Source organism: Musa acuminata, chromosome BXJ1-8 (assembly GCF_036884655.1).
Source record: "Musa acuminata AAA Group cultivar baxijiao chromosome BXJ1-8, Cavendish_Baxijiao_AAA, whole genome shotgun sequence".
Taxonomy (NCBI): domain Eukaryota; kingdom Viridiplantae; phylum Streptophyta; class Magnoliopsida; order Zingiberales; family Musaceae; genus Musa; species Musa acuminata.
The window spans coordinates 28,073,648-28,145,736 of NC_088334.1; the positions used below are offsets into that span (position 1 = coordinate 28,073,648).

Genomic DNA, 72,089 nt, shown 5'->3' on the forward strand with positions numbered 1-72,089 from the left:
TAACTCGAATAAGTCAATCAATTCGGAATCACCCTGAATTGATCTAGACTAATCAAGTCTAGTTTAGTTCAATCAATATTTGGGCTCAAGTTCAACAATAATATTAGGCTAGATTGAGCCAGTCCATCTACTGGTCATGTGCATTATACATGATTGAGCATGCATTACATAAAACTAGCTCAGCCTTGGCCCATGGACTAGTCATAGCATATACCCATTAACAACATAAATAAAAATATAATAATGTATTAAAAGATAGATGAGGAGAAAAGCTTTAATACAAAAAAATAACATTCTCAATTTGACTAGAAATCATAAGACATTAAAAGAGGGACTACGAGATAAGTTTTAATACAAGGAAATAGCTTTCTAAATTCAAATAAAAATCATGTTTTCAATACATAAAATTTCAACATGTTCTAGTCACATTTTAAATCATTCAGAATAATATATTTTAAATTTCAGATCAAAGAATATAAAAAATATGGATTTTAGATAACATATTCTAGTCTAACAAGATTTTAATCCAGATAAAATTAAAGATAAACTGTAATACAAAAAATATATCATATAAAACATATACCTTTTTAAAATATTTAATTCTACAATAAAAACCTTAATCATGGGTCAAAGAATATTATGAAAACTTTAACTGATTATTTTAAGACAAAAAATTTGACATTTAAAGAATTGATACACATTTTTCAAACTATAAAACTTTCAACATTTAAAGAATCAAAATAAAAGCTAAAACTTTTAAGAAATGTAAGGAAACTTACCTCTTGTCAATAGGGTGTAACTCCTCGTTCTCTTGTCAACATGGTGTAACTCCTCATTCCTCCCGCTGTCAGGCTCGACTAGGTGAGGAACGAAGGAGAGAGATCCCTCCCCTTTAAATAGGAGGAGGTGAGCCTCTATTAAGGGAAATAAATTTTAATTTTCGTATTTATTTAATATAAATTATTTCCATTTAATATACTAACAAATATGATATCATCATATTTGGAATACTTACTAGTTATTTCCTTAATTCATATCAACAAACACGGAAGTAGATTAAGATTTTCTTAAATTATAATAACAAGTAAGGAAAGAAAATCAATTCCTAACTTAAATATTTGATGTGATTACAAGAATTACTTTAGAAGCGAGTTTCAGGTAAAATTAGAGAACTTGTGTATTTTAATAAGGAGATTCAGATGCTCATGATCATGCCTCGTATGAGAAGCCCTATAGTTCCAAGAAATATTGATCATGAGGAAACTATACTATAATCCCATGTGACATCATGGCAATTAGTTGGACTAGGATTGCTACCCTTCAAAGAATAGTTAAGTTTGTTCTTTTTGCTTTTATGTCTTAAACAAGTAAGAGATTTATACTACCACATAAATGATACCTCTTCATCTTAGTTATATATCTCTTAAGTATCCTAGTCTATTCGAATTCTCTCATTTAGGATGAAGCCTTCGTCTATATTGTCAACGGCCTTTTAGAAGGTCTCAATGACTCTCTCTCATGTAAGGCTTCATAGGAAAAAAAAACTGTAGACTAGAGCTTGCCCATTGAAGGTTAATCAAGAAAGGGGAGATAATGGAGTGGGGAGATCACAATGAATTGAGATACTTATCTATTTTGTGACTTGTCATGTAAGCACTAAAATAAAAATTAAAGAGATTGGAGTTATCAACCCTCAACTAAACCCCAAATGAGGGAGGGGTTTGTTGAAGTTGACAAGAACATAGATCATTATGAATTTATTACAATTACCTAAAATCATCGTAGCATTAATTTTAGAGGTTGGTTAATCAATAAATGATTTGTAATAGAATTTTTGAGGATTCATGAGTTCTTTTGGAAGGCTTGGATGATGAATTGGAAGGAGCAATCAAAATAATTTCTATAAGAGGTTGAAATTTTTAGCTCCAATAGATCAAAACTAAGGGCTTAGCCTCTAAGAAATATTAAGTCCCTATGAGGGCTTGTAATATCAACCCTTTTGATGTGAATAAAAAATAATAAAAATCTAGATTAATGATGTGAACATATCAAAATCCTAGAGTTCAAGGATTTCAATTTTAACCTAATCAAAGAATGGAGAATGACCAAAGAATTCTCTGTAAATACTAATTTTTCAAACTTCAGAGTTGTGATAAAATCTATTGAATCAATTTTCAAATAATAAAATTCTCCTACAAGATCAATGTTGTGAATGTTGGAAGTAACAAAATTCTAGAGTTTGGAGTTTTCAATTTTAATCAAATCAAAGGAGGGAGAACGAGCAAAGAATTTTCTATAAAGATTAATTTTTTTAAATTTTAGGGTTACGATAAGATCCGTTGGATCAATTTTTCAAAAAAAAAAAAAGGATGAATTACTTTGGATTTTTTAATTTTTTTATCTCTATGTTGACATTTAGTTTCCAAGTAATTTCACTGTGAATGCTAACAAAAACCTCACAAGGACATAGGACTAGAAGTGTTGCTGGAGGTGGCAGAACTAGCATGAGAGGGGGCAAGGGAAGGGGGTGTTGAAGCTTGAAGTGGGAACGATGAAGATAATACAAGGCAATGGAAAAAAATTCTTTCACTCCTATTCTCTTGATTGCAGTAAGATGCTCCACAAGCCTTTATATACAAGAGTTTCTAATGCTAAGAAATTGCTGCAATTAAACAATATGGACAAAGGAGGAAAGAATTCCCATAAATCATATATATTTCTGCTGATTTCTCCACGTTTGTAGTCAATTAATTTGGTTGCCTTCCTCCTTTAACACCTTGCCATGATTAAGCTGCCTTTGTGAGATTGCATTGACTTCCTTAGGCCCCCTCAATCTGGGTAAGTGGAAGCAAGTGAATCCGTAGCTTGAATCGAAAAATACAAATAACTTGTTTGGATAAGGGCTTAGTAAAAATACACTGTGATGTACAGTGAAGAGGGAGGGAATTAATTTAGTGACAATGAACATGAATAATAATTTTTTCTCGGACAAAATGATAATCAACTTCAATATGCTTAGTTTGTGCATGGAAAACTAGATTATGTGTTATATGTAAGGTACTCATATTATCAATAAAGAGAATTGTAGAGGCTTCGTTAAGTGGATGTCAATATCACGAAGGAGATAATTGATGTATGTGAGTTTCGTAACTGTAGAGACAAGCCAACAAGGAGATATTCTGCTTTGGCACTTGATTGAGCGATGTTAGGCTATTTCTTGTTTCAAATGTGCTATACAATTTGCTTCATCATAAACATAAAATCCAGCTATACTAAAGGATAACTATCCCAATCTGCATCACAAAAGCAAGAGTAAGGGTGTGTTTGAGAACACATTCGAAATATAATATGCATTAAGGCCTAATGCATGTTTCAAATGTGAATTGGTATTTGATAATTTTTTTAAAAAAATTACATCTAATCTAAATGCCATATTGAAAATACTCAAATATTTATGCTACCTCAAAGAAGCATTAGCATTTCAATATTTACAGGATGTTAATATAACCTTTTAAATTTTAAAAGTGTCTTATGATTTTATCTAAAATTTTAAATTTATAAAAATGATTTAGTGATAAAGATTTATATTTTTCTATAAGGTAATTTTTTAAAAAAAATATTATTTATTTATTTATTTATATGAATATATTTTTATTTGTTATATATTTAGGCCATACAAAATTTTTATAAGATTACATATATTTATTTTTATTTATTAATTTAAATAAATATATATATTTATTTTTGGATAATTATTATAAGGATAAATTAGTCATAAAATATTCACTCAAAACTCCTTTCTCTAACTTCAAATTAAAAGCACAAATGTATTCCTAAACATAGACTCGGAGAACTTTGAGATAAGATTTGGATGAGCGAAATTAAGTTTATGAAAATATTAGCATACTTTGTTAGATATTTAAGAGCTCCAACAGTGCTACAAAATTCAATTTCGTCGATAATAACATGATTATCAGGAAACATGGGAGGTTTGATGGCTATGGAATGGATAGAGAAGAAGAATATAACACTTGAGTTTCGGTTAAAGGGTCATTGGTGTATTTGCTTTGTGAGAGAAAAAGTTCACTATTTCACTTATATCGTAAGAAAGTAGTGTAGTGGATCAAGATTAAGTATGAATTCCTTATTCAATTTATAGAAAGGACAGGACTTCCGATGAGAGATATACTATATTGTTCATCATAATTATATCAGCTACATAAATTAGTAATAAATAATATCATTATTTTCATTTTAAATAAATAAAGAGATGTCTGGTTTGCTAGATTAGAATATAAGAGTAAATAAAAACTAATATAAGTGATCAAATCAAGCTCTAGGAGTTTGTTTTAAACCATAATAGACTTTGCAACAGTTGTTCCATGTAGATGGTGTTCTTAAGAAAGCCATAAAGAAATACATTTTTGACATCAAGTTGTCGGATAGTCCAATTTAATGCTATAGCTAAAAAATAATAATTTGAATGGTTATTGCTTTAATCACTAGACTGAACGTTTCCTTATAGTCTTCCTTTATAAGTGTGTCTTGTATTGGTTGATTGAACCCTTTTTCTTTTATATTTGATTTAGAAAACCCATTTTGAACTAACAACATTGGTTTATTGAGGACGAGACACAAGGCTCCATGTCTTGTTGTTATGAAGAGAAGTTGTTTCCTCTTCCATTGTTGCTTTCCAATGTAAAAATTTTAGGGTCATTCATAGTCTTTAGCTCGTGTAGCATAGGCTTTTTGAGTTTTAATGGTTGATAAAGCCTCTATTTGTGCCTCATCAAGAGCTTAAAGTTGTCTTTTCTTATGCCTCTTCGTTTGAATCTTTAGCTTCGATCCTTTATCATAAGATTATCAGTATCATTTTTAAAAATATAAATATTATTATTTATAAGTAGACTTAGAGAAATTAATTATTTTTAATTTATTAAAAATAAGAATATATTTTTATTTTAAATTATTATAAAAATTTTTAAGAAAGCATGTATAATGGGTAGTTTGTTACCATTAATAGTAATTATGAAATTGTTTTTATTATAAGTGTTGAATCTCGAATTTTACAAACTAATTAATAAGTTTATTAGACTAATATGATTTTGAGATAAGTAATATAGAAAATACTTCGATCATATACTCATACCATTGAAGGACTAACTATTGAGTAGGAGAGTCGAACGTTATGCTGGAAAATTATCATGTCAAAAATTAAATGTCGATATGAGAATCGATTGATGTGCCAAAAATTAGATTTTATACTAAAGGTTTGAGTATTATGCTAGAATGATCATATATTGTGTCGAAAGATTATATGTCGACATGTCAGTGGAATATGCAATATACTAAAGGAAAAGATGATATACTAGAGTTTCAAACGATGTACCGGAAGATCGAATGACATATTGGAAGAGCATACATGTCAAAAACTTTATGAATATGTCAAATGTATAATTGATTTGTCAAAGTCTTAATCGAGATTATTTTGGATTAATTTAGGTCAATATTAGCTCAAATCAAAGTTCACTTATCAAGGAAGTCATTAGGCTTGAAGTTGAGCCAGATTAGACATATTAGAAAGCCAAATCGATGGCCTAAATTAGGCATGGGCGATGGTACCACCAAGCCTAATTAATAAGATTGCCTGAGTTAGTCGACAAGCATTATTTGTACTTTGTTAGCCTTTCCGATGATGGTATCACCTAGGCCGATGGTAGTACTATCATAGTTTAGATTTATAGTATAGTTATGATAGTAGTACCGCTCACTACTAGTAGTAGTACTGTCCGTACTTCAAAATTTTAGTAATTTAAAATTTTAACTTTATTCTTAAAGCCTTTTGGGTCTATAACTATCCTACTTAAGCTTGATAGAGTATCAATTCATAAGCTAGCAAAGTGTTGTAAACTCTCATTTTGAATATAGTTTGAGTCTCTTTTAAACTATATGAAGTAAGAAATCTTACGTAAAAAGAGAATTTGAATGTCATCTCCTTAGCCTAAAAAAGAAGAAAGTTATAATAAAGATAGTTGATGTTGATCGATTGGAAAAAATATCAATAATGAGAGTCAATAATCTTAAGAGAAGATGAATCAAGAATGAACGGAGGTTAAAAAGATTGAACCACTATAAATTAATTACTCTCTCTTTATTTATCCTTTATTTATATTCTTTTATCAAACGAGTCTTAAAATTGATTAAAAATACTATTACATTAATTCATCCATTCTCTTAGTATCATTATCATTAAGATCGTAACAATAAAAAGTGAGAAAATAAACTTATCCTAAGGTCATTGGCCATATGTGTTATAATTATAAAATTCTGATATTGGGTACCAAATGGTCGAGCTAACTAGAAAGACTCTTCTCAATTTCAGAAACTAACTAATTGAATTGAATTTTTGTACATATTCGTTGGTGAAAAAAGATCCTTTGTTTCTTCGGAGAGCGAAGAGGGAATTGCTTACAAGTGCCTCTTTCTCAGTTGTATTGGGAAGAAAATGGCTCTTGCAGGTTTGTCCATATTTGATTTATCGTCTTTGCCTCTGATGTTGTTGCAAGTGCTTCTACGAACATAGTACCGATGAGCCATGATAATACCAACAACCCATCATTGTTTAGCCACATCTTATATTGAGGCTTGCTTTGCTCCTTTTTTTTCTTTTTCTGAGATTTTCTTTGTAACATAGTTGGATATATCCAAGTCTCTGAATCAAAGACAAAACTTACGACTTTTGTAAAATAAATAAATAAATGCACTTTACTTGATTGAGATAAGATTGACACACTAATAAAACAGCTGAATTGTAGTCTTGAGTTTATCTCGAAACTCTTAAAGATAGAGCAACAACGAAGAAGAAAAGATGTGACAATTCTTTTTACTCATATTCTCTTGGTTACAATAAGATATTATTGTTCAAGTCTTTATACACAAAAGTTTCTAATGTTAAAAATTACTGTAATTAAATAATATGGAAAAAAAAGAAAGAAAGAAAGAATTCTAATGATTTCACTGATCATCATTTATAATTTGATTGCCATAGTCACATTTATTTTATGAGATTACATTGATTTTCGTTTGTTGAGTAAAAGTCTGGCAGGGATTAAATCACACAATTTAGTAATTGATAGTGATTATCAACTATAACAGTGCATCTGCAAGGACTTGAATTTTGTGAAGATATAAGGAAGTTTATTATATATATATATATATATATATATAATTAATGTGTGTTTCTTACCTTTGATATGATTGAATAAAATCGATTTATATTTTTTTTAAAATTAAAAATTATATATATGTATGTATATATTATTTTTTTATCATGAATCGTTGGGTTGAATTGGAACTGCAACACCCCGTTACTTGTGATTTCTAAAAATCAAAGACCATAATTAAAACATCCGAATTCGATTTTGATTCAAAACCAATAAACCGTTCAATTGGACTTCAATTCGAACTCAAACCTATTCAGCCCTGCATCGCATAGTATAATACTCTACTCTATACCGAATCATCAAACGTTCCACCCAAAAGATAAAAGCAGTGAGCCTTAATCCTCACCCGAAAAATGGATCGCTAAGGTCAGCAAACCCCTACCTTGAGGCTGTCTCAAGAAGGTGCCCCTTACTTTGTGGGTGTGTCGCACAGCATTGGCTCCGCACTTCAAATGTGGCCCCTACCTTCGGGCACAAGAAAAACCAAAAAAGCATATTCTTAGGTGGATGTAAACGCAGTGACAGATTAGTGGACAAGAAAGAAAAAAAAAAAGAAAAAGGTTTATTAACCAGTGAGTTGAGTTGAAAACCTCTTCTTTTATTTTTTCTTATTTTTTATCAAAGGTGAAGTCCATCAGCTGAGAAGCGAGACAGATGAGTGTGGATAGGTTGGACGCGTTAAATTCTTGCAGGTAAACATTAGTTAACAAAGAAATCCCCCACATTCGATTCATTATAATTTGAAGGATCACTTATCATTAATTTTTAATTTTTAACCCACGAAACATGTTGGTGAATTTTTAGCTAAACATTTTTATATTTACTTGTATAGTTTCTTTCTTTTTCTATTCGTAAATATTTTTATATTCGATCTGATCTACCGATTAAACTTAATAACCTCTCTTTTTTATAAGTAAAATTAATTTGATTAAGTTTGAAGTGCCTACAAAATAATTTTATCTACACAAGTGATAGACTAAAGCCTGATACAGTCTAAAAAATATAAAACTGTCTCACTCCACTAGACTAGAATAGTCAAATAAAAAGATGACCATAACTACACGTGCTGCATGCTAATTCATTATATTAACGGCACAACTTGCATACTCGTCTTGAATTAAGCATGCGGGTGAAAATTTAAATCGTGATTACTTTCGGACATCACAACTTGTTCTCTTTAGAGATTAAAAAAGTTTGCAACGTCTACCCATAAGCTTTTTTATTGGTGGGTTCCACTTGGTGGGTCCTGAAAATAGCTCCGATGACAAATCAGATAAGTGATAATGGTAAACCAAGCATCAGCAATTCTCTAATTTGAAATCACTATCGAACGATTTTAATTTAGGAACTACCGATTGCGAACTAGAACTCTTTTTTTAGTTTCGAATTATCTCTCCAATCAATCGTTTAGAAAACAGTTAAAATGACATATTCATCGGCCTTTAGGTCTTTTAATTTTATTAACCAATTCCCATTCATATTTGAGATTATATATGAATTGAAATCGAAAAATTAGAATATGATTTGACACCGAATCGAAAGCTCTAAACCGTCTATTTAGTTTTTTTTTATTTCGGTTTGAATCCCAAATCGTGATCAAAATTTCAAATCGATTAAATCATCACAAAACAAAGACCAGTGTGTTTTGTCAAAAAATAAAAATAAATAAAAGATTGATTTTTTTTTATAAATTAGACTCAATTTTAGGTTGTCTTGTCAATTAAATTAATAAACACCAAATAATATTTTTAATCATTTGTCGACATTACTTTAAAACCATGTGCCACTTCTTTATTGCATACTTGCATAAAAGAAATCAATCTAATTCCTTTTTCTCCTCAATAATTATTGGGACATGGAAAATTAATCATGAGAGATTTTACAATATTTTGACCTCAACATGAAGAGAGGGCATATATCAGGTGCTCAACATTAATTGTATCCCTAGTTTGATTTTTTGTTTTTTGTTTTTTATTTTTTGTTGGAGGTGTGTTGTTTTTCCTATTTTTGAAAGATGCCCTTAATTGTATCCCTGAGATATTTTCCGATAAGATAAACTCGAGTAGTAATGTCCAGATATATATTTTATTAATCAATTCATATGATAAATTAGTTTTTTTTTTAATTGTAATATTTTTTAAAAGACTTATATTATTTTGATGAAAAGTGCCAAAAACATTATCTTCATATTTAATTATGTTTATTTCTAACTCAATAAAGATATTTATTTGAAACCTTATTTTTTGCGTTACTATTGAGTTCATTTACTTTAGTTATAGTATTTTTTAATAAGCTTTTAATATAATTTTTATAGAGGTATCAAAAATAATATAAATTTATAAAAAAAAAATATTATAATATATCGATTGATGTGCTAAAAATATTATAAATATATTTAAAAAATATTATCAGCATTGACAATATAAATCTATACATGAGAGATTTGGATCAATTCAGTCTATAGGCTGATTTATAAATTATAATTACTATTCTAATCATCTTATATTTTAGGGATTATGATAAATATATGATGTTCTTTAAAAATATGAAAAATGAGCCAAAAAAAAAAAAAAAACACCCCCCCCCCCCCCCCCGGTCCCCCCACGAATGGTCAAATAGTTTCTATAACACTATCTATTGGGAAAATACGATAAAGAAGAGGATAAAAACACTATGGAAACAAATAAAAACATAAGATCAAGAATATTTTAGGAAAGATATTTAGGCTTGAAACGTGTATAAACACTTTCCTAAAAATGATATTTACACCCTCTTCTCAATAAGATTGCTATGGATTTGATGCAAATAGTTTTAGTGGATATGACAAGCCTTTAGAAGATTTGTATTAAGCAAACAATAAAGAATCTTCAAAAAGGAATTAGAGAATATCTAATTCAATCACTTGGAGAGTAAAGAAGAAGAATATGAAAAAGATGTCTTAATAATTTACCCTCAAATATCTATTTATAGATATTTTCTCAAAAGACATGACTTTTGAAAAATAACTTAAAAAAATAACTATAAAGAAAACACATTTTCAAATAAATCTTTTGAAAAGAAATTCTTTTTTCTTTTTAATTTGAACAATTTATAACAATTCTCCACTTGTTCAAATTTAAAATTTTCTCCAAGTGATTAAATAGTATTTATAAATAAAGTAATATATCTTTCGATTTGAATATTACCTTAGTGTAAGCATCACAAAGTGAAGTTGAAATCCCAAATAGCATAAAAGCTTTGAATTTATTATTCCTAATGACAACACTAGTGATACCATACACATAAATACAATATCCTTGTATTCCTCATAAAATCTGCTGAGCCCTAATATGCCATTGGGCTCATCCAAGTTCAATTTATTATTCCTAATGACAACACTAGTGATACCACACACATAAATATAATATCCTTGTATTCCTCATAAAATCTGCTGAGCCCTAATATGCCATTGGGCTCATCCAAGTTCATGAACTTTTATGAGAGAAAACTCCAACTCTTAATCGAAGCGGCACCACTTCTAAGTTCATATAGGTAAAGTTCTTATAGTATCTTTGTCACTCTTTGAGATACTTGTCCTAACTTGACTGAACTTCATTAAGAGTATAATTAACTCAACCCTCATTCGGTGACAACCAGCACTTTAACATATTTAGATGAGACTCATAAAATATTTCAAAGTGCTGAACCACTCTACATGTCAATGACTTGTTCTTACCCTTTGAACTCTCCATTACTCATTTCATAATGTTGAGTATAGTTACTATCATTGGTGGATCTTTTATTCAAGGAGTTTTTAGCCCTATCCATTTTAATGTTGATCTTACAACTTCTCTTGTAAGAGGTTTGGTGAATGGATCATTTTCCACTTGTAAAACAAGAGGAATTATTTTTACTTTTCGTACACGAGTGCTTCTCCTTAAATTATGAGATTGCTCTCCAACCTCTTGTGAACTTTGATTGATGTCCAATCAAAGGAATATTAGGTTGCTCATCAACCTTTTGAGATATCTCCACTAGTGACTCTTCACTGGTTGGAGGATGAATATTATTATTTGAAGTCATTAAATATTTAAAGAACTTCACATCTTGAGATTCTATTATGATATGCTTTGCTATTAAGAAGTCTATATGCTTTGCTATTTGAGGCATAACTTATTAATGCACATTTGATTCCTCTAGGTCCCAATTTTATCCTTTGAGGATCATTGTTCTTACAATATGCAAGACACCCTCACACTTTAAAATAACCAATGTTAGGTTGTCTTCCTTTCCATAACTCGTATGGAGAGATATTATTCTTTTTAAAATATAACATAGAGCCAATAAAGCTTCTCCCCATAAATTATAAGATAATTTAGCATACAACAACATAGCATTAATCATATCTAGATAAGTTATATTCTTTCTTTCTACTAATCCATTTTGCTCAGGTGCTGAACATTCATGAATTATACCATGTTGTTTATAAAACAAGTTAAATTCATTAGGAAAGTATTCTCCTCCTCTATCACTTCTTAAACTTTAATTTTCTTCCCTAATTAATTTTTAACTTCTACTTTATATGCTTTAAAAGCATCATTTTTTTATGTTTCAACAAGTACATATATGTAAATCTAGACATATCATCTATAAAAGTAATGAAATATCTATTACCTTCTCTCATTAATATGTTATTTAATTCACATATATCATAATATATTAAGTCTAACAAATTAGTATATCCTTTTGAAGGGTTTCTTCATCATCTTTGATTTAACATAAATTTTACATTTATTAAGATCATCAAAATGATAATTTATTAAGCCACACTTAATCATTCTTTTAATGGTGCTAGTTCAATCTATCATGCTATAATGAATAAGAATCAACAATATAAATAGAAACAACATCTTTATTAAATTTAGAATCATTGTCAACAATAGATAATTTGACCATTCCCTCAGCGGAATAGCCTTTTCCAACAAAAGTTCCGAGATAAAATTAACTTCCCGGATTCAAATACAGATTTAATTCCAGGTTTACTAAGGAGATTCCCACTTACTAAATTTCTACTCATATCCGGTACATGAAGAAAGTAAGAGTGACTTTCTTACCCGAAGTGAAAGTGAGTTTCATATTTCCCTTGCCAATCATCTTAGAACGAACTTCATTTACCATTTGAATCTCTTGCTCTTCTGTGACTTCTTTGTAAGTCTTGAAGAGTGCCTTATCATAGCAAATATGGACGGTAACACAAGTATCATATCACCAACTAGAAATATTGCCAAATATGGCATTCACTTTGCTCACCATAGCGATTATATTATCATCTCCCTCAATGGAGTTGACTTCCAGTTTCTTACCCTTTTTAAATCTGCAATCCCTGGCAAAATGACCAAGTTTTCCACAAACAAAACAGTCTTCACTCTTTGGCTTCTTAAATTTTTTTTGATCCCTTTTGGGGCCAAAATAATTTTCCTTGTTTTGTTTGCCTTTGTTGGAATTCTGCTGATTTACAACATTTACTTTTATATTGCCAAAAGAGTTCTCACTCTTTTCTCTCATCCTCGATTCCTCCTCGATTCGAAGATGTTTTTGAATTTGCTCCAAAGTAATATCCTTGGAGTCATGCAAAATCTTCTTCCTATACCCTTTCCAAGATGAATGCAACTTGGCTATTATAGCCCCTACTTGAAAATGTTCAGGAAGTTCGATTTTTTCAGCCTTCAATTAATTAACAATGATTTGCATCTCATGCATTTATGCCAAGATTGGCTTGTCATCCATAAACTTGTAATCAAAATATTTAGAAATAAAAATTTTTTTTGTACCTTCCTTCTCGGTATGGTACTTGAATTTCAAAGCATTCCAAATTGCTTTTGCAGATGGTTCCACCATATAAAGATTATAAAGTCGATCCGAAAGAGCATTGAGAATGTGTCCTCTACACATACTTTATCTTCAATTCTCTTCTTTTGTTCAACCTTGACTTCATCGGTGTCATCATCGATTAGATCAGGAATTGGTTGAAGATTTAGATCAAGCATATAGAAGATCTTCAAAGTAGTCAACATGAATTTTATCTTATCTTGCCAACGGGTAAAATTCGTTCTATCAAAACGATCCAAACGAACAAATTCTTGATTCAATAATTTGATGTTATTTGTGACCTCCATAGCGAATTTATATAAACTCACAAATATTGTTTTTAGATTGTTGGAAAAATACGACAAAGGAGAGGATAAAAACACTATGAAAACAAATAACAAACAGAAGAACAACAAGAATACTTTATGAAAGATATTTAGGCTTGAAACGTGTATAAATACTTTCCTAAAAACGATATTTACATAATCTTTTCAATAAAATTGCTATGAATTAGATGTAAATTGTTTTAGTGGATATGACAAGCCTTTAGAAGATATGTATTGAGCAAATAATAAAGAATCTTCAAAAAAAAATTAACGAATATCTAATTCAAAAAAAATATGAAAAAGATGTCTTAATAATTTACCCTCAAATATCTATTTATAGATATTTTCTCAAAAACATCATCTTTGAAAAATAACTATAAAAAATAACTATAAAAGAAAACATCTTTTCAAATAAATCTTTTGAAAAGAATTTTTTTTTCTTTTTTACTTTGAACAATTTATAACGCTATCTCGTTAATCTCGTCTACTCTATCTATAGTGCTAAAAAGGGATATATGCTAGTTAAACATGTAATTTAAGTTGGACATATGTCTCCTGTTTATAATATCAGCATCTTCACAGCCAGTATTGTTTACGTTCAACTCTGCTAACACCTGTTCATCGAGAGAGAGAGAAAGAGACTTAAAAGCAAAAAATAATTATCATTACTTACCTTGTCTTATTTAATTGCAAAGTATCCAAAGGATACTAACCAACATGTAATAAATTGTCTCGAGCAATTATATAAATCTAGATCATGTATTTTGTGAAGAATAAGAAGGATAAGGATGAGATTCCGAGTTTGTAAACGGAGAAAAAGGAAGTAGGAATGTAAGAAGAAACAATACAGAAAAAGGATAAGAATTGAGGGGACTGTAATGACCGATTAATATTTTTCGCAAAAGCTAAGTTAATTAAGTTGGATGCAAGGATGAGAATTTAAATCCTTGCATATATATATAATCCGGATTAGTTTCCCAAACAAAATAAATTTTGTGGAACAACTCGTGTTTCCTCTTCAATTTATTTATCAAGCAAAAGCAAAAAAAAAAAAAAAAAAAAAACACATCAAAGATCTAAACTATCCTCCAATTGATTGTGTACATCAGTATTTATTTGAAGTATATAGAAAATACTGTTGTCATGAAACAGTTATGATGAGATATGCTGCGGTTTCACCAGCAGAAGCCATATGATTGATTCAAGTAACCCCCAAAGAGCTGGAGACACCCAGAAGCTGTCAAGTGTTCTTAAAGGTGATGAGATGAGGAAAAGGGGGAGGGTGGAGAGCACAACATTGATTGATAAGCTGTTCCAACTGGGGAAGCTTTATGCTGACCCCACCACAACAAGCTGTTCCAACCGAGGAGGAAGAGGAGAATGGCTTTTGCGGTGGCCCCATACCCCCCATCAGGCTTTGGCGAGCTTATCCACATCAGAAAAGCAACCAAACCGAACCAAAGCAAACCAAACCAAACCCCAATCTGTCCGTTAACTCCTCCCCAAATCTCACCCCCACGCCCCTCTCTCTCCTCCAAACCCTTGCTCTCTCTCACCATCCATCAAGTGCTGCGTGTCCCTCTCTGAACCCCACCGACCCATTTGGCCAAGCCCTCCCCATCACCCACGGCCAACCCATGCATCTCCTCTCCTCCCCTCCTCCACTGGGGGCGTGGGGGGGTGGGGGGCGCGGTTTGGTGAAAGGTTAGTGTGTAGGAAGGCTCAGCCAGCCAAGCAGCAGCTGCTCGTTTTGGTCCTGGCAACAGAAGCCGTAGTCCCCACAAAGCAAGAGAGAGAGAGAGAGAGAGAGAGAGAGGGCAGAAGAGCACTTGCGTCCAGAGCTTTTCCACTGCTCTCCCCACTAGAAAGTTAAGTGTTTTGTGCTGTGTGAGAAGGGCTGGATGCCATTTGTTTATTCTGGATCATTCCGTGTTTTTTTTTTTCTTCTCTTTTGTTCCTTTCTTCTATCGAAAAAACTTGACGGGGAGAATTGCTTTTTTGCAATCAGCAGGTCTCTCTCTTCGCCCGCCCGACCTTATTCCCCATCATTCTCTCAGGAATCCCCTTTCTGAAGAATCCATGAATCAAGACTTGTGCTTTCTTCCCTTCACCACCCCGTCTTATTCACCGTAACCACCACCATCATCGTCAACACCATTCTTCATTCTTCCCCTGCTTTCCCTCCTCTTTCCCCTCGGGTCAAAACCACCAGTTTAGACTCTTCTGGGCTTTTGGAGGAGTCTGCTGCGGTCTTTTAGCTCCGATTGCAGTTTTGAGCTACGAAAGATTTGATCTTCCTGCCGTCTGGTGCATCTCTTGTTTGATTCCGGGAGATTAGGGTCCGGGAAGTACTGAGGGATTTCTTCTTACATTCCTCTCATGGGTTTTCGATAGCTCAACGATCTCCTCAGCAGCGGTCTGTTGCCATCTTCATCACCGAAAACTAGATCGAGCAGTCTTCGTCCCTCCGGCGAGCGGCCGAGTACCACCCTATCACGGTCATTCTTCTCGGTCAGCTATCGTTTGTCGGCGCTGTCATCGTGGCCGAACATCAGGCGAGCACTCCTCATCCATCCCTTGGTAAGTTGCTCCCCTTCCTCCTCCTCTTCCTCCTCCTCCTCTCTCTCTCATCCTTCCTGACAAAAAAAGTTTCCCATGCCTCCATACCTCAGTCTGCTCTGTTTCCCAGACTGCTTTCCCTTGCCCTTACTTTATTCCATAGATTTTCCTTTCTGAGACCGCCCACGCTGCTCGCTTATACCAACTCCCGGGTTCCTAATGATGTGATCGAGTTTGATGTCCTCCTCAATTTCATGGTCAAGATCAGATAATCACCGACAATACTACATGGTCCCAAGCTTCCCAACAGTTAACTTTTTAATGATCTTTCCTCAGTCTAAGATGAAAACTTGTGTACAAATGCAACACTGTTTAGGGGTACAGTCTGGTCAATAATAAAGAGTAAAGTCAAGAATAAGCAATTGAGTTTAGGGCCTGTAATCAATTTATGATATGTTCCAACATATTTGGTCCTAAGCAAAACTCTTAGGACAAGTGATTTGCCTTCCTAGACAGACCACATTTTGCATACCTCATATACAAACTGTACACTGAAATCCTTGGAGACCATTCAAGTATAAGATTCTCACTGTCATGTAAATTAGTTGGATTTCACTTGTAAGATTATGGACATCCTGGTTGATTACTAATTCTGAATATTATATATTTTTGAATAATCAAATTTTCTACATTCTGAACACAATTTTCAAGCTATTATTTAAAACTAAGAGGGAAAAAATTGATTTTTTTGAGAATTAAAGTCGAACTTGACTGTTTGCCAGACCTTTCATCATTCATTGATCTAAATAAGTAATATAGTTTACAAAGAATTAATACTGCAAGATCAAGCAACATATTGTTTGGATGTAACAAATGGAATATCACCTGGTCAGAAGTGTTGCCTTTGATATTCCATTTGGCTAAACATGAAAAGATTTTGGAAGGTTCGTGTAAAAGAACAAATTCTATCAGTTTGAAGGTTTGTGTAAAAGAACTTGGTCATCTGGTGATCAATTCATTTATATAGTGCTTACTATTATAGTCAACTGAATTTGCATAATTTTGATTAGGAATACTAAATTTGGAAGACTCATCACGTGCTGCTTGCTAATTCTTAATTGATGGTGTCTTCAATCATATAGCTACTGTCTTTGATCACATGACTTTCTGTATCTTTATTTGAGGTACTCATTTGAATTGCAACATTGACGCATGGTCATTGGAAGTTATTTTACCAAACCAACTGCTCTGTAGGTTGCATCAGCAATAAAACTAGGCTATCAACTGGATTGTAACAACATATGTGAAGAGAGAAGCAAAGGCTTTCTTTTTCACATTATTCTTCTATTTTGACTAATAGTTTTAGCATATGCAATTGGAAATTAGAACCAAGAGAACTATTTCAAGGTTTTGTTCAACAGTGAATTTATTCACAATCAACATTTTAACATCTAATTAGACAAGTTTGGTTAAACATTCTTTTAGAAAGTTTGGGTAACTGTGTAATCATTTAGTATTGAATACCTTGATGGGATAAGCATTCTAACAAAAGCTAAATCAACTTTATATCATTGTTTTTTTTCCCGTCACTACAACATTTCAGAATGTAATTGTTGTGTCACTGATGCATTTAGTGATACTTGATATTGAATATGACTATCAAGTATCAAGAAGCCTCACTGGATAATTTTTCAAATTTTGCATAAAAAAACAATCTTTTCCCTCTTTATGTTTGTAGACACAGCAGGACGTTTAACAACTGGCTTATGTTTACAGTAACCGCAGTTAGATACGAGAAGTACTAAACTGCTGCTTTGAATGAGTTCTTTGCCTGCATTTGGATCTGGGATTGGTCTTTCTATACCTGAGCTTGATGGTATGTTGGTGGGCTATTTCTGATATACCCATGAATTGGTTTATTGATGCTCAAATAATGGAGCAGAGGACTGGTTATCTTAGTGACAAGAGCAGTCTATGGTTGGAATTGTCAAAGAAGCTCTCAGTAAGGGATTGGAGGAATCACCTCTGCAATCACTACTTTGGATCAAAGGTCAGAGGGACATGGTGGAGGAAGCTTCTGTTCTTGTGGGTAGCTGGATGGTTACTTGGTTCTCTATGGATCTTCTGGTTTATGAACTCCCAAGCAGTGGAGAAGAGGCGAGAGACACTTGCAAGCATGTGTGATGAACGTGCTAGGATGCTTCAGGACCAGTTTAATGTCAGCATGAACCATCTTCAGGCCCTAGCAATTCTGATCTCAACATTTCACCACTCTAAGGAGCCATCTGCCATTGATCAGGTACTGACTTTTTCCTGAATTATTCCTACCTTTCAACTGAAAGTTCAATAGTATCTATATTTTGTCTGGACCAAATTACTTGATCCTTGATTTGATCAAAATGTCTTTTGTGTTTGATTCAGTTTCCTGAAAGGGGAAAGAACTACATGTATTACTATAATGGAACCTTTTCCCATTTCAAAGATCAACAATGTGAAAGATGAATCCTTGTTTTTGCAGATAACCTTTTCTAGGTATGCTGAAAGGACTGCTTTTGAGAGACCGTTGACCAGTGGTGTAGCATATGCTGTGAAGGTGCTGCATTCAGAAAGAGAACAGTTTGAGAAGCAACAAGGTTGGAGAATTAAGAGAATGGATTCGACAGAGCAGTCCCCAGCTTGGGAGGAAGATGCAGATCTTGTGAATGAAGAGACATCCCGTGTGCAAGGAGAATATGCTCCTGTTATCTTTGCCCAAGACACTTATAAACATGTAATTTCATTTGATATGTTAACCGGAAAGGTGAGACATTATATATGTTTTTTCAGGCTCAGTTATTTTCTTTGTTATCTACAAACTATAGTCACAAATATCTCACTCAGTTATTTTCTTTATTATCTGCGAACTATGGTCGCAAATATCTCATAGATACTGCTTGTTACAGAAGGATAAGGCAATAGGTTATAGCATGCATTTTTTTAGTTAGGTCTTAATATTTTGTTAACAGCGCTCTAATGGCCATTATTGTTGCCTCTAATTATTTGCATTTATCACTACATATGCACTATTGTCTTCTTCTAGTATCTTTTAAATCTTTCAGTGGAAAAATTGTCAATGACATCGTATCATATGGAGTTCAGTTAATCATCATTTAATTAATATATGAATACTTTATATTGCAGATGCAATCATCTTTCATTAAAGTCTCTGTAAACTATTGATTTTTCTACAACTATTTATCTAATTAGGTGTGACCTTAGCAAATACTCTGCAGTTTGGATAGTTTTGGTCAGTCATTGGTCAGTATTAATCATTAATATGCTTTCGGCATTATTAATTAACTCTAACAAGATGTTAATTTGTTATTGATAATAGGTTATTCAAATGTGACTGGTTGATCTTTCTTCAATTTAATTCGAAAGCTTTTGATGGTCAAATGCACTGCCTAAACAGTGGTGTCAGAGTGTGTAAATTCTCAATTTACATACTTTAGATGGCATGTCACTAGCTACTCAATTAATGCGTAATATATTATTTGTATATAATCCTCAATGGACCATGACCTTTTGGAATACACCTGTGTCTTAGTCCTAGTGTTCCAGCAACTGAAGATAGTTATTATATGCAGGAGGATTGTGAAAACATCCTACGAGCTCGGGAATCCGGGAAGGGTGTTTTAACTGCTCCTTTTCGGCTTTTAAAATCAAAAAGACTGGGGGTTATTCTGACATATGCAGTTTACAAGTCAGAACTTACTTCAAATGCGACACCAGCTGAACGCATCCAAGCAGCCATAGGGTGAACTTCCTGCTAATTATCCATCAGAAGTTTGTAAAACAATAAAAAGAGGCTACTCATCAAGATTGTCTATGCTCAATAATTCAATAATATTTCCTATTTAACATTTGCAGGTACTTAGGTGGAATATTTGATGTAGAGGCTCTAGTGGATAAGTTACTTCACCAACTTTCAAGCAAGCATTCCATCATTGTCAATGTTTATGATACAACTAATCCTGATGAACCAATCAGCATGTATGGTTCAAACATGACAGGTACTGGCATATGCCATATTAGTACCCTTAATTTTGGCGATCCAGTAAGAAAGCATGAGATGCATTGCAGGTAATTTGCATGACATTTCTAACAAGTATTGCTTTAGAAAGAAACTATACTTTGATATGGAAGTGAACCTGCATAAAGAATATTATATAAACAATTTTTACCGTAAATTAATCAACAGGTTCAAACAAAAACCTCCATTGCCTTGGCTTGCAATAACAACATCAATTGGAACTCTTGTGATTGCTTTACTAGTTGGATACATATTCCATGCTACTGTAAGCCGCATTGCAAAAGTGGAAGATGATTATCGACAAATGATGGAACTCAAAAAGCGAGCTGAAGCAGCGGATGTTGCAAAATCTCAGGTACACTATTTTCTGTTTCCTATGAGGTGCATGTTGGCTTTCTACACATTGATGACAGTGATCTTATTGTGATTGATCTACACTCACCCATAATGTCAATTTATCCTGTCTTTTATCTTCAGTTCTTGGCGACTGTGTCTCATGAAATCAGAACTCCAATGAATGGTGTATTAGGTAAGTAAAACATTAAAGCACCATGACAATGACTAACCATGATCAAACACCAACAGATTCTAACTTTCCAGGGATGCTTCAAATGCTTATGGATACTGATCTGGACATAACTCAAGAAGACTATGTTAGAACTGCTCAAGCCAGTGGAAAAGCTCTGGTGTCACTTATAAATGAGGTTCTGGATCAAGCAAAGATTGAGTCGGGTAAGCTTGAACTTGAAGCTGTCCCATTTGACTTGCGGGCAGTATTGGATGATATCTTGTCACTTTTCTATGGAAAGGCTCAGGAAAAAGGACTAGAGGTATCTGAGAGTTATCATAATCTTTTTCTAGAATTTTTGTGTTTCATCAACTAATTCTCTTTTTCTTGGTTGCTGCTTAACTTCACTTGGGATAGTTGGCAGTATATGTCTCTGATCAAGTTCCTGAAATCCTTGTTGGTGACCATGGAAGAATACGACAAATCATCACAAATCTGATAGGAAATTCAATAAAAGTAAGTATTTAGCTTTAAATCAACTGGAAATGTGGATACTAATTGCTTCAGTTGTTCAGAAATGTTCTCATTCTGCAGTTCACAGAGAGAGGACATATATACCTGACTGTTCATCTTATTAAAGAGGTGATGACTTCATTGGATATGGAAACAGAAGCTCATTCCACAAATACCTTGAGTGGCTTTCTGGTGGCGGATAGAAGGCGTAGCTGGGAAAGATTTGAGATCTGCAAGCTAGAATTTCCTGGATCTGATCCATATCTTTCGTCAACCACTTCTGATCTTATAAATCTGATCATATCTGTTGAAGATACAGGGGTGGGCATTCCTCTAGAAGCCCAATCCCGTGTGTTCACTCCTTTCATGCAGGTGGGACCTTCAATTTCTCGCATTCATGGGGGAACTGGTATTGGACTGAGCATTAGTAAGTGTTTAGTTAGTCTCATGAAGGGAGAGATTGGATTTGTGAGTGAACCACAGATTGGTTCCACTTTTACCTTCACAGTGGTCCTCTCAAGAGCATGTACTACCTCAAATGAGTATAAATCATCAGAATTTTATGGGATGAATGCATTGGTAGTTGACCATAGACCGGCCCGAGCTAAGATCACAAAATACCATCTTCAGAGGCTGGGAATAAATGCTATATTGGAGATTGACCCAAATCAAGTTCTTGCTAGATTAACTAGTGGAGGATTGACAACAAATATGGTGCTTATTGAAAAGGAAACATGGTCAAAAGGTAATAGTATTTGGCCCTCTATAATTAGGAGATTAAAGGATGATCAGTTGGATATCCCAAAAGTCCTCCTTTTAGCAAATCCTTCAAGTTCTGTTAAAAATAATTCTGCCAATTCAATGGAATATATCTCAACTATAATCACAAAGCCACTCAGAGCAAGCATGCTTCAAGTCTCTTTACGACGGGCAATGGGTTGTGGAGACGGGGAACCTTCCCGAAATGGCCGGCCTCCCCAGTTGTCATTGCACAGCCTTCTTCATGAGAAGCAGATTCTGGTTGTTGATGACAATATTGTGAATCTTAGAGTAGCAGCTGGTGCTTTAAAAAAATATGGAGCCGAAGTAACTTGTGCGGACAGTGGGAAGAAGGCCATAAGCATGCTCAAGCCACCACACAAATTTGATGCCTGTTTTATGGATATTCAGATGCCTGAAATAGATGGGTATCTCATTTACTTGCTTCATTATGTTTTTTTGTTTCTAAGTCTCATAGTTGTAATTTCCTTTCTGAGTTTTCATTGGATATACTTTCTTTTAAACATGTCTGGGTCTTTTATGTTAGAGTTCAAATTGACTGTACCTGATATTTCTCTGACACTCAACATTATCTTTAGAATGAATTTCCAAGGAAAGTAAATTTTCTGTCCTCTTGTACTCAAAGGTTCTCTGAAAAATGAATTTTGCATGAGATGTAAATGATATGCTCAAATATCAATGTACTTTTATTAATACTTTACTATTTGTACAATTTCTTATTCTAGTTAAGTAAAATGTTTTTTTTTAATTTCTTTAGATTTGAAGCTACTAAAAGGATACGCAAAATGGAAGCTGATACAAATAATCTAATAAAGCATGGAGAAGTTTCAGTTGAGACTTTTGGAAATGTTTTGCACTGGCATGTTCCCATACTAGCCATGACAGCGGATGTAATCCAGGCAACACATGAGCAGTGCCTACGGTGTGGAATGGATGGTTATGTGTCAAAACCTTTTGAAGGGGAACAACTGTACAGGGAAGTTACGCGGTTTTTTAAAACAGTCACGAAAAAGAACCAATAGTGAAGATAAATGTGGAAAATATGTTAATGACAGGATTTTGGAACAAGTGTTCATCCGCTTCAGCATCAGGCACTGTTTGATAGAATATGGAGTTGTTTTGAGAAGTAAGCACCTCTAACTTATATTATTGCCTTTCCTAATCTTTCTGCAAGTGCTTAGCATTTTGAAATATTTTGTTGATACATTGCATTTTGTGAACTTCCTTGAATCTGTTTATATTTCTTGGATCTATTACGTATAAATGTATAAGAACCAGGTAAATGATTAAGCAGAAAATTTTCTGCAAAGTTATTTCATAGTTGTAAGGTTTCTTACATTAATTGTTTTCTTAATATTTCTGCAAGTGCTTAGTATTTTGAAATATTTTGTTGATACATTACATTTTGTGAACTTCCTTGAATCTGTTTATATTTCATGGACATATTACAAATAAAATGTATAAGAACTGTGTAAATGATTGAGCAGGCAGCTTGCTGCAAAGTTACTTCATAGTTGTAAGCTAAGAAGCATGGACACGGTAACATGTCATTTTAAAAAAAAGTTAGGATATGGACATGGCGAGGACACATTTTTTAATATATATATATATATATATATATAATATTTGAATAACATGAGTTTATAGTATTTAGATATTTAAATTTTATAGACTCAGTAATGTGAATAAATAAATATTATAACACAAGTTTAAAAAATTAAAATAATCTAAATCTAAAGATTCATGATCCAACTAATCAGTAGCCAAAAATAACTCTGTAAAATCTGAAACAATGCAAAATCTTTAACAATGTAATGGCACTCTTTAATTTTCAAGACAATGCAAAATCTGAAACATAGTAATAATATTCTAAATAGGTTAATAATATGTTAACAATTTAATCAACAGTAAAAAACCCAGATTAAAAAAATAAAAAATAAAATAGGTTAATGATGTGTTAAAAATTTAATCAGCAGCAAAAAAAGAGATTAAAAAATAAAAAAAAATAAAAATAAAAAAGGTTAATAATTTGTTAATAATCAAATAAGTTATTTTTTTCTAAAAAATCTAAACAAAATTAATTTACCTTTGTCGGACACTAAACGTTGTTGAGGAAGAAGCTTCGTCGTACGCCGTTTAGGAAGATGGTTCGTCGGATGTCGGTGAAGTTGTTATGGGCCCAGGGATTCACTATCAAAGACTTAGCTAGAATTGCCTAAGTCGTGAGGCACCATTTCGGCAATGTCATAGTCTTAGTTGGAATTCATGAGGCACCCTTGTGTCAATGTCACGGTCTTAGTTGGGGTTGCCCAAGTCGTAAAATACCCTTGCGTCAATGTCATAGACTTAGTTGAGATTGCCTAAGCCATAAGGCTCCTTTGTGTTATCTGTCCGCAAAGGGTCAGTCTAGTTGCGATCTTGCTTAGGTCCCGTAGGACCTGCAAAAGAGCAAATTGCTTAGTTCAAAAGTGAGTGGTGAACAAGTCCCAACGTCTCGCAAAGAAGCTAGCTTTACAAAAAATTCAGCAAATATTCAGTGTGCAAGAGAGAAAAGAGAGAAAGGAGAAAACAAGGACTTTAAAAGGTAAACGAACAATCGCAAGTTCGTAAACGATTGCTCACCGGGTGTCGGGCACGATGGCAAGTTCTTGTAGACTTAACATGTGAACTTATGAAATCTAATCAATGCCCAACACTACCCCAAACCCCTATCCAGTCAGGTGCCACCTAGGGGGTTCTAAGGTGCTGAGATGGTTGATGTTTTACACCGCACCGCAACTTGCAGAAAACAAATCATGACACGTGAAAACTAGGCCATTTTGGGGCAGCTTTACTCGTCATGGTGAGCGGACGCTCTGCAATGCTGCAATTTGTTCTTGCTCATAGTTTTCAAGCAAAAATACACAAAACCAAGGCAAAACACGCTACCGAGAATCTATACAAAAACACAAAAGCAACGAACGGTCCGTTGACGAAGATGTTACCAGTGTGCAACGACCGTTCGTGACATTCTCCCCCACTTAAACTATCGATGCCCTCATTGATGCTTGCTGGTAGGCTTTGATGACTGCTTCTTCATCTTGCAGGGCGTCTTCAGACTCCCAACTGGTTTTTGTTTGAGGAAGCTTTCACTACTTCTCCAAGTACTCGGTCTGCTTTGTTCCGCTGGGTAGCTTTGTCTTGCGATCCTCTAAGATGGTTTCAACTCGCTTCTCGTAGGAGGCTCTGATGGAGGATTTTTTTTATCGAGTTGGAATATTTCGAGAAACATCCTGCGAGTTTGAGTGGTAGGCTTTCAAGTTGTTTGCATGGAAAACATTGTGAATTTTGAATCACGTCGGTAGCTGCAACTTGTAGGAGACATTGCCTACTCTGTTGATAATTGGGAAGAGTTCTTCGTACTTGTGCACCAATCCCTTGTGCACTTTATTCCTAAAGAACTGGAATGATGCTGGTTGGAGTTTCACCAACACCAAATCACCAACTTTAAACTCCTGTGGTCACCTTCCTAAGTCTACCCACTTCTTCATTTTTTTGGCTGCTTTCTCCAAGTAAGCTCACGCAATATCTGTATTTCGGTGCCGTTCCTTTGTAAAGGGATATGCTGACAGACTACTCCCAGTATAACTAATTGCCAAAGTGTGAGGAGTTGATGGCTGTTGTCCTATAATGATCTCAAAAGGGCTCTTGTTGGATGTAGAGCTCCGCTTCAAGTTGTAGGAGAATTGGGCTATGTCCAATAGTTTTACCCAATCCCGTTGGTTGACACTCACGTTGTGTCGAAGATATTACTCAAGGAGCGAATTTATTCTTTCAGTTTGGTCATCCGTTTGGGGGTGGAGGCTTGTGGAGAAGTATAACTTAGATCCTAATAATTTGAACAGCTCGGTCCAAAATCGTCCCAAGAACTGTGCGTCTCAATCGCTGATGATATTGTGTGGGACTCCCCAATACTTCACCATATTCTTCATCATCAACTTGACTGCTTCCTCTACTGAGCAAAGTACGGGTGCAGCAATGAATGTTGTATACTTTGAAAACCGATCGACCACCACAAGTATCGATTTGAGTCCCCCTCCTACCTGCAAGCTTGATATGAAGTCCAAGGAAATGCTCTCCTACGACCTTTTTAGTACGGGCAACAACTCCAAAAGTCCTATCGGCTTCCTCTGCTCTATCTTATCTTGTTAGCAAGAGACATTGAAACATTTTTCTCCACATTAGTCCTCATTTTCGGCCAATAGAGGGCCCTCTCCACGAGAGCCAACATTCGGTGAATACCTGAATGTCCAGCCCAAAGGGAATCGTGACACTCTCTCAAGAGTTCACGCCTCAAATTCTCTGCTCGAGGAACATAAACTCTTATCTCCTTTTGTGTAGATGAGTCCCTCCTAGACCCAAAATCGTCATGCCTTGCCCCCTTCAATTAGTCCATCCATGATCCTGGAAAGGAAGTTGGAGTGCAACTGACTTGCTTGGCCTCTGCCTTTGAGCTACATAGCATTCGCTAGCTCCACTTTCTGGCTCAATGCATTGGCCACGACATATGCTCTTTTGGGTTTGTACTCCATTGTTATATCAAACTCAGCCAGGAAGTCCTACCATCGTGCTTGCTTTGGGGAGAGATTTTTTTTGAGTATGGAAGTAACTCAACGTGATGTTGTCCATCCTTAGCACAAACCACATTTTGAGAAGGTGGTGTTGCCAAACATGTAGATAGTGACCACCATTGTCATCTCCTTCTCGTGCATCGGATACTGTCGCTTGGTTTCATTGAGCTTATGGCTCTCGTAGACCACCGAGTGACCCTCTTACATAAGTACACCCCTAATAGCGAAGTCCGAAGCATCCGTATGGACTTCAAAAGGCTTCTCATTGTTGGGCAGTTTGAGTACTGGTTCTTCTAACACAGTAGCCTTTAGGTCTTGGAATGTTGCTTCGCATTTATTTGACTATCGCCAAGGTTGCTCCTTAGCAACTCCGTCAGTGGAGCTACACGCTTTGAGTACTTATCTATGAAGCATCAATAATAGTTGACGAAATCAAAGGATCTTAGCTTCGGCACCTTCTTTGTGTTTGCCACTCCGCCACAACTTGCACCTTTGATTTATCTATCCGAATAGAACCTTTGCCGATTTGGTGCCCCAAGAACAAAATATGTCTGAGCAAAGGAGCACTTCTCCCTTTTTACGAATAAAGTGTTCTCCCTAAGAACTTTGAAAATTGTTCGAAGGTACTCGACATGCTTCTCGAGCGTTTGGTTGTAAATGATGATATCGTCCAAGTAGATGACCACAAACTTATCCAGATACTCCTTGAATGAATAGTTAGTTCATGAGAGTGCAAAATGTGGCCAGAGCGTTAGTTAAGCCGAAAGGCATCTCTAAGAACTCGAACGCTTTGTACTTGGTCACACAGGTGGTCTTCTCTTCATCGCCCTCAGCAATGTGCACCTGCCAGTACTCTGATCGAAGGTCGAGTTTAGATAAATACTTTGCTTTGCCCAATTGGTCGAACAAGTCCGCGATGAGACTTGTTCTTCACCGTCACTTTGTTTAGGGTTCAATAGTCGACTCATAATCGGAGGCTCCTATTTTGTTTCTTTTGGAAGAGGATTGAAGCTTTGAATGGTACTTTTGGAATTGCGGATGGGACCATCGCTTAGCAGTTCATCTAATTGCTTCCTAAACATTGCCAACTCTAGAGGGGCCATGCAGTATGGTGGTTTCACTGGAGGCTTCAGTCTCGGCTCTAGCTCGATATGATGATCCATGCCTTTGCGTGGCGGTGGAGTTTTCAGCAACTCGGATGGCATGATGTCTGTGAACTCCTTAAAAATTTTTGCCACCACAATAGGTTCATGAATGGCCTCCACGTCACGTGGCTCTAGTTTTACAATGGCCACGAAAGTTAATTCACCTTTTCTTACCCCCTTCTTTAGTTGTAATGTCGATATTTGTTGTGGGTCCTTGATTCCTCCTCGAGAAACTAGAACCACGTAGGGGTCATCAACTCCCATTAGGTATAGGGAGTTTAGGAACGACATTGGCACCAACTTCGTTGCGTGCATGAACTCTATTTTGTGAATCACTTGGAAGTCATCTAGTGGCACCCCTATCATGTTTGTACTCTTGCTCCATATCCCTATCTTGATGGGTATCCCCTTTGCCAGCTTAGAGATTCTTTTAGCCTTCAAGTTCACTACCTTTATTCGATTTGGGTTCTTCTCCAAGTTCAGCCCAAGTCCCCTTGCTTCTAGGTCGACAATAAAATTGTGGATAGCGCTCGTGTCCACCATCGTACGGGTTGTCCGGCTATTTAGCTTGATGTCCATGTACATCAACTCGCTACTCCCTACTTTTTGTGGCTTCGTCTTTATGTTTTCTCCCACTTGACCTCGCAATGTATTCCACAAACGCATTGCTCCCATACGGGGTCCTTGCGACTCCTCATTGTCACTGTTGGATTCCGAACTATTCGAACTAAGGGCGACGACCTTGCCCTTGTCCAATCTTGGGGGGTGGATTGATGTTGTTAAGGCACTGAGTGCTTGCTTTTGTAGGCACTCCCTCACCATGTGCGGTCCTCCATACAAGAAGCATTCGTTAGGTTTTGGGGCCTTACCTTTTGAGCTTGGCCCTTTAAGGGAACTCCTTTTCTTTTGCTCGCCCTCGGACTCCTTCCTTCGGGAATATATGGGTGAGCGATTTCCCGAAGATTGTTTATTTTTCCCCGAGTCCTTCGAGGAAACAAAGTCAGTAAGCCTTTCCATGGCTACGATTGCCTCGATCACATTGGTGACATTCCTTCAATGCAGTTCCTATTATGCCTACGACTTCAGGCCATCGAGGAAGCTGAATAGCTTGTCCTTCTCGGACATGTCTTGTATGTCCAGCATTAGTGCAAAAAATTGTTTTACATTGCCCCAAATGGTAGTACTTTGGCAGAGTTTGTCTTAGCTTCCTTCTTGCGATGAACTCTATTTTCTCGGGTAGGAACTGAGTTCTCAACTACCGCTTCAAGTCCTCTCATGTGTCCACTCGACATTGACTTTGTTGGATCTCTTCTCAATGTGTTTGCCACCAAAGTTTTACATCCCCATTCAAATACATGGTTGTTATAGAAACTTTGGTATCTTCGTAATTGGGCCTCATAGCTCGGAAGTACTTTTCCACATCGAACAGGAAATTCTTGAGCTCCTTCGCATCCCTGGCACTCTCGTAGTAATGCGGCTCGCGTGCTCTCAAGTTTTGTGGCAAAGCAACGCGAGTGTTCTCGTTTCCTCTCGCATTAAGAGCCCTTGTGAGCAATATAACCATGGACGTGAGTTTCGCCATGACTTTGTATAGATGTTGTACGGAGTCTTTGGTGTCTTCTAGCAATCGATTGACTAGGAACTCAACCTTGTCGATTTAAGATTCATCTTCTTCTTGCAAATTCTCTACCCCAAGAAGCCTACGTTGGTCTTAGTACAGTTCCTCCAAACTTGCTTTAAGAACGTCAATATGGGTTTCCACAACTGTAAGCCTCTCCTTGTAGCTTCTTTTCCCAATTGGTGCTCTAGATTGCGCCTCCTCCACTCATGGAGAATAGCTAATCTCTCGCTCGTCTTGTTCGCTACTGCGTTGCTCTTAAGCAGCTCCAACAGCTTGAGAGCAAGTTTGCACTTGCAGCCCACCTACGGTTGCTTGGGGCAATGGTCCGGCTTGCCCCATCTTGCTCGATTTGCCACAATGCTTTGCCATGGCAAGATTACGGAACTTTATCGTTGTTTGCTTGAATTGCTTTCTCGCTTTGATACCACAATGTCATGAACTTAGTTGGAATTGCTTAAGTCGTGAGGCACCCTTGTGGCAATGTCATGGACTTAGCTGAATTACCTAAGTTGTGAGACACTATTGTGTCAATGTTACAGATTCAGCTGAGATTGTCTAAGTTGTGAAGCACCCTTGCACCAATGTTATGGACTTAGCTTGGATTGCCTAAGTCATGAGGCTCTCTTGCGTTATCTGTCCGCAAAAGGTCAACTTAGTTGCAACCTTGCTTAGGTCCCATAGGATCTGTAAAAGTGTAAATTGATTAGTTTGAAAGCGAGCGACAGGCAAGTCCCGACATCTCGCGAAGAGGGTAGCTTTACAAGCAATTCAGCAAACGCTCAGTGTGCAAGATAGAAAGGAAAGGGAAAAACAAGGACTTTAGAAGGCAAATGAATAGTTGTAAGTTCATAAATGACTACTCATTGAGTGTTGGGCGCGATGATAAGTTCCTGTAGACTTAACGTCCGAACTTGTGAATTCCAATCAACGCTTAACATTACCTTAAACCCCTATCCAACGAGGTGCCACCTAGGGGGTTCTAGGGTGTTGAGATGACTGATGTTTTGCACCGCATCGCAGTCTATAGAAAACAAGCCGTGGCACGCGAAAGCGGGGCCATTTTGGGGTAGTTTTGCCCATCATGGTGAGCGGTCACTCTGCAGCGTTGTAATATGTTCTTGCTCATAGTTTTCAAGTAAAAACACACAAAAGCAAGGCAAAACATGTTGGCAAGAATCTGTACAAACACAAAAAAATGACGAACGGTTTGTTGACGAAGATGTTGCGGGTGCGCAACAATTGTTCGTGACAATGCAACGATAGTGTAGTCGTGGTAGAGGAGGGCTCGGGGTGGAGGGTTCGACAACGCGATGACTGCGAGGTTGTGATAAAGAGGGGCTTGGGCGGAGGAGGGTCTTGTAACACTAACAATAGTGTAGTTGTGGTAGAGGTGGGCTCGGGGCGGAGGGTTTGACATGCTAAAGGCTTATGCTAAAGAAGGGTTTGGTTGGATGCTGAGGCACTTAACGTTGATCCTGTCAGAATTCGTGAGGAAGAAGGATTCCGGATGCCTCCCTCTTGCGATGAGAAATCTTGATTTCACGATGCCTTTGCTTGGCTCGCGTTGAGGAAGAGTTTGACATGCTATCTTGTATCCAACTTAATTAAAAATAAAAATTAAAAAAGGATTCGTGTCTAATTGTGTTGATGATGAATCCTTGTCCGATACATGTCGAACACAGATACGCCACTGAATCCAGCATGTCCGTGTTTCATAGGCTGTAAGGCTTATGCTTATGCATGCTTTGTGAATTTTAGAAATTGTTTCATAATGTTCTTGAGATGATGCAAATGTAGGTTTACTAGAAAGTTAGAATTTATCAACCATGATTCTCTACTTAAGAAAATATTTTTTGGAATTATTAGAAACATTAACTTGATTATTGAATTATTAAACTAAGATTTTCGTGTGGCAAGTATGGTTTAAACGTTATTTATGATATTGTTAGTGAGTGGAAGGTGTAAACGGTGATTTAAAAAGGCGCTCGGGCGAGGCGAGGCGAGGCCCGAGCGCCTCGCTTCATTTCCAGGCGGTACACTTCAAAGAGGCGTCGCTTGGGCGTTCGTTCGAGCCCAGGCGTCGGGCGCTTTGGGCGAGCGCCTGGGTTAAACCAGGCGACCGAACCAGCGTTTGAGGTCTGGTTCGGTCTTCGGTGCTTTAGTTGGTTCGATTGAACCAACTAAAGCACCGATATCAGCGTGACTTCCCCAACCCTAACCCTGCTCGCCGTTCACGCTACTGCCGCCGCTGCTTGCTGCGGCTACTGCTGTCGCCGCTCTCGCTACTGCTGCTCGTTGCTACCGCTGCCGCTCCCACTGTCGCCACTCGCCGCTCCCGCTCCTGCTGCCGCTGCTACTATTGCCACTGTCTCTACTCGCCGCTTCCGCTCCCGCTCCCACTGCTGCTGTCGCTGCTCGCTGCTACCGTTGCCATTGTCTTCGCTCGCCGCTTTCGCTCCTGCTCTCGCTGCTCGCTGCTGTTGCTCGTTGCCGTTGCCACTATCATCGCTCGCTACCGTTGCCACTGTCGTCGCTCGCAGCTGCCACTCCCGCTCTTCTCAGTCAACACCCTCGGTCTTCCGACTCTTCCCTTACACTCTTTGATAGTATACTGTTAACAGTATACAGTATACAGTTAACAGTATATAATATACTGTTAACTGTATACGAGTAATAATATTTGTATTTATTAGATTAATTTAATAGCATATTTTAATTTAAAAATTTAAATAATTATATTTATTAATTATATTATATATTTTTATATTTTAGCGCCTCACTTCGCTCGAGTGAGCGCTTGGGCGAGCACCTAGCGCATTGGGCGTTTTTGGACCTTGGCGTATTTTGGTGCATTGGGCTCTTTTTAAAAGAAATATGATCCCAAAATAACCAACAAAGAGAATCAATAAGTAAATAAAACACAAATCTAAAGCAAAACTCATAAGATTTATGTGATTTGGCACCCTTTACCTGTTGGGAAACCTTAATAAAGCATCATATGCGCAGTGGAAGAATAGAAAACAAAATTGGTTCCCAAAGATTCAATACCGGATTGTCGTGCGAAGATTGATGCGTGAAAAATCGTAAAACCGAATACTGCCTAACACGTGTGAGATGATTTACCTAGGGGAGATCATATATCCCCGGAAATGCAGATCCAACTGTATGGATGAAGGAGGTTAGATGTCCTCTTCTCTAGTGGTGATCCACACGACAGATGAGGCGGTGATGCTCCTCCTTTTGCAATGCGAATCGTCGTAGTCTTCACGCACCACCTCACAATAATGATCAAGAAGGGCCGGCACCTTCTTGCTGCCTTCTTGCACCACTAAGAGGGATGTCGACTAAGGAGGAGAGGGAGGGAGGAGAATAGGAGGTGACAACCAAAAATGTCTAGCCTATGCCCCTTTGGTTCCCTCGTATTTATAGAGGTCCTTGTCAACTTAACCCTAATCGATCCTATCCTATTAGGTACTAGATCTCTATCCAACTACCCAAGCCTCTTGGATTAATGGATCTCTATCTGATAATCACTATTTGCTCTTATTAGGTCTCATCCAAAGGATCCAATGATACAGAGGCTTATTGGATATCCAATAAGTCTAGGGCTCGACGGATATCTCATATCCAAACCTTTACTCGTTACAACATCTACCATATGTGTGTGACCCTTCAGGTTCAATACTGAGCTGGCCGTGAGTCGCACTTATCAGAACTCCTTCTGACTTAGTAAAATATTATCTTTATAATAATTCACTTGACTTATCGACTATGGATGTACTAGACCACTACACCATAGTCCCCAGACGATACAGGAGGATCTAATCCATCGGACCTATCTGCCTTTAGTTACCGTGTATCTATAGTCCCTCATCCATCTAATATCCCAAAGCCTCACTTTAATCTGATTCTCCCGGAGAACTCCTTTATCTCTCAATTCGAATGACCCTAGTCAGAGATTTGCCTAAGCGAAAATACATAGGATATTCCTCTCATGACACCGAGAGTGGATGATCCTCTTTCGACACTCAATTGCACTCGTAAGGTTGGCTATTATTCCCGATGACCGGTTGTGCTAGATCTGGAACTTCCAGACCTATAAGTTCGGTATCAAAGAATGGAGTACTCATACAGGGCATCCTTGGTGTCTCAAGTCTAAGGACCAGACACACAACTGAGACTATGAAATTGCTATCTGACAATGAGGTATTATTAATCATCCAGTATTTCGTAAACGGATCAATTAGTGAACTCGTTCTCTAATGAGCACTTGCACTATATCCCTAGTGTTCCCACACAAGCAGCTCTGAGACCAACCACTTCCATTATATGGACGAGTATATAGTATATCGGTCTATCCGATTATCTTGATGTCCCTCTCGAATAACATATGGTCAAGAATACTTGGGGTCTGTGTTTACAGGTGAATTGGTCTCATTATCATGATCTCAACTGGGACTATGAAACTGTTATCTGACAATGAGGTATAATTAACCATCTAGTATTTCGTAAACAGATCAATCAGTGAACTCATTCTCTAATGAGCACCTGCACCATATCCCTAGTGTTCCCTCACAAGCAGCTATGAGACCAACCACCTCCATCATATGGATGAGCATATGGTACATCGGTCTATCTGATTATCTCGATGTCACTCTCGAGTAACCTATGGTCGAGAATACTTGGGGTCTATGTTTATAGGCGAATTGGTTTCATTATCATGATTTCATCATAATCTAATTCCGATTGTACAAATCCATGAACATCATAATATATGCAACAGGCAACATAAAGTGAGAAAATACCAATAATAATAATAAGCAAAAAGACTGTATAGCGTATTACACGTGCCATCACTTACGTGATTGGCTTGCAGGGCACCTGTAACTAGCATTGCATATGTCCACTAGCAAAACCAAATCCTTTACCATGGAGTCAATCTTGATCTTGGACCCATATCAGTCCTTGATTGGATTGGTATAGGTTTGATATGTCAAGTTAATTTTGAATTGGATTGAACAAAATTGGTCCAGCTCAACAAATATCCATTAGTATGTACTAGTTTGATCGGTTTCTAATACTGAGTTCTTTATGTTGTAGGCATAATTATAATACATGGAATATAAACACTCTTCCGAGTTAATCTAAAACATTCCTACAGTCCTTATATACCATCTAAGGAATCCTAAGAATTCTCACCCTAATTATATATAGAAAGAAAGAAAAAGCCTTAGAGCTTTCAAAGTGCATCTTATATATGTTTGTTGCACTAATTACGCACCTTATAGAGCATATAATCTTTAATTTCTAAAAATCTCACTCTCCAAGTGTAAAATCCTTATTGATACAGTGAATGGTGAGTATTGAATGCTTCCGAATTCCAAGATAAATTCTAAGCCTAAACCTATGGAATTTCAAGAAGATGGTTTGTATCTTGTGATGACTATTAAGACTCCAAGCCACCAAGATACAAAGTAGGGATTTTAATTTCGAATAATATCACTCGTATCGAGCGATATGTATCGATTTGCCAACAGACTGGTAAGCGGATCACCCGCTACCTGGTGGTACCGTCGATTGGGGTTGCTTCCGCCCCGTTACTACCCTAAATCAGTTCCGCTACCGGGTGGTATTAGTTGAGGGAGAGCTGAGGGAGAAGAAAGAAGAGGGAGAAGAAAATGGAGAACCTCGAGATTCGACACCACTCTCCCTTGACGATCCTGATCCGTTGCCGCCCTCCCTCGCCGAACGCCACAGATGAGATGTCGCTTCCTCATCTGAGGTGACGAGGCCTTGGCATCGTCGGTGACTTCTCATCTGTGCTGGGAGAAGAAGCCTCAGCGACGTCGCTGGGAGAAGAAACAGAGCGTCGTCGAGGCGATATTTCTTCTCTCCATGTGGGCAGAAGAAACGAGGCGACAAGGCGATGACGTCGCCTCGTTGCCCTTTTTTACACGGGGAGAAGGAAACCTGGGTTTCTTCTCCCTGCGCGAGCAGAAAAAGGAGGCGACATCGTTGTCTTTTTGTTAACACACACACATATATATATATATATATATATATCAAGTGGTACACCTTGGTGTACCGCTCGGTTTTTTTAACTTTGAACCGTTCGAAACTTCGGTACGGTATGAAATTACGATCCTTGATATAAAGTACCATGAATTTATTATGTATTGCAATTTCTGCTTGGCTTTTAGTAAATTGTGGTGTATTAAATTAGGTGGTTGAGTCATTCAATGTACAAGCCAACTATAAAAGGCGAGGAGCGGAAGATTGGTAGGGCATTCTAGTTTTGAATAATATTAAACTTTGTATCTTTGAGCTTTTAGCTCTTGGTTATCTCTTGAAAAGAGGGAGTTCTCTTTTATTCTCTCGTATTTTACTTCTTTTTCTCACCCTCTTCTCTTCTATTCCTTTTGTTTCACATTATTTGGTATCAGAGCCTTGCTACACTCTTGAAGTACTTCCTAGTTTCTTTTTATGGCAACTAGAAGGGATAGAAGACGACAGGGCGAAAGAATGATGCAACCAGATAGAGTCTTAAACTATGGTTATGCAAGTAAAGGATTCGAGGGCATGAGTCCCTTTGCATCCAGAGAAGCTATAGGAGACTTATCCGTGGAGAAGTTTTTTCGTGCAAATGACAACATCTAGATTGACTTGTTGGAGTTCCATGGTCGATTTTAATATGGAGAGTTTCTTGATTGACTCAGTGCCGTTGAGAAATTCTTTGAGTACGAGGAGATAATCAAAGACCAAAAAGTAAAATTAATTGTTATAAGGCTTCGAGGTTATGCTTCAATATTGTGGGACAAGGTGTAAGAGATGCACCTTCGGAAAGGGAAGATAAAAATTTTATCTTGGGAGAAGATGAAATCTCGACTATGTAAGAATTTTCTTTTATTTAATTATGTTCAAACTCTTTTTTCATAATTTAATAATCTTCAACGAGGGACCAAAATCGTCATCGACCACATTGAAGAATTCTACAAGTTTATGACTTGAAATAACGCTCAAGAGATGCAAAATCAACTCGTTGCAAGATATGTTGGCAGCCTACGAGATATGATTCAAGATGAAGTGGAGATGCAATGACTATGGAGGTTATCTGATGCTTACCAATTAGCACTAAAAGTTGAAGCAAAACTAGCTAGAAGTGGAGCAAAGAAGTATTTCAGTGTTCCTTTGCATTCTTTTTTTAAAGCTGACTCTGCTCATTATAATGCTAGTGGATCAAAAGCTAGTGGAATCATGAAAAATGCATGCAAGCTAACTCTTACTAGCCATGGAGGACAACCTAGTTGTACTCATCACTTTTGTACTTGCTTCACATGCAAACAAGTAGTGCAAGATGCACGAGTCAACTTTGTGAAATATGAAGATGCTAATAGATTAACTTGAAGATCTTGAAGAACTAAAATGAAGATCCTAAGGAGGTTAATGAAGAAATTACACCTGAAGAAGGCGAGTGCTTAGTAATTCATAGAGCGCTTTCTACTTCTAGGAGATGATTATGATGAAGAATGCTTACGAAATAGTATTTTCAAGTTATACTGTAAGTCTCAAGGTAAAGTCTGTTATCTTGTTATAGATGGTGGTAGTTGCGAGAACATTATGTCTCAAGATATAGTGGACAAGCTTAACTCATGACAGATCCATATCCTAAACCATAATAGATTGCATGGTTTAAGACAAGCAATGAGGTACAAGTTACTAATCAATGCTTAGTTTATTTTCGATTGACAAAATTTATAAAGATGATGTATGGTGTAGTGAAGTAACAATGGATGTTAGCTATATGCTTTTGGGAAGACCATGGCAATATGATAGGTGTGTTATCGATGATGGTAGAAAACACATCTATACTTCGAACTAAATGGAGTAGAATTGTACTTTTGTCATGCAAAGAGGAGTTTGCTTTCAAACCTTTAACCCAAAGGAAAGGAAATAACTTCCTCACCTTAAATAAGTTCTCAAGAAAATCAATGACAATGCTTAAAGGATTGAATTTCCTCCCAATGTTCGCACTCACTCCACCTTCAACATCTAAGATTTATCAATTTATCATGACAATAATGATGGCAACTCGTAGACGAGTTCTTTCTCACCCGGGGATGATGACGTAGTGCATGGTGAGGATTGAATGCTCCCAAATTTAAAGCTAATAAATTCCAAGCCAAAATCTATCAAATTTCAAGAAGATGGTTTGTTTCCTATGATGTATATTAAAGTTTCAAGCCACTAAGAAACAAAGCACCATGAATTTATTATGTATTGCAACTTGTGCTTGTCTTTTAGTAAATTGTGGCTTATTAAATTACGTGATTGTGTCATTCAATGTACAATTAAGTATCACTTCAATAGATAATAAGATGAGAAAAAATCATTTAAAATGGTATGACAATGTGCTTAGAAGATATCCGGATGCAATAGTCAGAAAAGGTGAAATGATTAATGTTAGTGGAACAAGAAGAGGTAGAGGAATACTCAAAGAACTTTAATAGAAACTATAAATAAAGATTTAAGCATTCTGAACTTAACTAAATATATAACTTTTTACAGATCTCAATGGTGGCAAAAGATCCATGTAACGGACTTTAAATAATTGGGACTTTACGGTTTTTTGTTGTTGTAGTCGTTAGTCATTCAATGTACAAGCCATTTATAAAAGGGAAGGAGAGGAAGATTGGTAGGGCATTCTACTTTTTGAAACCATATCAAACTATGTATTTTTGAGCTGTTAGCTCTTGATTATCTTTTGAAAAGAGAGTTTTCTTTTATTCTATCATATTTCACTTTTTTGTCTCACCCTCTTCTCTTCTATTCCTCTTGTTTCACATCACTTGTTGATCAAGCAAACTTGGCAACGGAGTTTCCTTTCAAGGAATATTGTTAGTTAAGGATTCCAAAATTACATGTCAATATTAATAATATCCACTTTAAAAAGTATTTCTAAGCATTTTGAGTTTCCAACAGAAAAAAGAAAAAAATAAACAGTGCAATGCACAAGGTTCTTGCTACTATAGGGTATAGAGAGAGTCCCTATACACAACCTTACTACAAACAAAGCGATTATTTTTACAAGTTCAACTTTGGTTACCTAGTTTGCAAAAGAGCAATCTTACTGTGACACCAAGGTCCATCGTCTAAAAGAGGGTGGCCGATGTAGGTAGGGTATATATACACAATCTTACCTTTGCAATTAGAGAGTTTTTATTTGCTACTCAAATCTTGGTCACTTAAATGGCACAATGATAAACTTACTGTGACACAGAGTTCGATCCTATAAAAACATTTTGAGCTTCCAATAACAAACTTAGAAAATTCATTGACCTTCAAGCTTATTAGAGTTGTACAGTTCCAATTTATTGTCCAACATTTATAGAAGTGATCGTAGCACTAGACGTAGTAGGAACTAAGCCGGTGATGTTTCTTGATTTACAGAGGTTTCCTTGATTCTTTCCTTGGCATGAAACCTTTCACCTCAATCTCTCCACATCACTATCAACAAACTTTTTCCTTTTAAAATTGTTTACACCTGTGAAGTTATTCATGTCACCTTTTATTGTTTCCATGAAAAAATGGAACTTGTTGTAGTTACTAACCATGTTTTAAACCCCACACTTTCTGTAATCAATCTTTGGGAGACCAAAAAGCCCAAAGAATTCTTTTGTATCTTTGGAACATAAGCTACATTAAATATTTTGATCTTTAGTATATTGACATCCAATCACTCAAATTTGATTATAAACTCATTCCTTCATTAGGTGACTTCAAAATAATCTTTTCTTTCTTGTAGCATATGTGACTAACACATGTAGAATCTAAATACCAATCATTTTCAAATGCTATATCTTTACCTTTAGGAATTCCGTAGATATTTCCATCACTATCAGGTAACAACCATGAGAGAATATTCATTATTCTTATTGTCTTCTCTTATCTTGCTTTTATGGACAACAATACCTGATTTTTCCAAATCCTTGCATTTATTGTATTAAACATCATCCAAAGATCTTATTATCTATCTTCCTATCTTGATGAGATTCACCCTTAATAGTTGATCAGTGCCTCATCATTTATATTGGCAATGTTATCCTTTTATTGGGTAGTATGAGATACCAAAGTTTCTTGTGCTTGTAATATAGTCATTACTTTTTATTATGCAGTGGTGTTGTTACAAAATTTTCATATTAATAAGCGAGTGATGTGAGAAGGATATATTTTTTTTATCGATCTTCACATCAACTTTTCTTAGTTAATCTACCTTTGAATTCTTATAAATGCTCAACTAGATATTCACCTTTTCCATCCTTAGCATGTATAATATTTTGCTTTAGATCCAACTTATAGTCAACTTTTCATTTGGATTATTATTTTCTATATATTCCAAATAACTACATGGATCTCACCATCAGTAACATTATTAATAATGTTATATGTAATGTTTTCCATAATTTTTCTCAAGCTCCTCTATAGTCGTTTATATTTTCAAATTTACTTGCATCCCTTTTATACTTTCGTGAAGTCTTGTTGATCAAGAATATTGTTCATCTTATTTTATTTTAGATGAAACTAATTTTCATTTAAAATAAAAAAAGAAATACTCAGCATGTTTGTTCAATGTCTACTTAAATTTTAAAAATTTGACTTTGTTATGACTGTTGATGAAATTGGATTCGATAATAACCAATAAAAGGAATAACTAAATAAATAAAATGCAAACCCAAAATTAGTGCATATAAGATTTGTGGTTTAACACACTTTGTCAATATTTACACATTGTACTTTCTATTTTCTTCACTATGTGGAAGAAGAATCACAATATAAGAGAAGCACTTTAGAGATAACGAAAATCAGTCTTTTGTACAATCTCTTTTGTATTATGAAGAACTCATGCTTTCCACATCTAAAAAAACACAAAGAAAAGAAAAAAAAGGACGAGGAACTTTCATAGTTTTTTCTGCGCATGTGTCTTGCACTCTCACCACACAAACACACACATAGAATTTATAGAGCATCTAATTCTTACTTTTGAAGGAACCTTTTTTTCTTCAAGTAAAGGGACGTTCCATATATAAAATCTTTATTGAATCTTAAAGTTAAAGTCATATAAAAAATAATCTAATAATTCAAATAATTTCTTTGTAGATAATACAATATTAATGGAAGGACGATCCAAAATGTACCATAAAGCTACTCCTTAAAACCTGAAAAATATATGTGATACTATTCTTTCCTAATTTACATTATATTTGCTAAAATTATACTAAATTGATATTTATTTCTAATTTATAAACCCTAATCTAACTTTTTTCTATTTTCTAGGTTTTTTGGTGGGGTTTTTTCATGATTTTAGGCATACCATCGATATGCCCCGGCGTATCGTCAGTACGCTTCTGTACATACCGTACAAAGTAGGAATCGATATATCGATATGGACTGAAATTGCAATCCTTGATTAAAAACCTTATGAAGATGTTGCTTTTCATTATCTACAAGTAATTCTTCTTACCATGCACAAATTAACGGTCAAACTGAAGTTGTCAATCGAAGTTTAGGAAATCTTCTAAGAAGCTTTGTGGGCAAAAACATTCATCAGTGGGATCATTTTGAAGTTGTGTATGACCAAAATCCTATAAATCCTGTGGACTTGACCCCTCTTTATGATATTTATCATTTTAGTGAAGATGTAGAGGAGTGAGTAAAGATCACCAAAAGGTTGTATGAACAAGTTTGAGACAAGATTTTTAAGCAATTTGCGAACTACATGAAGAGTACTAACAAGCATCAAAAGCATATTGAATGTCAAGAGGGAGACTTAGTTGTTCACCTTCGAAAGGAATAGTTTCTTTAAGGAAAGTATAGTAAACTTCATCCTAGAGTCATGGACTTTTCAAAGTTTTACAACATATTGGTAAAATTGCATACTCTCGATAGTTATGGTATCTTAAATATTCAGTAGTGTTGCTGATCTTTCCCTTTACCATGGTGAGAATAATAGTCAAGACAGGAGGACAAGCATTCTTCAAACTTTGAATCAAGATAAGTATGATAATCACACTAATTTCTTAGTTTTTCAATAAATCAGGCCTACCCATTTCACACTGATTCTGAGATATTTATGACATGAATTATATATCATTGGAAAGCTTATTGAGTTAGGAATCTAAGATATTTTACATAATTCGATTAGAAGGTTTTTAGAGAAAGTTATTCTCGGTTCTCTTTACAAAGGTTCTGATATGTGTTTTATCAAGCTTGGAAGAAAGTTCTTACACACCTTTGGAGTCCCTACCTTTAATTATTCTATGATTCCTTAATTAGTCTTCATTATTTTAAATATTGGACTGGTGAAGAAATTAATCACTCATGCTTGGAGGGTTATTCAAAGCCTATCACTGTATATAACTCTATATCTCTTTCATGGATTCCTTAGAGTGGTCAGTTTCTAAGCCATATATCCCTTTGATGGACTCCTATGAGTGATGATGTCTGTATCCCCCGAGTGTTGCCTTGGGTGCTGAGCTTGTTTATCTACCATTCAATATCCATCCTGTCCATCCCGACATTAGAGCCCTCATGGGGGTGTATACAAAAAGGATGTGCATTCAGCTCCTTGGTCATATTTGGACTTTAAAAAAAAGCAACAGGAGCCACAAATGATAAGATTCAAAGACTCCTAACCATGGAATCATATTTGAGTGACCAAGAGCTAGTATACTGATTAATTTCTAAAGTGACACACAGTAGAGGACATGCCAGGACAGTTTAAGTTTAGCAAGTTAAACTTTATTGAAAATGACTGCAGTATAGTTACTGAAAACAAGCATCCAAAGTCCTACTTAATATTGAGTATATAGGAATTTGAATATGACTGTTTAGTGAAATTAGTTATCCATGCAAATCCAAGACTGATTGGTCTTAAGAGTAATTTGAAAGTGACATAACTTTAGATTTTGGTAAATCTATTTTAACAATGTAATCTTACATCTATTCTCTATTTTCGTATTTCATATAGGATTTGAAAGTGACAAAGTGACATAATCTTACAATGTTTGGACTTTTATTTCTCCCTTCCTTTCTAAAGCCTATTTTCTCCGTTCATGAACTTGCTTAAAAAGCTCAGTCTATGTGATTCTATAATATTCAAATTTTTTTGTACTCCTTGATAGATGGGCAAATGATTTCAAGATATTTGTAGGTTTTTGACTTGATGAACTTGACCCAAGATATTTATTTTTTAATAGACATATATAGAAGTCTCTCCCTTGTATATGTATGTGTACATAGGCTACTTATGTTGCATTGCTTATACACATTGCTGTTGAAAATAGTAGTAAAAATTTGTTGAAACTTGAAAGTGAAGCTTAATTTGATATTGATTTTTTCTAACAATTTAGTTCGGTTTAAATTTCTGTAAAATAAATATTTTCTTGCCATCTTCTATGTTAATTTTATGCTAACTACTTGATTAGGTTTGTATTTGTGAGTTGGGTGAGTCCTCTTGTAGGTATACATATTGTTGATGAATCTCATTACTTCACAACCAATCAAATGAATGTTTTTCTCATGGACCATATTGGGAATGTTACCCTTTCTCGCATGTACTTTGTTGTCTGTGTAATGCTGCTGGATATTTTCAACAACCAGCCCTTTGATCTTCAAAGCTGATTCAGCATGTCTCTTACCCGTAGGAGTGTCCAGATGAGGAAGGCTGCAAATAATCATAATTTGACAGTCTTAGTATGATACAAAAATTTGTAAATTTCTAGCTTATGTGCAAGAAATATCCAGTTCTACTTCAGAAGTTAGTTAATCTAGTGTGGTTTAGGTCAGAACTTGTTCTGTTAAGACTGTTGCATAGCATCTGCCACATCACCCAAAAAATCATGGAAGTCATGCAAGTTATGGACTTCCATGACAATTCATTATAGGAAGGCGATTTTGAATGGAACTTCTGACCAAAGGAACCATGATTGGTAAGATTGATGTTGGCTTTGCTCTGTTTCCCCCAGTTAAAGAATTGTCAAAGCTAACTTTGCAGAACCTGATCACTGTAGATTAAGCAAGATTTTCCAAAGGGCTGATATGATACCAATTGGGAATTAAATCCTTGTGTCTTGAAACTGGTGTTACAAGTTAGTATACCACCTGGTATATTAAAACTTGTACTGGACCAGTAATTAAATTCTTGGTAGCATTAGATAGCTCCTGTAACAGTCTCTATATTAGTAGGGTAAAACTGCAGATGTTGATCCTTCACAGACCCCTTATTAGTGACAGCCTTGTTCACTGGTCCATCCTTTCCTGTTGATGGAAAAGTAAATTTAGATAATCCAACAGGGATTGAGGTATCAAGTCCTAATTCTTTTAGATACATATTGGACTTTAAGTTCCCATGCTTGCTATCCCATTAGTGACATTACTATTCTCAGCATGCTTTCTGATGCACTATTGTACAAGTCCATTGGCAGGCTTGAGCCCCTTCAATTTAACAAGGATAAGGCTATTCATGCTAATAGCTTAGGATGTGTCTTCCTTTACTTTCTTGATATTCCTTTCTAATTCATGCAACCTTGAGAAAACATGTGAACATGACGTAGATAATACACTCATTGTTTGTTTATTTTCTTTTCATATTATTGTTTCTTTGCTCTTCATGATCCTATAGTAGTTCGAATTTCCAACACCTGTAGTAAGTATAGAGGTTTCATAAGCAGCATAATATTGAGCAAAAGTTGTGGAGAACTTATTTTTACTGATATATAGGTGTATATAATTGCATTAGGATCAATAAACCACTAAGTCTTCATTTGAGCAACTCATGCAAAAAATTACTAGTATGTTGACAATGGTTTTATCCTTTTTGGGCATGCTTTTCCCTGGTCACAATGGCACAACCAAAATTCTACAGCATGAGGTTCATGTTGGTTGACACAAGAAACCATGGTTATAAGGGCATGTCAGCATATCATCATCATGGCTTGAAATTCCTATGGTTTAGATTTAACTTCAAGATGAGCAATTTGAAATAGTTTTGTGGCAAAAGGTTTTTCTTTTAAGTGAATTCCAACCACTACATGGTTAATTTGTTTTTACCTCGTATAGTACATGGTATTGGATAACTGCTATCACCGACTCATCCAAATTGAAGTATAGAAAACAGTGTTGGTCTATGACCAACTATCACCATCATCAGGCATATATCTAAACCAAAGCGAAGTCTTTAAATTTCTTCAAGTGATATTTGAACTTTTCACCTCTTAGTGGACATTTGCTATGTCCAAGAATGCTATGTTAGTATCACATGCATCCTACTTCGAAATGGTGACTTAATGTTCAATATTTTCACTTACTAATATCATATTATGCAAATACATCACTTTCTGTAGAGATGAAAATATGGCAAAAATATACCCTTCTATTCCCTCAGTAATATCTGTCTGGAAAAGGATATAGATGAATATGTGTGAGCTTTTTTTCTGTGAACTCACAAACTTAATCTGATAAACTAATCACTTGAGGCATCTGATCATCATTTATTGGCCAAGGGCCTTGTGAATTTAAGACCAATCCAGTTGATTTTGAGGTGTCAAGGGCCTCATGATCATTACAATTATCCAAACGATTATTAAAAGTTGACCACTTTCTTTTCTTCCCAAAATGAAAATGTTTGCTCTTCAATGGTATGAAAAAAGCATGTCTAGTTCAAGTGCTGTTATGTTGGATTCGTCATTATGTTCATGGATTTTACACAAATCACAGTAATTTCTTTGCTGATAATTTTTTGCTGTATGTCAATATTTATTGGAAGCATTGCTTTTCTTTATTCCCATTACTAATTGGCATTCTCCATTACTAGTTGGAGATGAAACAGGTCTTTTTGCTGGTCCACCTTTCACTCCGTTTCATCTCATTTTTACCATGGGTTGATATCAGACATTACTTGAGCTGCACAACCATAAAATCAAATTTTTGCACTCGGTATGATATGAAGGAGGAACACCTTTTCCTGGCCAGGATAGCGACTGTCGATGTTCTCTACCTTGTTCAATAACGTGGATTTGGAATATTCTATATTTTGCCATTAAGTATACAAAGTGTACATAGATTAACAGGTCAATTTAGTTTTTTTTTTTTTTTTTCGTTTACTCAAGTCTGTGATAAAACATGTCTTCTTCAGCAATGAAAGAATTCATGGATGTAAATTAAAGATTCAATAAAAATTCATGCCTGAGTCAGATTTTGCACTTAATTTAGTTAATCCATTCCTTGTGAGTTGGTAAACAGTGGTTAGATGTATTCCTGGGGGGTTTTTTGCCACCTTAATTGTTCTGTAAGTGTAATTGTACGCAAGGATTTCAGCTGCATTGCTTTTCTATAACCACTCTTGACAGCAAAAGTTTTCTTCGGCAGCAAGCATCAGCATAGTATAATGGTATACTAAAGGTGATGTTGGAACTCTTGCATAGAATAGCTTCGGATGAGACATCTCCCATTAGGATGGTTTTTAGTATTCAACTGAATCTCAGTGCAGTGCTGTGTTTTTATTAGAACATTTGTAGGATCTTACCTAATATATTTTTTGCAGTGCTTTACAAAGTAAAATATGATACATGCTGGTCTCTTTCAAATTTTGAACAGCGATCCAATTTGAAGCGGAGCCAATGAGTTTAAGAGTTATGTGCGAGAAATGTGTGGTTGCAGAACTTTCGACCTCTCGTTTCGTAAGTCGACAAGATTAGGAGTGACTAAAAGGGTTTGATGGGTGTACTATTGATCAATGGTTTGGGTTCAATGAAATTAATAGGTAATTTTTCAACGCTCCATTCCCCTGTGCTATTTACTCCCTTGCTCAAGGGCATGCCACTGACCCGATGATGATGCACTCTCCAGAATTGTCTTTCTTCTTTGTTTCTGTTAGAGATTGCCAATCTCTCGCTTTTTGTTGATATTAGTATTTTCGGCTTTAGAGAATGCTTCCTTTGTGGTCACCACTCCATGAGATTTCTCACCCTTTTTACTCTGCTTCTTTCATCGAAGAGGTTTTCTTTTTCTTCTCTTATTAAAAACAGTATGCATATTTCTTTTAGCCATTTGGGTGAATGGGTATGTCGGAGAATGGATTTAAGGGGATGATGACTTGATACAAAAAAATATATGTACGCTATGATGGCTCGGAGACCCCATTCTGACTTAACTCTTTTTGGTTGATTTGCAAGGTAATAATTGCTTTTGATGGTAGAATTATTAATCCACTCGGTTGTGGCCTTAGTGATCACTTGTTATACCAAAGATTTGGAGTCCGAGGATATGCTTAATCGGGTTGTGGCTGCTTTGATTCAAGTCAAACTCGAATGGCTACTACTGTAGGGGGTGATACGGGTGACGGTGGTGTAGGCTTTTTGATTTAAACGGATATGCGTGCATGGCAGGAGGATGTCAGTTTGTAGATGACAGTGATGTTGTAGATACATCGAGATGCTGGCTCGATGGCAAGAAGGACACTTCATCACGTTGAAGCGGATGTTGGCTCTTCGCTGACAACGATGATTCTGACCAATTTTTTTTATAGAGATATCTGCATTATCCATCCATATGTATTATTATCCTTGGAGCAATTTAAGATGGTGTCTCTCTCATATTTGAAGCTCCTCGACATTTCTCTTGCCGCAATCCATCAAGTAATTATGTCTCATATTTGAAGCTCCTCAACATTTCTTTTCCTGTAATCTTTCAAGCAATTTAAGATGCCTTAGCTCCTCAATATCTCTCTTGCTGTAGTAATCCTTCAAACAATCTAAGATGCCTCATATTTTTCACGTGAAAAATTATTGTGTTTTGGGTGCTTTTTCTATATATATATATTTGCATTTGGAAAAAGAAAAATTTCAACAGTGGCTGTAATGTTGTCTGCATGGTCAGAGCTCCATCTTCTAGCCAGTAGGGGTCTTCTTTTCTATCCTTCACCACTCTTCGGAAGTGTGATCCAATCAAAGTTCCTCTCCCGAATTCATATTAATTAAGTTTGCCATCCATCACGCTCGCTTGTTAGGGTTGGAAAAACCAAATAATTTTTAATTTCTTAGATTAGATGAAGCTGGTTGAATAATCAAATAATTTAAGGATAAAAAATTCAAGTAGGAAGAAAAATTCTTCAATTATAAGATTTGCTGCTCATTAAATATTCTAAAGGACTTTGGTCTTACATCAGTATTACTTCCATTGCTTAATATTTTCTTATCCTAATACAATGAATATTTCAAAAAACTTCTCCTTGGAGGTTGGAGGTTGGTAACACATATTAAACCATGCGAATAAAATAGATAGTATAACAAGGAATGACTTCCTGTACAAGTCCTTGAAACAGGTTTCTTCTACTCTTTTATCATTTTCTTCATGCAAATTTCCGCCTTCCATGAACAACACAATCTAAATTAGAAGGATCAGGTGATAATATCAGAAGCACCCACAATCTCACACATACCCCCAGTCATAATCCTCATGCATCCAAGGAAACAACGATCTCAGACGATGAACTGATCACTGAAGGCTGTTGGCGTTTAAGACAAGATAGCGAGCGCATCTGTCGTCTCAGTAAACAGGAAAAGAGAAGAGAGAACTCTGAATCATCGGAACATCAAAGTTGTGCACTAAAAAGGATAAATGAACTGAGCTAAAGGCAGCTCGCTAAGACAGGAGGATGCAACTAACGCCACGAGAAGGGAAGAGTCTGGCACGTTGCATCAGAAGAACCTTCACCTAAAACATGAAATATATTCTGGCAATTAATCTCAGCATCACTAGCACGATCAGAAACCAAAACGGTTCCTGTATGCTGGCCCTCCATCCCAGCACAGGAAAAGCCGGTTGGCGTCACGTTTTCAGACGCCTGCGACGGAAAGTACTGCATGAGACTGCCATACTGCAAACATGAAACGATGGGCTGACCCGTAGGGATCCGATCAGCTAGTGGCATCATATGGCTTAGGTTTATATCTGAAGTCTGAGTTGGCGATGACAGAAGAGAGAGAGCACAATCGGAGTTGAAGACTCGGGTTAGCCCTTCGTTAAACATCTTGCTGTTGCATCCGCTGTTTCCAGAGGGTGTGTTTGTACTAAGATTCAGCAGATCTACAGAAACTTGTGGTGTCGATTTGATATCCAGCACAGTCTTGCTATCTTGAAAGAAAGGCATTTGCCTTCTTTCTTTGCTGATGCTGTAAGAGGAGTTTGGAAAATGTTGGTGGTGGTTGATGAATTGTGAAGGAGCATATAGGGTACCGTCCTCGGTTTTGACCATTCTAGCCCAGTTAGACTCCGGTGCAGCAACTGGAAATATTTGAGGATAAGCAGCAGAAAACCCTGTCATTGTACAAAAAAAAAAAGAATTGATTTGGATCATGATAAATCTAGAGAAGATTCAACATCTTCAAAACAATGGATATACATATTCACTTAATAAAGGTCTAGAAAGGTAACTGAAAGACTTAGCAAGTCTCTAGAAAAATTTCAGGCATACTGTTGAATCAGAGATAAATGATGCCGAATATTTAATTTAATATGAACAGCAACAAGCCAATGACACACTGAGTCAGTCATTTGTCTGCTTTTCCAATGTCATGGATTAATTAACTGTTAATTTTAACTCTTCTATTCAGCAAAATATCATTAAAAATACAAAACTAATCCACTTGAGGCAAGATCAAGTGACTGAAACCTTCAGGAAAGAGAATGGTTTAATTATGGCATTGGAGGTAGTTAATAGTTAAATAGAAAAATGTGATGTGGTATTAGCACTAGTAGGAAGAAACACATTATCTAAGTTGCCTAAGGCCAAAATATGTGTACCAAATTTTAATTTGTTGCAAGCTAGTTAAAGAATTTCCAAGTGCTTCGCTTTGGACAAAGAGTAAAACCTTGGTGATCTAGAAACAAGCTCCCTGAATTTTCTGAATCTGGCTGGGGTTTCCTTCGACGTCTATTATGCCCATCGAGACGTTTCCTACAACTTCGTTTAGCCTCATCAAATTCCTCTAGCAAATGAAATCTGTAGAGATAAGAGGGGAGAATACTGAAATTTTTTTAGGAGATGCAGCAGAATATGATAACAGTGAAGGAATAAGCACCAAGAAAATGAGAATTTTATTTAAAAAACTTCAACAGAACCAAACTGGTAAAGACCAAAAGTAATGCTGGATTGGTTTATTAATAGACATGAAAAAATGTGCAATTGACATCCTTGCTAGACACAAACCCATTCACATTACATACCATGATAAAGAAAGGAAATCATGCTGATAAAAAGTGAAAATCTGTCCAATGACAGAGTGAAGAGAGCAGTTTGGAGATAATATACATATTCAATCTAGATAAGTATAACAAAGTTTCATGGACATTTAAGATGGAAAATTCATCTATATGTTAATGCCAGTGAAATCAGATAAGTAAGAACTGTCTTACTGTGAGGAAAACAAGAAAAAGAAAAGAAAAAAATTGCAAAAGTGATTCTAGTACGCATCGAAAAGAGTAAGCACAACATATTAAATGAGGGGCTTGATTTCAACTAGTAATGAACTGCTTGATTAAAGAATTGGAGAACTCAACTAAAAAGGTTATGGAGTTTTCTAAATTATTTTTGTTTTTGTAATTCTTGAATTGAATTAGTTACTGGAAATATTATATACAACTTTAATTTTCATAAGAAAAAAAATACATGTCTTTTAAATGTTCCAATAAAAATAAAATGAAGGGATGCTTTCGGACATGCCCTCATGTTGCCCTTATGATTCCAAGCATTTAAATGTATGCCTGATTTTTCATATCATTGCCATGTTACTTATGATACTCATAATGGTATCCTGATTGAAACATAACAAGGGCATATGTGAAATTATGAGTGGAGGGACATACAAAATTGCACATAAAAGAAACATATAAGTCTTAAGCTTGGCCGATGTGCTGAGGCAGGAGTGGTCATGGTCTGTGATTTATTTTCCTCTCATGGGAATCTAGTGGAATTAAATGATCAATATTTTATAGACATAGCTTTAGTGGATCCACATACTTGATGGATCCAAGTTAAAAGGAGACAAAAAGGCTAGCAGAGGGGAAAAGTTCTACAGTCCACACTTTATAGACAAGAGGAGGAAGAAGTAATAATCCTCTAGAAGGGGATACTTCTAGTGATCACTCATTGCCAAATTCCACAAATCGCTCATGATTAAACTCACATAATAGCCATAAAAAATTATATCAAGATGACATTAGGTTCAAGGGATTTGATCATGACAGTTGGAATTGGAATGAGAAATTCTGATTCTTACTGATTGGTTGGGAAGAATTAGATTTCACTTTCATTCACTTGGGAGTTGAAAATTTCATTTCAATAACAAAAACTTGAAAAAAAATTCAATGGTGCACAGTACCTTCACTTATATACTAAACGACACTGATTCAAACATATCTTTCTTTATATCCTGTTATACATTAATCTAAATTAGTTATTTAAGCATATTACTTGTTATATCCTTATAAACAAACCTTTGTTATTGGGTACCTCTGTCATATATATATATATATAACAGAATATCATTATGATCAGTTTAATAAAATCAGATCTCAGTACTTGAGTAGAATGTGAAGCAAAAGTTTCCAAAACTGGTCACTTATTTTCCTTAAATGGTCACTCCCTGTTGGATGTCAATATACATTATTCTAACCATCCTACATTGCCCTCCATAAGGAAAGAGCATGATAGTAGTAAATATAATAAATATCTATCAATACTTTATCTATATTTAGTAATTCAATTAAAAAAGATGAAAATGAAATAAAACATAAACTCAAATTTTAACATATTAGAAATTAAAATTAACAAACAACATAAACAAATAAATAATTTGATAAAGCAGATACAAGTTTCAAAGCTCCTCCAAAGGATGTTAAATATTGGTACTATACCCGTTCTTAACAACTATCAAACTTGTACGGCGCTAAGGTATTGGATTGTAAATTAACTTGTACTAATCAATATATTGAGTAAAATAATAAAAATAAAAATATTACTCGAATATTCAACAATACCGAGTTACATGGCCTGTTGTCATCTCGTGGTCAGACTAGTATGTATGGACCATTACTTTAACATGCTCCTGTACATATTTCAATTTTGATTCTAGATATGTGAGGGACATTGACAATAGGAACTATGCTTCCAGTATCTTTTAATTATATTCTGATAACAAACCAAACACCACCTATGATCAGAGCCCAATGATTCTTTTCCTAACAAAACACAAGTTTTATATAGGTTATTTAAGAGTGTGCCATGCACTTTATTTAGAAAAATAAAACACCTAAATTAAAAATGTATATAATCAAATACAATAAACTATATATTCAACCAAAATTTAGAGCATTTAGGAATGTCTACTTTTCAACAATCCCCAAAAAAATCTAAAACATATAGTGAACCAAGGGCATTTAACATCGAGCAATAGTTGAAGGTGTCTTCAGTAATCAGAACATTAAATGTTTCTACAAAAAAGAAACCAAAATATAAGTTGAAAGAAAAGCATTCTTTTACCTCAAACCAACAGTTGAACAAAATCTGATAGTAGCATCTAGTTGGTGATTAATAGGGTGGGTAAACTTTGATCATTTTTGTAGAAACAGTTAATGTTCTAAGTACAGAAGAAACCTTCATTATAGTTTATTCTATTAGATTTTATTGGGGATTGTTGAAAAATAGACATTCCTGGATGCTCTAAACTCATCTTTAGTCTCCAATGCATCCAGATAAAATGATTAAAGACAAAAAGGCGAAGAAAAAGAAGATATGGCAGATATTGTGTCTACAATGAAGTGAGAATTTAGTTTTCAGGAGAGTAAACAAACAACATGAAAAAGCAAAGGACAAGAAGGACAGACAAAAGGCAATGACTTGTTGAAAGCACAAAGAAATTCCATGTTTGGCGAGGAAAGAAAATACAATTTGAAGTTTTACTAATAAGACAGATTCATCATCACATATGACAACTAACCAAAACTTTTTACAAGACTAGTTAGAAAACATAGAGGCACTAAGATATGTAATTGCACAATCTAACAAATATTAGTCAATAATGAACTCAACAAAAAGCTTGTAACTCAATGAAAAGACTAAACTCAGGGATAATCATAATGAAGCACCAATAACGATCCCAAACTATTGAGGAAAACAAGAAAACCAAGCACACAAATGAGTATAAGAAAAATGCAACAATCAACTAACATAATACATCTAAGAAAAAATATTACAGTGTCTTAGTGTTACACAAAAAAAAGGGTTAACCTTAAAACCCCATAAAGAAGAATGTTAAAAGAAGTCCAAATGTCGCATTAGTAGAGCAAACAGTATGATACCTAAATAGTCTAATTATGTAGGGGGTCCTAGAAGATCAGCAGTAACAGTGGCACCCTTTACTTAATCAACAGGAAATACATAACATTTGCATACAAGTAAACTATAAATCATTTATAGAAGAAGAAATGACCACATCATATAAGAATGAAGAAGGTCAAAACCATAAGAAATGGATGGCCAACACGAAACTTGAGAAAGAGGTGCATTTAGGTAAAGGATTGACAACCAATTGCAGTATCCAAAAGCAAGAAACTACTTCAGTAACAAGCATTCAGATATACCAAATAGCAAAATGGTTAGCCCCGCAAATCTTAATAGGGGTTGCAACACAAATGAAACAAAACAAAATTCGATAACTCAGATAGAAAACAAAATGGTTAGTCCTGGAACTCATAATAGGAGTTGCGGAAAAATTGAAGCAAAACAGAACTTGAAATGTACAAGGGAGAGCTCCTGTTCTATTACCTACTGCACTGCTGGCAGAAGCGCTGTTCTTGCCCGCGGACCATCACCAGTGGGGTCTTGGAGTGCACCTCGCAGACCTTATGGCGCCGGTGATACTCCCTGCAGTTACTAAGATCAGCCGTGCAGCCGTCGACCAAGCACGAGACGCTGCGGCAGCCATTCACAGGGGCTCGCGGCCTCTTCGGTGGACCAGAGGGAGACACCGTCGACGTTGCCACAGTGGGTTGTTCGGTGCACTTGTGTGATGACCCAAAGTCTCCCAGTCCCCCAAGCTTCAGATCGACTGAGAAATCCATCCCAGTCGACCGGCACCCGAGGCCGCCACCGCTGGGACCGACCACTACCAAGCCGATGCTTAGCTCGGCATCACGGTCCAGTTCTGCCAGGTTCCATGGAGGCGTCCTGAGATCCCAGTCCATGAAAGCAACCTGTCCGAGGCCTCTATTTCACCTCTATACCCTCCTCGCTTTCTTCTTTTTGTTATCTTTCCTATTGCTACCTTCCCTGTCGCTGTCGTTTCACAGACCCTTTTTCTCACCGGTCCATCACAGAACACAGCCAATAATAAACGTTTCCTTCCACGAATGCCACCATGGAGTTGCCCAAGCAAGGGAAACGCAACCGGTGAAGGAGATGGCGATCGGGGGAAGGACATACGAGAACCTACATTACAAACCACGGACAGAAGAATCATCTAGAAGGTCAACAAAGATAGAAGAAAGAATAATAATAAATAATAATAATAATACAGCGAATTCCTGAAAATGAAATCCAAACTTTGGGTTGCGTAGCGTCCATTAAAATTTTCACAGAGCAATGTTTCTTGAAATAACCATTAAAAATTTATTAAATTTGAGACGCTATGTGAAAAAATATAATTAAAAATAATTATTTTTTTCAAAATAATAATAAAACATATAAATACATAAAATATGTAAAAAAATAAATAAAGATAAAAATAATAATAATAATAATAATAATAATAATAATATTATTATTATTATTATTATTATTATTATTATTATTATTATTATTGAAAGTACACGAGTATCCCAGAACAGATAGACCAACGGCAACACAAGATCTAACAATCCGCTTCAGGAAATCTGTATCTTCTAAAACAGCTTAAAGCACATGAAAAGAATAAAAAGGTAGACATGGCATGCAGGAATAGATAGACGGCATCCCGAGATCAAAGCATTAGGAAGCTTATGGGATAGGCCGCAAACCGAGCAAGCAGTCAAGTAGCAGAAAACAACACCTCGTAAAAGCAGAATAAACAGAGGACGGAGGAGATGATGAAGGTCGGGCAATCTGAGGCGGCTACGTGGACTCTAAAGCAAAAGCATGAACCAACAAGCGAGCAGACAGCTGCACGCTGGTCAGTACTTACAGACTACTGCAGAAGAAGACGGACGGATGTGGTTTGGAGCATTCCGACCATTCAATTCCTGACATTGATTCCAAAGAGGACAATCTATGTGCAGCGAGAAGGGCAACTGATTGCGTAGGCTAAGTTTACTCTAAAAAAAAAAAAAAAAAGAAATGCGTAGGCTAAGCATCCTCACAAACGCTGTTCACCTCATCAAGCACCTACACCAGCTTCAACAAAGCAGCAGACAGGCATCGGGGGGCTTGTGTCAACAATTATTGGTTCAAAATATATATATATGTATATATATATATATATACATGTATATATATATATATATACATGTATACATGTATATATATATACATGTATACATGTATATATATATATATACATGTATATATATATATATACATGTATATATATATACATATATTGGTTATATATATATATATATGTATATATATATATATGTATATACATATGTATATGTACATATGTATATATATAGTGTTGGAAGATCCAATAATATGTTGGAAGAGGATAACATATCGAAAGCTTTAACAAAGCATCGAAAGAAATGATTGCTGATTTGAAACCTTATTTGAAAATGATTTTAAGCTTCATTTAAGCTAAATTAGTCCTATGTTAGGTTAAGATTGAATTGGACTGAATTAGGTTTAAATTTGGGTTGGATTTGTCATGCCTCCTGAATTTAATCCTCATTCAGAGATGTGAACCTAACTCAAAATTGATAATATTATAATTCAACAAACAATCCAGGATTCAAACACATATTTCAAGCCATTAAGAAAATATTCAAGTTAAAATTCATCTTTATAATCTACGATTCATAAAACCTGTACAATTTATAATCATGCTTCATATCACTTGATGATTCATAAAATCCCAACTCAATTAAACCATAATCATATCATAAATCCATAAGTATGGGAATCGATGCAATCACAAAACCAACATGTACCACATATTTATATCATTACATTCCAAAAAAAATCTCGATGTGAGTACTTTTTAAATATTTATAAGATAGATCAATCTAGATTTGTCGTCAATATTTTATTATATATAAAATATACTTATAGATCAACCACCTTTCAACTACGAAAGATTTTTCTCAAAAATCTTCTAGCCTTCAATTGCCTTAGCCCAATTTAAACATTTTAGCGAGCAACAAGCTATCCTAAAAAAAAAAACTAAATAGCAACGGAGTGAGCATATTGCTAGTCATAGGTGCGTAGCAAGCCAATCACGTGAGTGATGGCACGTGTGACTTGATACATAATCTTTTTGCTTATTATATTTTGGCTATATCACTTTATAACAATTGCATATGTGCATATATATATTGTGATGTCCTTGGATTTGTGCAATGGGAATCGGATCGTGATGAGATCACGATAATGAGATCGATTCACCTTTAAACACATATCCTAAATAATCCCGGTCATAGGTTACTCGAGAAGGACATCGTGATAACCGGATAGACTGGTGTGCTGTATACCCGTCCATATGATGGATGCAGCTGGTCTCATAGCTGCTCGTGTAGGGACACTAGGGATACAGTACAGGTGCTCATTGGAGAGTGAGTTCACTGATTGATCCGCTTACGGAATGCTGGATGGTTGATGATGCCTTATTGTTAGACAACGATTCCGTAGTCCTAGTGGTGTATCTGGTCCTTAGACTTGAGACACCAAGGATGTCCTGTATGAGTGCTCCACTCTTTGATACCAGACTTATAGGTTTGGCTGTCCCCAGATCTAGTACAGTTGGTCATTGGGAGTGGTAGTCGACCTTACGAGGGCTATTGAGTGTCAATAGAGGATCATCCACTCTCGGCGTCATGAGAGAAATATCCTATGTGTTCTTGCTCAGACAAATCCCTGGCCAGGGTCATTCGGGTTGAGAGAGAAAGAGTTCTCCGGGAGAATCCGATTAGAGCAAGACTCGAGTAGAAACCGTATGGGTCTGATAGCACCATGCTCGATATACGGTCTCTGGGATATTAGATGGATGAGGGACTATAGGTACATGGTAACTGAGGACAGACAGGTCCAATGGATTGGATTCCCCTGTATCGTCTGGGGACTACGGCGTAGTGGCCTAGTACGTCCGTAGTCGATGAGTCAAGTGAATTATTACAGAGATAATAATTCACTCAGTCAGAAGGAGTTCTGACAGGTATGACTCACGGCCAGCTCGATATTGGGCCTAGAGGGTCACACACATATGGTAGGCATTGCGATGAGTAGAGGTTCGGATATGAGATATCCGACGGAGCCCTTGTCTTATTGGATGCAGATCCAATACCCACTAGGGAAGGACCCATTAGGGTTTGACACGGGATCTCTATAAATAGGAGGGATTCACAGCCTCATAGGCTAGAGTCTTTGCTTGCCTTTCATATTCTCCTCTCCCTCTCCACCTCAGAGTAGGCCTGGAGTTTTGAGGAGCGTCGTCGCAACCCTACTGTGTGGATCACCGCTAGAGAGGAGGACGCTTGATCTCCTTCCCCCTCTCCTAAGGATCTACAAGGAAACAGGGATATACGATCTCCCTAGGTAACACAATCTCTATACGTAGTTTTGTGTTTTGCGGATTTTTTGCGCCCCAACCTTCGCACGACGACGAACATCTTTTTGGGAATCGGGGATTTTTGTTTTCTTGTTCTTCCGCTGCACATATGATGTCGCCCCCCAATGATTTCCCAACACATATAAAGCTCAACAAGTGACTAACATATCCATGGCAAAGATGACAGTTTCAAACAAATAAAGTTTCAAAATACAAGGCAGAGATATAAGAGTTCAAAGATAGCCACTCGTCGAATGTAAAATTACAATGTCGTTTCGTTCGAAGCATGTTTTGTTCATAACAAGGGAGTAAAGGCTAATTGGAGCATATCATTGGCATAAGGAGTATATTCATAACATATGGAATATTTCAAAGCATATCAAAGATGTATAAAGACCCATTTAGTACCAATAACTAAATTGTCATTAGGTCTCGGAATAAGTTTCCACACCTTATTTCTCTCAAATTGGTTCACCTCTTCTTGCATTGTAATACCCCATGAATCATCTTTCAAGGCTTTGTCAATACATTTTGGTTCAATTTGAGAAAAAAAAGTGACGTTGGCACAAAAATTTTTAAAAGAAGAACGAGTTTGAACACCATTCGATGTGTCACCTATGATTAGCTCCTTAGGATGAGTATCTATAAACTTCCATTCCTTAGGTAAGGATGTTTCGGAAGAAGATGTATCCAAGTTGCTAGTTGGAGGAGAGGTTTCATTCAAATTCAAAGCATCAAAATTAAGATCATCATCAAAATCATTTTTCTTAAATTCGGAAACTTCATTAAGGATAACATGAATAGACTCTTCTATAACCAAGTTTTTTTTATTAAAGACACAAAAGACTTTAAAAATTAAAGAACAACCAAGAAAAATATCTTCATTAGATTTTGTATCAAACTTTCCTAAAGTATCTTTTTCATTCAAGATAAAATATTTACAACCGAAAACTTTAAAATAAGAAACATTGGGTTTTTTTTATTATTTAACAATTTATAAGGAGTTTTGGAAAATAATGGTCTTACTAGAATCCTCTTCATGACATAGCATATTGTATTAACGGCTTCGACCCAAAAATATTTGGGTAGGCTATGTTCGTTCAACATGGTTCTAGCCATTTCTTGTAAACTCCTATTTTTTCTTTCTACTACTCCATTTTGTTAAGGATTTCTCAGAAGAGAAATTATGGCTTTATCCATTAGATTCATAAAAGTTTTAGAAATCATGATTTTGAAATTCACCACCGTGATCACTCCGAATTGATTAAATCATAAAGCCTTTTTTCATTTTGAACAAGTTTATAAAACATAGAAAAACACTTAAAGCAATCATTTTTGTATGTATGAAGTATGTCTAAGTGTATCTACTATAATCGTCTATAATTACAAATACGTATTTACTACCTCCTAGTTTTATTGTATCAATTGGTCCAAAAAATTCATTTGGATCAATTACAATGGTCTAGAGGTGCTTATTTGATTCTTTGATTTGAAACTATATTTTATTTGATTTCCTAGTTGACATGCATCACACATATTATCTTTAACAAACTTAATGTTAGGAATACCTTTTACAAGTTCTCTAGATGAGATTTGAGAGAATAGTTTCATGGTAGCATGACCTAATCTCCTATGCTAAAGCCAAGTATCGTCATTCAAAACTGACAAACATATTTCATTATAAAGATCATCAATGTCAATAGTGTATATATTATTTTGTTTTAGGGCAATCATAGATATGTTTTTATGTGATTTTTCAATAATACATGCATTAGATTAAAATCTAATGATGTATCCTTTATCACACAATTGACTAATACTCAAAAAATTATACTTTAAGCCATCAACCAATAATACATCTTCAATCAAAAAGTTAGATTTGTTACCTATGGTTCCTTTGTCAATAATTTTATCCTTGTTGTTGTCTCTGAAGGTGACATACCCTTCAGCTAGGCTAGTGAGCTTAGAGAATTTAGATGGATCTCTAGTCATGTGCCTCGAGTATCCACTATCAAGGTACCATCTCTTGCTCCTAGCTTGTGATGGTAAATATTTCTATAAAAAAGGGTGATTTTTAGGTATCCATTTGACCTTGGATGCCTAAAAAATCAATCTACTCAACTTATCATTTTGCATAAAGTTCTTTATGGTTTCTTTAGGAACCCAAATCAATTTGCGTGGACTATCTCTTAAATGAACATTTATAAGCAACATGTCCGAGTTTGTAATAAAAGTTGCATTTGGTGTAGGGATACATGCAAGGTAGGACATTTAATAAAGGTGGTTGGATTTTGGTGAGAGCTACTCACAAATCTGATTCTTCTTCTATGAACGTGACCCTTATTGGCATAAATCATGTTTAAGGACTTGCTACCAATCTTAAACTTTTCTAAAGTTTCTTGGAGTAACAAGTTGTCCTTCATAAGTGCCTCTAAGTGTTCACTCTTAGTGTATGGAGGCAATGAAGGATTATCATACTTATGTTTTTTAAATTCATTATTTAAAAAGTATACTCATTTTTCAAAGAATTATATTTTTTGCTCATTATTCTACATTCACCGAACAAATAATGAAAAGTACTTAAAAACTCATTGAAAGACAAATTTGCATCTAATGAACCACTTACCTCATCTTTGATAGCCATTAGTACATAGTTGGCGATTTCCTTGTTGCTTTGTTCTTTGTCTTTGAAATTGCTCGAATCATCCCACGTTGCTTTGAGCGCCTTCTTCTTCTTTGGTTGTTTCTTCTTCACTTGAGGACATTCGCTTTTTAAATATCCCAGCTTCTTACAATCATAGTATATAACTTGTTCTTTCTTAGGTTCAATTTTATTTTTAGTGTCATTTTTAGATTTATTTCTTTTTATAAATTTTTTAAACTTTCTTATCAAGAGTGCTAAGTCATCATCATAGTCCTTATCATAGTCCTCATCATTTGAACTTCCTTTCAAGTGGTCTTCATGAGTTCTTAGTACCATATCCTTCTTGTTCTTTGGAAGGTTGTTCTCAAGCTCTTCATGAGCATTGTAACTCTTTCATAGGTCATTAACGACTTGATAAATTTTTTGAGAGAGAAATTATTCAAATCCTTGGCCTCTTGAATGACCGTTATTTTAGGGTCCCAACTCTTTGGAAGGGATCTCAATATTTTATTAACGAGTTCAAAGTTAAAAAAAATTTTACTAAGCGCTTTTAGACCATTGACGACATCCATAAACCGGGTGTACATGTCTCCAATGGTCTCACTTGGTTTCATCCAAAACAATTCATAAAAATAGACTAAAATATTTATTTTAGGCTTCTTTACTTTACTAGTACCTTCATGAGTGATTTCGAGTGTGTATCAAATATTGAAAACCATTTCAAAAATAGACACCCGATTAAACTCATTTTTATCTAAAGCGTAAAACAAGGCATTCATAGCCTTGGAATTTAAAGAGAAAGTCTTCTTCTCCAACTCATTCTAATTGTTCATTAGAAGAGAAGACTTTTGAAAGCTATTTTCCATAATGTTTTATAACTCAAAATCTATAGAAATTAGAAAAATCCTCATTCTAGTTTTCTAATAGGTGTAATCCATCCCATTGAATATTGGTGGACGTGTGATTGAGTGACCCTCTTGGTTGCCGGCAAACGCCATCTCTCTTGAGTTTCAAACCAAAATGAGAGTGACCTCATTCTGATACCAATTGTTAGGATCAAGAATAGCACTAGAGGGGGGTGAATTAGTGCAGTAGATAAAAACGATAAATTTAAATAACTTCAAAAAACTTCATGCGATGAAACTCTTAGTTCGACGAAAACATTTTGAAAAGATGTTTGACTCGAATAAGTTTGTAAGTGAGTAGAGAGGAAGGGATTGGACAGTTTGTAATGAAGTAAAGTAGACTGCAGCAAAAGTAAAGTATACACCAAGAAGAGAACATGCCAATTTTATAGTAGTTTAGTCGTCTGATCTATATCCACAATCAACACCTCCTCCAATGAGGTCATCGGTTTCCACTATTGATCTTTCTTGAAGGGCAAAGATCAATCACCCCTTTACAGAACTTTCACAAGTGGCTCACTCTCCTTTTACAAACTTCCACATTTAGAAACGATGGAGGTGAACTCTCAATTTTTGCAAGCTATTTCACTATAGTTTCAGTTCAGTTCTTATCACTTCTTTGTGATTTACCAACTAAGAAGTAAGGGGGATTTATAGCCCTCAATTGAATTTAGAATTGGAGCAAAAAATTGTCACATCCCCGGTTTTCAGGGTACTAGGGGTACTACCGCTATTATTGGGCGATACTACCACTTGACACTCTGACATTAGGCAGTACCATCACCCAGTCTAGTTGTATTATCTCTTGACAGAGCCTCGGAGACTGGGCTCTAGCGGTACCACTGCCTGACAGGGCAGTACCACCGCTTGGCAGCATTAATTGCTGACAGTACCACTGCCCAATCGGGATGGTACCATAACCTATACCTCCTAGGAGGCTAAGCCTCAAGCGGTGCCATCACTTGGCAAGACTCCAAGTGGCTTAGTGGGCCTTTCATCCGGCCCAACTCAGCCCTGTTTTGGGCCTAATTGGCCCTTAACTGAGTTAGTGGGATTACCTCTCAATCCTAACCCTAATTATGTGCTAACTTTGATTTTTAAGGCATATACTAAACAAAACAAGTCTGTTAAGTCTAGGTTTCTTCTAGGAGCTTCGTACGATCTTCCGACGGACTTCCAACAATCTCTCGGCAATCTTCCAACGGACTCTCGGTAAGCTTCTGGACTTTATGATGATCTTCTTAGCTAGTTTCAACAAGCTTCTTTGGCAAGCTCCTTAATATCTCAGCCAATTCCGGCAGCACTTCTGATGAACCTTCGGACTCCCGACGAACTCTCCAACTCCCAACGAATTCTCGATCTTGACATTGGTATTTCGTTTTGCTTTATTCCTTGATCACTATCATAGTTAATCATACACACTTTTCTCAATATATAGATTGGATCAAACAATTTACCAATTGATTTCATCATCAAAATTTGAGATTCAACACATATCGACTCCAAGTGTGCCTTCATTTGTGTTGCCTTGGATCGCTCCCCCACTTGATCTTGCAATGCATCCCCCAATGCATTATCTCAAGAAAGATCATGCAATGACTCCTCACCGCTCGCTTAGTCCATTAAGCTTTGTAAAGTTATTTTTGAGGTACTCCTCAACATGTATGGTCTGTTACACATGGTTCTCTCTCCAGAGAGCCGGGACTTATCCCTTCTGGATATTTGTCCCGTTGGAGCAACTTGTCTCTTCGCTTCTTTCTCTTTGAAAGTTTCAGAGACCACTATCCCCTTGGACTACTTCACCTTGTTGAATAAATTATGCATTGTTCTGCCTCCCGTAAACGCACTTGCTAGATTATGACTCCACATCAATACAGCCCCCGTTGCACCTCTCAAGGCCTAGCAACATACTGAACTCGCTACACACTTTAGCCTCCTAGGAATATTTCATTCTCATGCTGAAGAGAAAGTTTTAATGCTCTATGGCATTGAGTTTCGGTCACCTTGTGATGGCCATGAACACTCCATCATTCGTATACAATCTTTTACATGAGTACCAAATTCTTTGAGTTAGCAATTCCCCTCACCTCTGTGAGCTTTGCACAACTCTTTCGATCGCTAAACAATCAATTCCACCTTACATGGTCTCATCCTTTACCAAGCTCCTCTCTTGCTTTGAGCACTATCAAGTATGGTTGCCAACATTGAGTTGTAGCTCAAACTCAGACATCCCAACTTTTGTGTGCTACACAGTCTTCCTATCTTGCTTATCCTCATGGTGCCTCTTGCGTGAAGGGTTGGCCATTCCTCTGAATGCCAATCCTAGATACCTGTTCCTCTGAGCGACTCATTTTTCCTAAACGGTCGTGCATGCTAGCTGCCGTCAACACAACCCCACTAGGTCCCCCATATTTGCATGACAAGTATGATAAGACCCTAAAGTTTTATCATCACTTTGATACTAAATGATAAGACCCTAAATTCTTATCGTAAAAAAGAAAAAGAGAAAGGGATGATCACTTCGAGGGGATCGACCCTCCTTGATCACTTTGAGAGGATCGACCTCCTAGGATTTGTCAAAAGACAATAATATTTTTCATAGATAACTGAAAAGAAGCAATTACATCCATATTTATAGAGTTCCACCCAGAGTCCATCTTGAACTCTAATAATAAATAAATATTAAATAAACCTCTACTTAACTTTAACTGAACCAAATCGACTCAATAAACACCCTCTTCAAATCAGTCTTGTCCTCAAGGCTGAGCAGCATCAATCTCGGGGAGCTTCTCTTTCAGCACTTTAGCCATAGACTATCTGTAACGCATCACAACCCGTTGATCAAGTAAGTATGGTCTCTACTTTTTGATAGTGTAAGCAACAGGTCGGTCTTTCAGTGTAGTAATTGTTGCATGAAACTTCTGGCCTTGTATAATCAATTTTATCTTGGAACCTTTGCTATCACAAGTGAAAAATCCTTCCATCAATGATCTTTACTTCGAATCTGTCATAGTCTTCAATGTGGTGGGCCAATCGGTCAATAGTCTCACTATCCATAAAATTGTTAGTGCTACCAGTATTAATCAAAACTATAATAGGCTGATGCTCTAGAGTTTCGACAACTTCCATAGTTTGTGGGTTAGAGTAGTCGACTAATATATGCATTGTACGTGTGGTAGGTTCAGCGTCTTTATTAGAATTTATACCTTCATGATCAGAGTCCAACCCTTCTACTTTCGGTTCCTCTCCAATTGGCTCAATCATCATATGTTGCTCTTGTTTACATTGGTGTTCCATACTCCACTTTTCATCATAGCACAAACCTTTTGCTAAATTTTTCTTGAGTTCTTCTTAGGTTAGTCCTCGAGTATCAAGGCTTTGGTTAGGAATAGATATGGTGGGTGGCTTACTGATCATCCGGTGGTTGTCACTTCTGTTTCCATGATTTTCCCTATTGATTTTTTTCTCATGTAGATGTGCGAATGAGATCGTAGCTATCATAGTGCGAGGTTGATGAGCCTTAACTTCACATCGGATCTCTGGAATAAGCCCTTCAATAAATGTATCCAGAAGTTGTCGTTCTGACCAATCTCTAGCTTGATTTGACAATCTTTCAAACCTACTCTGATATTCCAACACTGTAGAAGTCTGACAAATTTTGGCGAGCTGTCCATCCACCTTCATGTATGAGCAGATTGTGTCACAATCTTGGGGCCCTTTTTCAGTATTTCCAGATCTGTGCAACGTAGAACTTGAGCTCCCATCTTGTTGAAATTTGTTGAGGCTCTCCAGTAGGCTTTTTTTGAAATCATTAAGTATTTCTTGTAGTCGGTTCTTAATTCTGATTTCTAATGCTTCCATTTGTGCTTTCATTGGTGGCCATTTTGTAAGACTGCAAATATGTAATCTCAACTCCTATTTCTGGTGTCAAGACTAGGACATAAATCACTGCCCTACTCAGTGCTGTTGTTGTGATGCAATCGGTGGTAGCACTATTGGAATGAAGGGTTGCTGCGAGGATGTGGGGATGTAGCTGCATTCGCTGCGTGGGAGGCAATGATGCTTGCTGTGGTCGCTGCGTGGAGGGATCGCTACTGCTGAGGGCTGGGAGGCAGCGATAGTGGCGCGGTTGGGGCAGCACCGCCAAGGGCTCGCCGCTGCGATGGCTGTGACGACGCGGATGGAAGGCAGCGTTGCTCTGTCTCTGTCACACTACGGAAGGAGGCATTGGTGAGAGGCAACGATGCTTGTTGCAGTCGCTGCATGGAGGGATCACTGTTGTTGAGGGCTGAGAGGTAGCAATAGTGGTGCGGTTGGGGGCAACGTCGGCAAGGGCTCGCCGATGCGGTGGCTGCGATGGAGGAAGAGTTGCTGCCCTGTGTTTTTGTCACTACATGAGATGAGAGCGCCAAGGCTAAAAGGTGACGGTTGCGACTGCTGTGACCCAAGGAAGCAATCGCCGAGCAACCGAGTTGAGGCTACGGTGACGGCAACCGACAACTGCAATAGCGGAGGCAGAACAAGAGGGAGGTGGCATTGAAGCGGTCGGGGTTAAGGCTACAGTGGTGGCAACCGGTGGCTGCAGCAACGATACAGAGCAAGGGGGCTGCAGCAATGGTGCAGAGCGAGGAGGTTGAGGTGAAGGCTGCGGTGGTTGGCAGTAGCGGTGGTTGCTGGCCGGAGTGCAGTGGCGGCGGTGGAGAAGGAGGCAGCAAGGGTCGTGGCTCTATTTCTGCAACCGTTGCAACGAGGGGCTGCGGCAACCGGCAGCTGCGGCTGCGACCCAAGGGAGGGGGCACATCTAGGGTTGCAGTTGGGAGGCGGATGGCAGTGATCGAGTGGCCGAAAAGCAGTGGCGGCGGTGGAGAAGGAGTTGCCTTGTAGCGGTAGTGGGGAAGAAGGGAAGCAGGGGCTGCGGCAATCGACGGCTGCGGCTATGACCCAAGGGGGGGCACGGCTAGGGTTGTGGCTAGGAGGCGGGTGGCCGTAATCGATCAGCTGGGAAGCAGCGACGGCGGTGGAGAAGGAGTTGCCCTGCAGCGGCGGTGGAGAAGAGGAGCAAGGGTACGACGGAGTGGGACACTGGTAGCATCGTCTCCTAGCAGCAGTGGTGGCTCGGGTGGGAGGCGGTGGTGGACTCTGGCCGGAAGTGGGGCAGAGTCGGTTGTTGGCCGGAGAGCAACGACGAGCGACGGGTGGGCTAGCCGGAAGCAGGGGAAGCAAGGGTGCGTGGCTGCGGTTGCTGCTTCTTCTTCTCTCTTTCTTTCTTTCTTTCTTTCTTTCTTTCTTTCTTTCTTTCCTTTCTTTTTTTTTTTTGGATAGTTATGTTGCAACAAGAACGCCAAGGATCACTGCTCTGATACCAAATTATAAGACCCTAAAATCTTATCATCGCTTTGATACCAAATGATAAGACCCTAAACTCTTATCGTAGAAAAGAAGAAGAGAAAGGGATGATCACTCCGAGGGGATCGGCCTCCTTGATCGCTTCGAGGGGATCGGCCTCCTAGGGTTTGTCAAAAGATAGAATAATATTTTTCATAGATAACTGAAAAGAAGCAGTTACATCCCTATTTATAGAGTTCTACCTAGAGTCCATCAGGACTTGAACTCTAATAATAAATAAATATTAAATAAACCTCTACTTGACTCTAACTGAACCAAACCGACTCAATAAAAAACTAGACTAAACAGACTCAATAAACATTATTCAACAGCTCAGAAAAAGGGTCCTAACAAAGTGTTTCTATGAGTGCTTGTCCCACTATAATACCATCTATCACTGACTTAACTGGTTTTGCCTAAGTCATAGGGTACCCTTGTGTGTCCGTCTATAAAGGTCAGCCTCCCCGAAACCTCCAATGGTCCTCTAGGACCTACAAAAGAGAAAACGGGTTAGAGAAAGTACCTCACTCGGGATCCACAAGCAATCATTTCAGGAAATACTTCATAACCAATACAAATTATAAACAAACTTCACAAGCTCTAAATGGTCGCACAATAAAGGATCCAAAATGGTCCACTATAGACCAAAATCTCCCACAAGTGTAGACATGACATAATATTTATTTACAAATCTAAAATGACCACCAAACCCTACTAAATTGGGGTTGTTAAGCCTTCAACCATCCCTCTACATGCTGTGCAAAACATGAATAAACTAAAAGACACGAACATACATGATGAGCATTACATTGAACACCTTGATTATAGTTTTGTCTATAATAGCCAGGACCCGGGATACTCAGGTTGAGACCTTTTTTGGCTCTATTTTTGAAACCATTTGGGATCTATAAATACCTTAACTATTCCTATAAGGAATACCACAAAATTGAGTTGAAAAAGGAGGAAAGAATCCTTATAAAAAAAGTTATAAATCTCTCTTAGTATAGAGTCACCTCTTTCAAGTATTTAGAAGTTCTTTTAACGAGAGAAGTGAGGTCTAAGTGTAAAAGAGAGAAGTGTAAAGGTTCTCTCCTGAACCTATGAAAAGGAGAAAGGGCTATAAAAGGGTAATTGGTCTTTGCCCATTAAAGGAAGATCGGTAGTGGAAGCTAATGGCCTCGAGTGAAGAGGAATTGGGAGTGAATATAGGTCATGACGATTGAACCACTATAAGTCTGGTTTACATTTACTTTGAGCTTTTTATTTTCATTGCAAACTGATTTCTTACTTTTACTATTCTTACGAATGTATTTTCAAGTTAATATCTTTCGGATATCGGTTTTCATCGTATGAAGTTTCAAACTGATGTAATTTTTCATCAGCACTAATTCACCCCTTATCTTAGTATGAATTTGATCCTAATAGTTGGTATCAGAGCAAAGTTACTCTCAGTTTGGTTTAAAACCCAAGAGACAGCTTTTGCTGACAATCATGAGGGTCATTTTATCATATGTCCTCCCATATTTAATGGAATAAGTTACACATATTGAAAAACTAGAATGAGGATTTTCTTAATTTTTATGGATTTCGAGTTATGGAATATCATTGAAAATGGAATTTAAAAGTCTTCTCTTCTAATGAACGATTGAAATGATTTGGAGACGAAGACTTTTTATTTGAACGCCAAAACTATGAATGCTTTATTTTGTACTTTGGATAAAAATGAATTCAATCAAGTTTCTATTTGCGAAATGACTTATGACATTTGGCATACACTTGAAATCACACACGAAGGCACAAGTAGGGTTAAAGAGTCAAAAATCTGTTTGGTTCATAGTTTTGAATTGTTTCGCATGAAACCAAGTGAGACCATTGGAGACATGTATACCCGATTTACGGATGTCATTAATGGTCTAAAAGCACTTGATAAAAGTTTTTCTAATTTTGAACTTATTAACAAGATATTAAGATCTCTTCCAAAGAGTTGGGATCCTAGAGTAACTCCAATTCAAGAAGCCAATGGCTTGAATAAGTTTCTACTTGAAAAACTTATCGGGTCTTTGATGACCTACGAATTGACTTGTGTGGCACATGATGAACTTGAGAACAACCTTCTAAAAAATATGAAGGATTTTATACTTAGAATAAAAGAAGACCACTCGAGTAAAAGCTCAAGTGATGACAAATTTGATCTCCTAACAACAAAGTTTAAAAAGTTCATAAAACAAAAATCAAAAATTAAAAAATGAACTTAAAAAGAAGAGGTTGCCACAGAAGAAGAAGACACTCAAGGCGACTTGGGACAAATCAATTACCTTCGAAGATGAGGAGCAAACCAACAAAGACAAAGTGGTGAACTATGCCTTGGTCGCTCTCGACGATGAGGTAAATGACTCACCCGAAACCCCTTTACTTTACTATGAAACTACTTAATACATTTCATGAGTTGTTTTTAAATTAGTTAGTAAGAAATTAAAAAATAAAAATAAAAATCATGCTTCTTTTTCTAGTGATTTTGAAAAAAAAATTAAAAATTTGAGCATGACAATTGCATGTTAACTCCTAGCACTAAGCATGAAAAAGTTAGATTCATTAAAAAAAAAAGTATTACTACAAAAAAAAAAAGATTTTGATTAAAAATGCTTTATGTGTTAGGATCGAGTCGGCACTAAGAGTGGGGGGTGGGGGTAAATTAGTGCAGCAGATAAAAACATCGGTTTTGAAAGTCTTTTCATTCCATGAAAACCGATATCAGAAATGTTTAACTTGAAAACATGCAAAAGCATAGTGAAAGTAAGAATTTAGTTTGCAATAACGGTAAATAATAAGAAGTAAATGCAAACTAGATTTTTATAGTGGTTCGGTCGTTATGACCTACATCCACTCCATCGATTCCTCTTCCGTTGAGGCCACCGACATCCACTAACAATATTTTTTCAACGGGCGAAGATCAACTACTCTTTTACACACCTTTTCTTATTTTTACAAGTTTAGGAGATAACCTTTTACAAGCACTCACTCCTCCCTAAACAAAATTCTAAACTTTAGAACTAGAGGAGGAGATCTCTCAAGTGATTTCTACAATATTTTCCCACTTTTAAGTTCTCTATGCTTGTATGTGTCAACCAAGGATGAGAGGGGTATTTATAGGCTCCAAATAGATTCAAACTTGGAGCCAAAATTAGACTCATCCTAGGTCTTCCGTGTACTAGCGGTACCACTGCCAGTGTTGCGCGGTACCATCGCTTGTAGCATTGATATTGGGCGGAACCACTGCCCAGTCTGGTGGTACCATCGCTTGAGAGACTATGTCTGGGTGATACCACTCCCTAAATTGGTGGTACCAGCACCTGACAATCTCGGAAACTGAATCTGGGTGGTACCACCACCTGACATAGTCTTGGAGATTGTGCCACCGATGGTTCCATCTGTTGGGTCACTGTTTAGGCCTTTCACTTGGCCCAACACAGCCCAATCATAGGCTCAACTGGCCCCTAATTAAGTTGGCCCAATTCTAACTCAATTACGCCTAAAACCTACTTCGATCTAGATAATTATTACAAAGCTAATCAAATGTTGTCCGGCATGCCAATGGTTCATTGATGCCTCATCTGATTCTTCAACGCATTATCCTCTCTTGCGGCTTATTGCCCAATCGGCCAATTGACCTCCATAACTTCGATTTCCTTGATGCAATTTTTGCTCTTCTTGGCCCGATGCTCGAAACCATAGCCCGAAGCCTTTTACCGATACGTCGACCGATCCTCCGACTCGACGTCCAATCTTCTGACATATTCTACTCCAGCCAACATGATTCTTCCTGCTTTTATTGTCTCTCACTAATCGAAGCTTCCTACATCACTCAAAATATGTAGATTAGATAAAAATTATCAATTGGTTTCATGATCAAAACCCAAGATTCAACAAATCTCTCCCTTTTTGATGATGATAACTAATTGATGACGGAGTTAACCTTAACTCCCCCTATCAATATGCCATATTGATAGAACCTTGAATTCAAGTCAAAGCAATATTTCATCATGAATATTTCATCATTGCATGCATCATTATCATAAGTTGAAATATTGCATGCATAATACCAAATCATCATATATATTTTCAAAATATTAAATCATCATTACATGTATGATTCTAAATCATCATTCATAATTACATCATGCCATGCATGATCATCATTATACTATGCATGATCATCATCATACCTTCTCTCCCTTTGTCATCAACAAAAAGGAGAAGTGCAACTATCCAATGTTTTAGAGGTATAAGCTTAACAATTTAGCAAATTTCCCATCACTTTAGAACATGCAAGCTAATGAGTTCTTTCTTCTTTTTGAGAAGTGCAAGCTAGCAAAATTTTATATCATTTTACAACATGCAAGCTAGCAAATTTTACTCCTCTTTGTCATTGTCAAATAGAAGAGAAGAATACAATATTGTGATTCTTTTCCCTTTACTTTAATCTTTACATCATGACAAAGATAAATAACAAGGATAAATTTACATCAATATTTCAATCGTAAAAAATATTTCAATCATACAAGGCATACAAGCCATAAATACAAAGGAATCATGTCATGAAAGATATAATATCAAAGATTATGAAGGATTAAGTCATGAATACCAAAAGACATGATTCATATAGAAAATTTTTAAACAAAATGCAAGAATCATACGAGAATAAAGAGTAAGAGATCTTGATTCATAAAAGAAAGTCTTAGGTTAATAAATCAAGAGAAGGTTCATGATTTGATTGGAAAAATCCCATTTAGATTCAAATCATTAAAATCATTTTCAAGAGATTCAATATGACATAAATAGATTTATCAATCTCTTGAGATGCTAGCAATTTTCTCTCTCTTTTTTCATTATAAACAAGAAAGAATAAGAGGGGAATTTTATAATGGTGCAATTCATTTCTTTCTTACATCAATGCTCTAAGCATCACATAAATACAAAGGTAATCATATAAAAATCATGACATGAAAGATGAAAGATCAAGAAAGATCAATTCATGAATGATTCATCTTGACAAATCTCCTTTTTAGTAAATAACAAAAAGATATATTAGGAGATTGTTAGGATCGAGAGCACTAAGAGGGGGGGTGAATTAGTGCAGCGGAAAACTTTCTGCGATTAAAATCGAAAGCTGCGTTCGAACGATAAAAACAACTTCTGTATGAAAGTTGATACTAATCAAGGTTAAAGTCAAACTAAGCAGGCAGTTTGCAGCTATGATGAAAACCAGAATATCGGTGCAAACTGAAATCTGACGTTCGTACGAAGAAACTGATTTACATCTAAATGCTGATTCGTAAATCACTTGATTAGATAAGATGCAGTTTAACCAGGAGTATAAAGGCAGTGTGCAGTATTGGTAAAGCTCAAAATGTAAATGTAATCTGCAATATGATGATCATGCAAAAAGGCAGATTTACGTCTAAACGCAGATTTACGTCAAAATGCAGTTTTACGTCTAAACGCAGATTTACGTCTAAAAGTTGAAACTTGTTCGTAAAATCGTAGAGGGCAGTAGCTATTGAGAAGTTTGCAGTGAAGGTAAAATGCTCAAAGGAAATGCAAACCGAGATTTAGAGTGGTTCGGTCAATCTTGACCTACTCCACTTTTGGCTTCCTCTACCGATGAGGTCACCGACGTCAACTAGAGGCCTTCCTTCAATAGGCGAAGGCCAACCACCTTCTTACATATTCACTCCTTTTGACGGGCTTAGGAGACAACCCTTACAGAAGTTTTCTCTCCTCTCTTTACAACTCAAACTTTGAAGAACAGAAAGAGGAGAACTAGCAGTTTTGAGCTCTAAGAACCACATAAAGATAGCAAGATTTCGAGTGTGTGTTCTATGCTTTCAGTGCTGAATGGGTGGAGTATTTATAGGCCCCAACCCAGTTCAAATTTGGAGCTCAAATCTGTCAATTCCCGGAATTCCGGGATCAGGCGGTTGCACCTCCTGACTGGGGCAGTTGCACCGCCTGGCAGAGCTCGAAGACTGAGCCTCTAGGCGGTGCCACCTCTGTTAGGGGTGGTTGCACCTCTCTGCCAGAGCTCGAAGACTGAGCTCAGGCG

The 72,089-nt window shown here is 36.4% G+C and overlaps 2 protein-coding genes across 2 annotated transcripts; one reads left to right on the forward strand and one right to left on the reverse strand.

Annotated features, from left to right (window-relative positions):
* The first annotated feature begins 14,993 nt into the window (after positions 1-14,993).
* LOC135587692 (probable histidine kinase 3) lies at positions 14,994-45,465 on the forward strand. The gene is made up of 12 exons (XM_065079371.1): positions 14,994-15,976; positions 17,732-18,254; positions 18,474-18,755; positions 19,582-19,751; positions 19,865-20,077; positions 20,196-20,382; positions 20,505-20,556; positions 20,628-20,857; positions 20,953-21,051; positions 21,130-22,235; positions 22,586-22,954; positions 45,073-45,465. The coding sequence occupies exons 2-11, from the start codon at positions 17,829-17,831 to the stop codon at positions 22,848-22,850; spliced, it is 3,030 nt and encodes a 1,009-aa protein (XP_064935443.1). The 5' UTR covers positions 14,994-15,976; positions 17,732-17,828; the 3' UTR covers positions 22,851-22,954; positions 45,073-45,465.
* A 2,079-nt stretch (positions 45,466-47,544) lies between these two features.
* On the reverse strand, positions 47,545-53,763 carry LOC135589053 (squamosa promoter-binding-like protein 16). The gene is made up of 3 exons (XM_065081365.1): positions 53,083-53,763; positions 49,130-49,260; positions 47,545-48,575 (listed from the first exon to the last, which is right to left on the reverse strand). The coding sequence occupies exons 1-3, from the start codon at positions 53,499-53,501 to the stop codon at positions 47,920-47,922; spliced, it is 1,206 nt and encodes a 401-aa protein (XP_064937437.1). The 5' UTR covers positions 53,502-53,763; the 3' UTR covers positions 47,545-47,919.
* Between the last annotated feature and the right edge of the window lie 18,326 nt (positions 53,764-72,089).

Coding starts and splice junctions, on each gene's coding strand:
- LOC135587692 (XM_065079371.1), top strand. CDS start 17,829: ATGGTATGTTGGTGGGCTATTTCTGATATACCCATGAATTGGTTTATT. Junction 19,752..19,864: donor CGCATCCAAGCAGCCATAGG/GTGAACTTCCTG, acceptor TAACATTTGCAG/GTACTTAGGTGGAATATTTG. Junction 22,236..22,585: donor CAGATGCCTGAAATAGATGG/GTATCTCATTTA, acceptor TAATTTCTTTAG/ATTTGAAGCTACTAAAAGGA.
- LOC135589053 (XM_065081365.1), bottom strand. CDS start 53,501: ATGGACTGGGATCTCAGGACGCCTCCATGGAACCTGGCAGAACTGGAC. Junction 49,261..53,082: donor TTCTGCCAGCAGTGCAGTAG/GTAATAGAACAG, acceptor TTATCTCTACAG/ATTTCATTTGCTAGAGGAAT. Junction 48,576..49,129: donor CTTGTTTCTAGATCACCAAG/GTTTTACTCTTT, acceptor GTACAATGACAG/GGTTTTCTGCTGCTTATCCT.